General features: G+C 44.3%; 3 protein-coding genes across 3 annotated transcripts; 2 read left to right on the plus strand and 1 right to left on the minus strand.

Annotated features, from left to right (window-relative positions):
• Positions 1 to 6,090: 6,090 nt before the first annotated feature.
• On the plus strand, positions 6,091 to 15,322 carry ZNF613 (zinc finger protein 613; the record flags this gene model as incomplete). Its single annotated transcript, XM_081107373.1, has 4 exons — positions 6,091 to 6,168; positions 7,573 to 7,699; positions 7,968 to 8,060; positions 13,121 to 15,322. The coding sequence occupies 4 exons, from the start codon at positions 6,091 to 6,093 to the stop codon at positions 14,851 to 14,853; spliced, it is 2,031 nt and encodes a 676-aa protein (XP_080963499.1). The 3' UTR covers positions 14,854 to 15,322.
• ZNF432 (zinc finger protein 432) lies at positions 15,182 to 42,178 on the plus strand. The gene is made up of 6 exons (XM_081107581.1): positions 15,182 to 17,504; positions 19,326 to 19,465; positions 27,486 to 27,677; positions 32,797 to 32,923; positions 34,517 to 34,612; positions 38,516 to 42,178. The coding sequence occupies exons 3-6, from the start codon at positions 27,663 to 27,665 to the stop codon at positions 40,231 to 40,233; spliced, it is 1,956 nt and encodes a 651-aa protein (XP_080963707.1). The 5' UTR covers positions 15,182 to 17,504; positions 19,326 to 19,465; positions 27,486 to 27,662; the 3' UTR covers positions 40,234 to 42,178.
• A 27,690-nt stretch (positions 42,179 to 69,868) lies between these two features.
• LOC308530845 (large ribosomal subunit protein uL23-like) lies at positions 69,869 to 70,321 on the minus strand (the record flags this gene model as incomplete). Its single annotated transcript, XM_081107582.1, has 1 exon — positions 69,869 to 70,321. One exon carries the CDS (start codon positions 70,319 to 70,321, stop codon positions 69,869 to 69,871), a length of 453 nt encoding a protein of 150 aa, XP_080963708.1.
• Between the last annotated feature and the right edge of the window lie 1,768 nt (positions 70,322 to 72,089).

Below are 72,089 nucleotides of genomic sequence, written 5' to 3' on the forward strand. Positions count from 1 at the left end.
GCAAAGCTTTGGGCTTCCCGCATTCCCCCCCGCATCATCTTGACCTGAAAGCTTGTAGGAGGTGGACGATTCAAAGCGCGTCTGAAAAAGTCAGGCTGCCACGAAAATGAGGATTTTGCCCTTCCTGCAAATTTGTGCGTCACACACACACACACAGGTAAATATTTCCTTTTAGCATCATTATAGCACAAGTAAAATAGCACGCAGTTCCCCCAATTCAGTTCCCCAATGGTCACCTCTGTTAAAATGTTCATAGATGTTTCTTTTAGTCTTCATTTTTCTTTTCTGTTTTTTAAAATATATTTTTATTGATTTCAGAGAGGAAGGGAGAGGGAGAGAGAGACAGAAACATCAATGAGAGAGAATCAAGCCAGGGCTAGTCTTCATTTTTCTATGCTTGATTCGCACAATTCCAACAAATCTCTGATAATTTGCCTCATCACTTAATTTCATATCTTAAACATTCACATAACAAACATAAAACTTTTTCTTTAAATATATATATTTTTAAAATTTCTGTTAACAGTATAACAAGAGGCAAATCCATGCCATTATGACTGGAATCACTCAATGTGTACATTCATTTAGATGGAGCTTAAATACTTAAATATTCAGTTGTCACTTTTAAGAACAGGTTAGGATTCTGCATTTACTAAGGATGTGGCTCCCTGTCCCTCATCTTCACCTTGACTTTTAAATTTTTTGCCATTGTGAATGGTGGGGTTTTTTTTTACTTTTGACCTTTTTTGTTCTTTTCTTTAAATTTACTGTTACATAGAAGAGCAATTAAATTATTTTGTTTTGTTTCTGCTCACCTCATTGAACCCTTACTATTATGAGCATCCCTGTTCCCCATGATGTTATTATGAAAATGTTCAAATATATAGCAAATTTTAAAGAATTGTACTTTTGAACCGTACTGGTGTGGCTCAGTGGTTGAGCATCGACCTCTGAACCAGGAGGTCACAGTTTGATTCCCTGTCAGGGAATATACCTGGGTTGTGGCTCGAACCCCAATGTGCAGGAGGCAACTGATCAGTGACTCTCTCCTCATTGATGTTTCTACCTCTCTCTCCCTCTGCCTTCCCCTCTGAAATCAATACAATACGTTTTTTAAAAGAATTGTACACTTGAATACCTATATGCTTAGGTTTTATCATGATTCTACTGTGTTTCCTTTACTACATATCTATCCATATATCACAATTCTGCTTGTCATTAACCCATCTTTTTATATTAAAAAAAATGTATTTCAAAGTACATTGCAAACATTTATACATTTCTCCCTAAAGATTCCAGTAAGCATATGATGAGAGTTCTACTCAGAGCTTTTTAAAAATAACAACTTTATTAGTCATATACCACACAACTTACCCATTTAAAGTGTACAATTCAGTGGTTTTTAGTATAGTCATAGTCATATTCAAACCATCAGCACAGTCAATTTCAGAACGTTTCACCACCTCAAAAAGAAACCATGTGCCTTCTAGTTACACTTCTGTCCTTCCATATCCCCCATATGTAAGCAGCCACATTCTTTGTGGTCTCTATAGATTTGCCTGTTTTGGACATTTCATATAAATGCAGTCATATAACGTGGCCTTTTGTGACTGGCTTCTTTCACTCGACATCATGTTTTGGAGGTTTATCTACGTGGTAGCATGGATTCCTTTTTATACCTCAATACTGAGCCATTGTGTGGATATAGCACGTTCTGTTTATCCCTTTATCGGCTGGTGGATATTTGGGTTGTTTCCACATTTGGGCTATTATATATACTATAACATCTGCGTACAAACTTTTGTGTGGGCATGTTTGTTGGTTTGTTTAGTATATTTTTATTGATTTCAGAGATGAAGCAAGAAGGAGAGAGAGATAGGAACATCAATGATGAGAGTGAATCATTGATTGGCTGCCTCCTGCACGCCCCCTTCTGGGGATCCAGCCCACAACCCAGGCATATATGCTCTTGACTGGAATCAAACCCAGGACCATTCAGTCCACAGGCTGACACTCTGTTCACGGAGTCAAATTGGTTAAGGCTGTGTGGGCATGTTTTTACTTCTCTGATATAATCCTGGAGTGAAATTTCTGGATCATATGGTAAATGAATGAATAAATAAGTAGAACAACAAATCGATGTTTCTCTCTCCCTCTCAATCAATTAATAGGCCTAAATAATAGTTTTACATCAGCTTTGCATGTGTTTGCCATTGAAATATTTCCTCCACCTTAAAGACTAAAGATAGATTACTGATGAGTAGAGGAGTAACATATAGATAGATAGATACAGTGGGGCCTTGACTTACGAGTTTAATTCATCTGAGACCGAGTTCGTTAAGGAGCTCGTTAACTCAAATTACTCTATCAACTCAACACAAAAAATCGGCCAAGAGAAGTTAGTCGGGACACTCGTAAGTCAAGGCCCCACTATAATAAAGGAAACAAAGGTATGATAAAACCTATGTGATAGGCATACAGGTATTCAAGTGTAAAATTCTTGAAGCTTTGCTATATATTTGAAATTTTTCGTAATAAAATCATGGGGAGCAGAGTAGCTCATAATTATGAGTTCAGTGAGGTGGCCCAGCCGGCTTGGCTCAGTGGTTGAGCATCAACCTGTGAACCAGGAGGTCATGGTTTGTTTCCTGGTTGGGGCACATGCCCAGGTTGCAGGCTCCAGTGTGGGGCATGCAGGAGGCAGCCAATAGGTGATTCTCATCATTGATGTTTCTCTCTCTCTCTCTCCTCCCTTCCTCTCTGAAATAAAAAAGAAAAGAAAAAAAAAGAAGAATTCAGTGAGGTGAGCACTGAATATGTTTAATCGTTGGATGAACTACCAGACATTTCCAAAGTGCCTGTGCCATTTCACATTCCCACCAGAAGTGCACGAGGGTTCCAGTTCCCCCACATCCTCACCAACACTTGCTATTTTCCTGGTTTTGCTGTAGCCATTCTAGGGGCTGTGAAGTGGTATCTCAATGGTGATTTTGATGTGCAGTTCTCTGAAGATTAATGAAGTCCAACATGTTTTCATGTGCTTATGCTATACATACCTTTGAGGTACATTTCTTTTTACTAAATATAGATTGTTAGCATTTTTAATAACTGCATAGTATTTCATTAGATGGGTGTACTTTAACTCATTCAGTTACTCCTCTACTAATAGGCCTAAATAATAGTTTTACATCAGCTTTGCATGTGTTTGCCATTATTTCCTTTGCAAACATTTCTAGAAGTGGATTTTGGATTCTAGTAATATCTCTATTGAAAGTATTCAATGCACAGTATTAAACTATTTTCACAAAATATTCAGTCATGTAACACTTATAAAAATTTTGTTTGGGAATGTTATCAATTTTTAGATATAAATTTTGTAATCAGTCATCTAAAATTTTTTTTAAAAATTTTAATTGAGAGAGAGGGGAAAAAAACACATCAATTTGTTGTTCCACTTTTTTACTCATTTACTGGTTGCTTCTTATGTGTGTCTAAACAGAAATAGAACCCACAATCTTGGTGTTGGGATGACACTTTAACCAACTGAGCTACCCAGCCAGGGCTAAAACTTATTTTATTTATTTATTAATTAATATATTTTTATTGATTTCAGAGAGGAAGGGAGAGGGAGAGAGATATAGAAATATCCAGGATGAGAGAGAATCATTGATCGCCTGCCTCCTGTACGCCCCACACTGGGGATTGAACCCGCAACCTGGGCATGTCCCCTGACTGGGAATCAAACAGTGACCTCCTGGTTTATAGGTTGAAGCTCAACCACTGAGCCATGCTGATTGGGCTAAAACTTATTTTTGATACATGTTTACTCAAATCTCTGAAACTGACTCTTGATTAATCATGTTAGGGAATGCCTTATCGTTTGCTTCCTCTTCTCTATTATTGATTAGTCTTACTTGGTTCTTCATCCAGTTAGTGGGGTTTCATTTCCAGAATGGTACTAGACAATAGTGGTTATACTGTGCATCCTTGCCTTGCTCTTGGCTTTAGAGTAAGTATGTATATGGTTTCACTGGACATATGTAGGATGTATTGGATTTTTCTCACTTGATGTTTTGACATTGCTGTTGCCGGATGGGTTCTTGGAGCTGCCTGCTCTGCCATTTCCAGTCAAAGGGATTTCCCATCATAAAGTCCTCTCTTTCTCTCTCTTTCTCTACCCCCCACACCCCCCCCACACACACACACACGTTGCTGTTGGTACTTTTTAAAGAGATAAACTGATGCAAATGCAATTTAAGTGATATCCTTTCATCCCTCCCCTTCTTTCCTTTCCAGAGATAACCACGGTCGTTTTTTTAATTTCTTTATTGTTTAAGGTATTACAAATGTGTCCTCATCCCCCATTAACCCCCAGCCTCCCCCCCCCCCCCCACTCATGCTCTCATCCCCCATAACCACAATCTTGAACTTCTTTTTTTTTTTTAATATATTTATTAGTTTCAGAGAGGAAAGGAGAGGAGAGGAGAGAGAGAAAGAAACGTCAACGATGAGAGAGAATCACTCATCGGTTGCCTCCTGCACGCACCCCACTGGAGATCGAGCCGGCAACCCAGGCATGTGCCCCTGGCCGGAATCGAACCTGGGACACTTCAGTCCTCAGGCCGACGCTCCATCCACTGAGCCAAGCCGGCTAGGGCTTGAACTTCTTTTATATAATGCATGTTTTATACTGTTACCAAGTGTGTCTATATCCACAAACAATAGTCTTGCTCTATATGCTTTAATTTTTTCTATCTGTTTTCCTTTGTATCACATAACGATTAGTGAAAATGCTTGGCTTAGTACATTTGTCTTTACACTGAAGTGTGTTTACAATGAGCTGTACAGAGATTTCTGAACCGATACATGAACACATATAATATTAAAGAAATAGGTGTCCGGATCCTCGCCTTTTATACGTCTCTGTCCAAAAATATGTGTGTGAGACGTCCCCTGCCGTGGGGCATCGCATTGTGCTGGTTCTCCTTTGCCCTCTCACCCCGCTTGGACTTCACAGAAGGAAGACATACTGCCCACACCTTCAGAATCCTATGTTTTATTGCTCCAGAGGGTAACAGCCTCCAGAGCTCCAGATAAAGGGGCAGATGGCTTTGAAATCAGCCGAGTGACAGTAGCAGGGACAGCATCTGGACCCAGAGGAAAAGTGCACTCAAAGCGAATTTACTTTTCAGCCCGCAGGTCCCGGCTCGAGGAGCAGGATCTACCAGGTGCCCTGAGAAGGAGGTCTCAGGATCTGGATGTCGTCATTTGTAGGGACACCACTGACCAGAGTCTAAGATTTCTACCCAGAAATTTCGAGCAGCTCAAGAAGAGATCAAAGACACAGCGTTCATCTTCCTGGCCATTTCCCAATAACAGAAGAAAATGATTAAGGACCAGGTGACGTTGGGTTTGTTTTATTCTTTCCTTCATTCTGTGGTTGATTTCTGGAGGACTTGAAAACACGATTGAATTAAAGAACAGTACGATTTGTGCAGAAATAAATTTAGCCTCTAACTTCAACATTAAGGCAAAATAGGATGAGGAATGTATTGTTCCCCGGAGCCTCACTAAATGACTAATGTTGGGATATAGTGTGACTGGAGCCTCATACGGGTTCCATGAGCTGTCACCTTCTGTCTAACATCTCTGACAGCCCTCACGGCCAGAGAGCCATGAGGAAAACAGGCTGTACACTGACAGAGGGGACAGCAGGCCCTTCCTCGGAGGGTGTCACTCTATGTTTCCTGACATTTAGGTTTTAGATCATTTAAAAAAAAAATATATATATATATATATATATATATGCATTTAATTAATTTCAGAGAGGAAGGGAAAGGGAGAGAGAGATAGAAACATCAATGATGAGAGAGCATCATTGATTGGCTGCCTCCTGCACGCCCCACACTGGGGATCGAGTCTGCAACCCGGGCATGTGCCCTTGACTGGAATCAAACCCGGGACCCTTCAGTCCGCAGACCGACGCTCTCTCCACTGATCCAAACCAGCTGGGGCAGGACATTGTTTATGGTTCTTCCTAGAGCTGAGATACTATACAGTGTCCTTCACTTCAGCTTTCCTGTAAATGCAATGCGGGGCTCCTCAGAGATCCCTTTGAGAATAGACCACGAGAGCTCAGCGAGCACAGGTTTTCATGAGACCATAACAGTGAGACCCATCGACTCAGCCACACTGCAGTGGGGATTAATCCAGAAACAACACCTCAGTGGCCTAAGAAAATGGAAGGATTGCATGGCACTCAAAGGTCCTGTGTGACCACGTGGCTGAGCTGGTGTTTGAGTCAGGTTTGGCAGTAGGCAGTGTGGAAAGTACTGTTGTCTGCTAAGGTTGCTGGGGTCCCAGAGGCTTTTCTTTACTACATCCTCCTCTCTAAGATAGAACACTCTTTCCTGTGTTCAAAGCCACTTTCTACTACCTCATCTTTTATTACCTTCCAACCACACATCGTTGTATATGTGGTCCATCATTGGCCGAAACGTTGTTACGTAGCACGTGACTGTATTTGTGTTTCTTGAAGGCTGCTGTTTACTTTCTTAGTCTGCTTAATGACTTGAATAGTCCTGTTCTTTTTTTTTTTTAATATATTTTATTGATTTTTTTACAGAGAGGAGGGGAGAGGGATAGAGTTAGAAACATTGATGAGAGAGAAACATTGATCAGCTGCCTCTTGCACGCCCCCTACTGGGGATGTGCCCGCAACCAAGGTACATGCCCTTGACCGGAATCGAACCTGGGACCCTTGAGTCCGCAGGCCGACGCTCTATCCGCTGAGCCAAACTGGTTAGGGCAATAGTCCTGTTCTTAGATGTTAGACAGATGTTTGGGGAAAATGCTTTATTTCTCCTAATGTATAAAATATATTTAATATGTAGTGTCTTATAATACTGTCTGTATTTTTTTTTCTGGGTGATTCTGATGATGGCTATCAAGATTGACAGTAAATGTAGGAATGGAATATGTGTTAGTTACCTTGATATTAGTAGTATATATTTAGTGTCTGGCAAATATGTGCCTTTAAAATATATATATACATATATATTACATGCAAATGCAAATATTTCTGGTTTGAGAAAGGATTTAATGACTACTTATTACATAAATACTTGATTTGTAGAATGATGGTTGACTGCATGATTACAGAATAGTTTACTAGAGATTGATGTTGAATATGGGTAGATTTTCCTTCTATAACAATGTAGTTTTAAAAAAATCAAAACAGCCCTAGCTGGTTTGGCTCAGTGGATGGAGTGTTGGCCTGAGGACTGAAGGGTCCCGGATTCTATTCTGGTCAAGGGCACATGCCCGGGTTGCAGGCTCAATCCCCAGTGTTGGGGGGTGCAGAAGGCAGCCAATCAATGATTCTCTCTCATCATTGATGGTTCTCTCTCTCCCTTCCTCTCCGAAATCAATAAAAATATATTTTTTTAAAAATCAAAACACTTAATATAGATGTAGCCCATATGGTAAAAATGAGCAGAACAACTTTCTTCACATTCCTTCCCTTTCAATAACAAGAGAAACACTCCTATTAAACAGGACCTGTTATTACAGGAATCACTCACACTGGAGGATGTGGCCGTGGACTTCACCTGGGAGGAGTGGCAGCTCCTGGGCCCCGAGCAGAAGGACCTGTACAGGGATGTGATGTTGGAGACCTACAGCCACCTGGTGTCACTGGGTGAGGACAGCTCCCCTGTGTCACTCAGAGGGTGGCCTTTCATGGCTTCTGAAAGATCTGGGGTGTCTGTGATGCTCTGAAGTAGTGGATGAGTCTCAGTCCCCTCTCTGGTCCCAGGTTAGAGGGTATAATATGCCCTAGTCTAGAGAACAGCCTTTCCTTTGCTGACCTGCAGGCTGCGTAGTTCCTGAGGTATAACGTTCTTCCATGTTAGCACACCAAAGCCCGTGTCAAAGAGCCTGTCTCTTCTATCTCTTCCCATGAACAGGGTATCCAGCCAGCAAGCCAGACACACTGTCCAGATTGGAACGAGGGGAACCATGGACAAGAGAAGGTGGACTCCGCAGTGGGATCTGCTCGGGTGAGTGAGAGAGAGCCAGCAAGGAAGGCGGCCGGAGAAGTCCTGGTCCAGTCGCTCAGAGGTGTCACAGCGTGCGGTGTCTGAGGACACGTACACAGAGCCCCCGCGAACCACCCATAAAGGAGCTCTTTCTGTAGGTGTTTAGAGGAACAGGTCTCTTCTTGGACTTGATCCCTGTTTGTTCCATCGAGGTCTTAATTGTCCCCACTCTCTGTTTCTTCTTGCAATTCTCAGTCTCACCATCTTTCTTCCCCCAGGAACAGTACCTGTTCCTTCTTTTTCTTGCTCGGAAATTCCACCTTCCATTGCCTCTGTTCAAGGAGAGATGTGTGATGTTAGCACTGTCTTCTGACTACAGCACCTTCTCGCCCCGTTGGATAAGGTTGTTTTCCCCCCATCTTTGATTGGGGGTTAGGATTTTATTTATTTATTTACTTACTTTTGTTAATCCTCACCCAAGGATATTTTTCCCATTTACTTTTAGAGAGAGTGAAAGGGAAGAAGGGAGGGAGAGAGAAGCCTTGATGTGAGAGAGACACATCAATTGGTTGCCTACTGCTTGCTCCCTGACCTGGGCCGGGGATGGAATCTGCAACCCCTGATCGGAATTGAATCTGAGACCCTTCAGTGCACAGGCCGACACTCTAACCACTGAGCAGCAACAGCCAAGGCTGGATTCATTTTCTTAAAGCTTTCCTTTTCCTTATGATATTTTGGTGACATTACATCCCAATTAATCATAGCCATGCCAGTCATATAAGATGGACATTTCTCTTTTGTCAATGACCTTCATTATATGGTGTGATCTGCTTATACAGTTTGCTCCCCCCCACCCGCCCCCACTAAACTCAGGGTCAACTATATTTAAAGGAGCCTCCACAATATTTTCCATACATGGGAATCTTTTCTTGGTCCATTGCTTTAAATCCTTTTTGATTGCGCTAAATGTTGTTGGATATCCTGTTACACATTGGCGCTGACAGCCATGAACACCGCCTCCAAGATAATGCTTGGTGATTTTATTCTAAAAGAAGACATAAAATTCATCAAAATAAGTCTATATAAATAAGATGTCTTGAAGTGAAAAGTGCTGAGAAGATCAATCAAACAGCAAAAGAGAATGTGTGAGGGGACTGGGAGCTGCTGTTAGCAGCCAGGAATCTATTAGGTCTTTAGTCATCTAGGACGGGGAATGCCTCTTCGGTAAAATGCCTTTAAGCAACTACATGAGGGATGTGAGCAGGTCCGTTGAGTGAATTGCGTTCCAAAGTAGACAAAATAGTAGGTTCATAGGCCCAGGAAGAATCTCAAGGAAGCCTGTGTGAGTACAGTGGGGTGGGCAAGAGGGACCGTGATGGAGATAACATGGAGATAAGGGCGATGTGGTGGTAGCTAGATTTTGGAGTGAACAGGTCATGTAGGACATTTCAAGGACATTTCAGGAACTTGATTTTTAAAAGTATGAGGTGTCCCGGCTGGCATGGCTCACTGGTTGAGCATCCAACTATGAACCAGGAGGTCACGGTTCGATTCCCTGTCAGGGCACATGCTCGGGTTGCGGGCTCAGTCCCCAGTGTGGGGCATGCAGGAGGCAGCTGATCAATGATTCTCTCTTATCATTGATGTTTCTATCTCTCTCTCCCTCCCCCTTCTTCTCTGAAATTAATAATTTATATATTTAAAATATATATATATGTATGTATATGTATATATAAATAATGAGATGAACAAACATTTGAGAGGTTTCAGTAGAGGAGTGACAGGATGTAATTTATATTTAAAATGATCCTTGTGGCTACTTTGTAGAAAGTAGATGGCAGCAGGCAGAGGTTGAAGTTTGAAATCCAGTTAGGAGCCTATTTGTAATACAAAGCAGAACACGTGTCTTCAGCCTGGGTAGAGAGGGTGAGGGGTGGTCAGCTTCCAAATATCTTCTTTTTAAGAAATATTTTTATTGCCCTAGCTGGTTTGGCTCAGTGGATAGAGTGTCGGCCTGCGGACTGAGGGGTCCCGGGTTCAATTCCGGTCAAGGGCACATGCCCAGGCTCAATCCCCAGTAGGGAGTGTGCAGGAGGCAGCCGATCAATGATTCTCTCTCATCATTGATGTTTCTCTCTCTCTCTCCCTCTCCTTTCCTATCTGAAATCAATAAACATATATTTTTTTAAAAATCAATGATGAGAGAGAATCATTGATTGGCTGCCTCCTGCCGCCTGCACTGAGGATTGAGTTTGCAACCTGGGCATGTGCCCTGACCGAAATAGAACACTGACCTCCAGGTTTAGAGGTTGACGCTCAACCACTGAGCCACACCGGCCGGTCAATGCATGGTTTCTCAATACACGTACCAGGCAGGACCTCTTCTTCTAAGAGTGTTTTTGTTAGCGTTGGGATTACGGCCTGGCTAGTCTATGTATAATGCTGAAAACAGGCCCTCTTGAGCCTAGTTGGTGAACGACAGCTCTAATGTGCCAGAAGAGGTTAAATTGAATGAGAACTAAAGCCATACATTTTAGGAGTAAGATTTTAGTAACAAATACAGTCTGCATGTAATAGGTAGGCGTTCAACTTTTGCAACAATTCAGGGCTGTGTCAAGTCAACATGAACAGTAAAGATGGGATACTTTAGAGATTTAGGGAAGTCGTTTACAGTGACATAGAATGGGGAAATGATCGTGTGATAGACAGGAGGCATGTCTAGGACAGAATGAAGATGAAGGGCAAAGAATGAAGGTATCAAGTTAGAAATGTGCACTGTCAAAAGATTGGCCTGAAACCTGCAACTTGAAGGCCAGTTTTAGAAGGTATTTGTAGGGGAACTGGTGGAGTGTCAACGTGGATAAATGGGGTAATTATTGGTAATGGAACTTTTATTTCCAGGCTAACTGTTGTGGATTTTGTTAGTAATGGGGTAGAATGATGAGGTTTGGAAGTTTGATTTATATTACCCTTAGATACATTCCTAGAAGTGTAAACCCAAACTCTTGATGTTACATTAACTATAAACTTGATCCCATGCCTTCATCTTTCAGTCTACACACTTTCTCAAACATGATCTCATTCAGTCCTCTGTCCTAATATAATATTTACAGCTAATGATTCCCACGTTGCTATCTCTAGTTAAGACCTTTCTCAAGATTTCTGTATCCAGTTGAGTTCTTCGTGTCTGTATCGGATATCTAAAAGCCACCCGAAGGTTGACGTGCTTTGGAAGTACACACTTGAATTCCCCACATTGTGAACTTCAATAATATTTCTTTTCTCATGAAAAGGCACTACCCACCGCCCTGGCCGGTTTGGTTTGGTTGGCTGGAGTGTCGGCCACACACCAAAGGGTGTCAGGTTTGATTCCCGGTCAGAGTGCATGCCTGGGTTGTGGGTTCAATCCCCAGGTGGGGTGTATGGGGGAGGCAGCCAATCAATGTTTCTCTCTCCCCCCTCTCTCTCTAAAATCAATTTTAAAAAATTTTTACTGAAAAGGCACTACCCACCTAGTCAGTTCCCCAAGTCAAATAATTAGGAATATTACCTGATTCCTCATACGTATTAACTGCCCTACATTGAAACTATGAGTGAGCCTTATCTTTTTCCTCTCCAGATTATATCCTGATTCTTCTACTGTGCTTTCCTTTGCTCCCTCAAACCACTTTCCACAGTTTGTACCTGCCTTCTTTTTTTTTTTTTTTTTAATATATTTTATTGATTTTTTTACAGAGAGGAAGGGAGAGCGATAGAGAGTTAGAAACATCGATGAGAGCGAATCATCGTTCAGCTGCCTCCTGCACATCTCCCACTGGGGATGTGCCCGCAGCCCAGGTACATGCCCTTGACCGGAATCGAACCCGGGACCTCTCAGTCCGCAGGCCGACGCTCTATCCGCTGAGCCAAACCGGTTTTCGGCAATACCTGCCTTCTTTATCATTGCTTGCTGGTTCACTTTTCCCTAACCAGAATGTATGCTCAGTGAAAATAAGGACTGTTTCTATATGCTCATAACCAGCACAAGGCTTGGTGTATAGTAATCATTTAATAAGGATTTATGGATGTCTGAATGTGTCCCACATCATTTTAAAACAAATATCTATCTCTGTGCTCAAGTGCTAATAGTAATTTGATTTGATTTTACTATCCCAGCATGCTTTATAAGGTTATTAGAAAGCAAGCAAATTTATATTTACTCATTAAAAATTTTTTTTATTATTTTTATTTCAGAGAGGGAGAAAGAGATAGAAACATAAATGATGAGAGAATCATAGATTGGTTGCCTCATGCACGCTTTCTACTGGGGATCAAACCGGCAATCCAGGCATGTACCCCCTTTTTTTTAAATTATATATATTTTATTGATTTCAGAGAGGAAGGGAAAGGGAGAGAGAGCTAGAAACATCAATGATGAGAGAGAATCATTGATCGGCTGCCTCCTGCACGCCCCCTACTGGGGATCGAGCCCGCAACCCAGGCATGTGCCCTTGACTGGAATCGAACCCGGGACCTTCTTTCCATAGGCCAACACTCTGTTCATTGAGCCAAACCAGCTAGGGCCCCCCCCCCCCCTTTTTTTAATCCTCACCTGAGGATATTTTTCCATTGATTTTTTTTTTTTTTTTTTTTTTTTAGGGAGAGTAGAAGAGAGAGGAAAAGACAGAGAGAAATATCAATGTGAGAAACACATCATTTGGTTGCCTCCTGCATGAGCCTGGACTAGGGCCCAGGCTGGGGAAGAGCCTGCAACCAAGGTACGTGCCCTTGACCGGAATCGAACCCGAGACCCTTTGGTTCGCAGGCCAACTCTCTATCCACTGAGCCAAACTGGCTACGGCTGTATTTACTCATTTGGAATGAATTAACCTTATTTATACAATGACTGTTTTTATCTTTTATTTTCTTTGTTTATATTATTGTATTTTAACCTTGCCTAAGTAATAAACATATTTGCTTGGAGTTTCTTTAAACTGAGATCAGTGTTATCAATAAAGCATCAGTCTTCACAGAGCTGTTAGTGAAATAGTATTATTCCATACCAAGCTCATGGAAAGGTTTATTTTTCTCCTCTTTCCTAGAAACCAAGAAAAATGATGGTCACCTACAGAGATACTTGCAAAATCAAAGATGTCTAAAGAGAACAGAACAGTGCCATGAACATAATGCATTTGGAAACATCATTCATTGGAGTAAAAGTAATTTTCCTTTAAGGCAAAATCATGATACATTTGACTTGCATGGGAAAGCATTGAAATCAAATATAAGTTTGGTTAACCAGAACAGAAGCTGTGAAGTAAAGAACCCAGTTGAGGTTAATGGACATGCGAAATCTTTCCTCAATGCAAAGCATGAGCAACATCATACTGAAATAAAATTTCCTGAATGTGTTAATTCTGTAAACACAAACTCCCAATCCCTTAAGGTGCAAAGGACTCAGAAGATAAATAAACCCCATGTATGTGGTGAATGTGGGAAAGACTTCATCAAGAAGTCTCGCCTCATAGATCACCAGAGAGTTCATACGGGAGAGAAACCTCATGGGTGCAGCGTATGTGGGAAGGCCTTCTCCAGGAAGTCCAGGCTCACTGAACATCAGAAAACTCATATAGGAGAGAGACGGTATGAGTGCACCGAATGTGACAAAGCCTTCCCCAAGAAATCACGGCTACTCGCTCATCAGAAAACACACACAGGAGAGAAACCCTACGTTTGCAATGAATGTGGAAAAGGCTTCATCAAGAAGTCTCGGCTCATTAATCATCAGAGAGTTCACACAGGAGAGAAGCCGCATGGATGCAGTCTGTGTGACAAAGCCTTCTCCAGGAAGTCCAGGCTCATTGAACATCAGAGAACTCACACGGGAGAAAAACCTTACGAATGCACAGAATGTGACAAAACCTTTCGCTGGAAATCACAGCTCAATGCCCATCAGAAAACTCACACAGGAGAGAAATCGTTTATATGCAGTGACTGTGGGAAAGGCTTCATCCAGAAGGGCAATCTCATTGTACATCAGCGAACTCACACGGGAGAGAAACCCTATATATGCAACGAATGTGGCAAAGGCTTCATCCAGAAGGGCAATCTCCTAATACATCAACGGACTCACACTGGAGAGAAGCCCTATGTATGCACTGAGTGTGGAAAAGGTTTCAGCCAGAAAACTTGCCTTATATCACATCAGAGATTTCACACCGGAAAGACTCCCTTTGTGTGTACCGAATGTGGCAAATCTTGTTCACACAAGTCAGGTCTCATTAACCATCGGAGAATTCACACAGGGGAGAAGCCCTATACGTGCAGTGACTGCGGAAAGGCTTTTAGAGATAAGTCGTGCCTCAATAGACATCGAAGAACTCATACAGGGGAGAGACCCTACGGGTGCTCTGACTGTGGGAAAGCCTTTGCCCACCTGTCATGCCTGGTGTACCATAAGGGAATGTTGCACACCAGAGAGAAATGCGTAGGTTCCGTCAAGTTGGAAAACCCTTTTTCAGAGAGTCAGAGCTCAGCTCACTCGAGTGACAGAGTACAGGAGAAAACCTCTGTTGATGCGATGACTGTTCGGATGCCTTCAGTGGCAGGTCAGATTTCATTACACATCAGTGGGTTCCTAGCGGATGGGAACATGGCCACTGTGGGACCGCCAGGTGCCAGGGGTGCAGCCTCCGCAGATAACAGAATTGGCACAGAGAAACGTTATGAACGCAGGGAATGTGGTAGTACCTTCAGTGACCAGTTATGTCATATTGTATGTCACAAAAACCACACGGGAGTAAACTGTGATGCAATCAAGGCGGAAGACTCTTGAATAAAACATTCTAGCTCACTATATGGCTTACAAGGGTCTGCTGAGACAAGTGTGCATACGGACTGGGAGAGCACCATAGACCTTATCCGTGCTGCTTCATGTGTCACATGTGATGAGTGAGCTCCTGGTTGGTAGAAATATAATGGCCTTGGGAAATCCTTTTCCAGAAATAAGACTTCAGTAGGTGGTAGAGGGTTTACACAGGAGAGAAATTGTTGGACCTTTGAAGGCAGTGATTGTGGCAGGGTTGTCTGCCTCACCTACTGGCAGAGGAAACCCAAGAAATAAAACTCTGGGCACAACTAACTGTGGAACATCTTCAGCAAAATATCGGAAAATGCATGAAGCAGATAAGGCCTGTGAAAATGAAGAAGACTTTAGGGACTTGCGTCACATTTCTAACATAATTATACATCAGATAATTGACACAGTGTACATTGTAGGACAATATACCTTGAATCAAACTCCTAGTTGATATGTCTATGAGGACTCCTTAATTTAATGCTGCTTTTTTAAAAAATATATTTTTATTGATTTCAGAGAGGAAGGAAGAAGGAGAGAGAGATAGAAACATCAATGAGAATCATTGTTCAGCTGCCTCCTACACGCCCCATACTGGGGATCCAGCCCACAATCCAGGCATATGCCCTTGGCTGGAATCAAACCTAGGACCCTTCAGTCCACAGGCCGACGCTCTATCCACTGAGCCAAACCGGCTAGGGCTAATGCTTTTTTTAAAATTTATTTTTATTGATTTCAGAGAGGAAGGAAGAGGGAGAGACAGAAATATGAATGATGATAGAGAAGCATTGATTGGCTGCCTCCTGCATGCCTCCTACTGGGGATCAAGCCCACAACCCGGGCATGTGCCCTTCACTGGAATCCAACCCCGGACCCTTCAATCTGCAGAGCGTTGCTCTATCCACTGAGCCAAACCAGCTAGGGCAGGACTTCTTAATTTAAAGGAGGTTGTCTGTTTTGCACCCTCCCCCTGTTGGGGGCATGAATCTAAGCTCTTGCATTTCTTCAGTTCTAAATTTATTCCATTTGTATTTTAGAGGACTGAAATCCTTCAAAAGGAAACAATACATTTATTTCTACAGTATAACAGCATGTTTGGATGTGCTAACTTTATAAACATTACCCGGGAACAGAGCTCAAAACTCATGAATAGCCTGTCAGCCACGCTTTTGCCCAAAAGAGAGTTTCCCATCCTGTGCACGCACCACTCAGAAAAACATTAACAGCCATTCCCTTCATCTGGTACTGTTCTAGGACCTATAGATGATGATGGTGAGGAACTAAACAAAAAGTTATTGCTACCTTTGAGCTAGCAACTTTTTCTTTTTCTCCTTTTTCCCTTTCTCCCTCCCTCTCTGGCTTCCTAGCTCTGGCTGCTAGCAATTTTTTGAAAGATTTCATGCATATAGTTTTACTCTTCAGCAAGTATAATCAGAGGACATATATGCTTACGCTAGTTGAAAAGGATGTACTAGTATAGTAAAAGGAACAAGGTATCCTGATAATTTCTTGTTCAGGATGCATATTATTATTTGGAGGAGGGAGGGATTCATTTCATTTTACACACAAAATAGAGTATGGATACTTTTTTAAAAATGCTCATGTCTTCTACCCAGATGATAAATTCCTTGATATAGTTTATAGATGATTGTGTATTTTCCAGAACATAGCAAGAAAGAAATGAATTATGTGTAGAATTGAAAGATGAATGAATGAGCTATTGGACTAATCAAGATTTTTTTTGTCACTGAAAGAATGGAGCTGCTAGAAAGAAAGTCTAATGATCAGTATTCTTTTTTGTCCCTCTTTTTTATTTTTTTAATAGTTATTTTTTTCACTTTTTAATTCTTTTAAATAAGGATCAGTATTCTAAGAAGCTTAAAAAAAATCCTGAAAAGAGGCTCCTGTCAGAATATAAAAGGGAGCAGATCAGAGAAGGAATAAGATCTGGAGAATAAACCCAATTAATGGAAGAAAATAATTTCACTAAAATGGAGGACAGAAGGTGAAATCCTTTGGATGTCTTAGAGACGCACACTTCCATTTGTCCACAGGTCCCTGATCTTTTAAGAGTTGCTACCATTTCAAAGATCCCGGTTCCTCTGATGTGATGAATTGAAACAAGTTATAGCACTCCTCACTCTCCTGGGAATGGGGTCCTTGTCCCCTCTTCAATACTCAGGATTCTTTCTCTTGATCCAGTAAAGATACCCAGCTTAAAAAAACAGTGAGTCCTGCTTATAAGGGGGAAAAGTAGAAATTTGCCATGAAGTGGCTGTCTCATAATTGAATTCCCAACTCTGGCTCTTCGAGTAATTCATTACAACATGTTCATTTGAGTGTTTGCACTGTGCCAGGCACTGTTGTAGACAGGGGATACCCTGGAGAACAACATATGCAAAGTAATGGCCTCTTAAGAGACTGCATCCAGGTGCTCTTCAGGAAAGAATCAGAAGTGGCTTCTTCAACTCAGACCTCATCCTCTTTACTTCTTGTCCTGCAAGTCTGCACATCCTATCATGGCAGTCAGCGTCTTTCTCACTGAAATTGTCAGTGAGGGTCCCGGAATGGACTTCCCTGAGCCCTGAGGACCAGGTGCGGAACTCACCTTTCAGAGGTTGTCATTGCAGGTAAATAAATGTTCATGGTGTAGACAATTTCAGATTGACCTCTTTAAGAAGAGCATACCAACTTACATCGTCTACTGCTTTACCCCTCATTTTCTTTATTATTTTAAATATATGTATTTTTTAATTTCAGAGAGAAAGGGAGAGTGAAAGAGAGATAGAAACATCAATGAGAGAGAACTGATTGGCTGCCTCTGAGCGCCCCCCACTTGAGATGGAGCCAGCAACCCAGGCATATGCCTTGACTGGAATCAAACCCGGGATCCTTCAGTCCACAGGCTGACATTCTATCCACTGAGTCAAACCAGCCAGGGCTTCTTTTCTTTTCTCTTTTCTTTTCTTTTCTCTTCTTTTCTTTTCTTTTCTTTTCTTTTCTTTTCTATTCTTCTTTTCTATTCTTTCCTTTTCTATTTTCTTTCTTTCCTTTTCTATTCTTTTCTTTCTTTTCTTTTTTCTTTTCAGTATATTGTTATTGATTTCAGAGAGGGAGAGAGAAAAACATCAGTCATGAGAGAGAACCATTGATCGGCTGCCTTCTGCACGCCCCCTACTGGCGATTGAGCCTACAACCGGGCATGTGCCCTTGACCAGAATCAAACCTAGGACCCTTCAGTCCGCAGGCCAATGCTCTATCCACTGAGCAAAACTGGCTAGGGCTCATAAAAATTATAGCTGTTATTAAGTGTGCTGCTTGTCAGACATTAACTGTATATTTAGTTATTTAGTTCTCAAATGCTCTATTTCCATCTTCATGTATTATAGGGAAACATTTGTACAGCGGGTCCTTGAATAATGTTTTGTTCAGGGTCCTTTTGTTATAACGCTGAGATGCCATAGGAACTTAACTCTTGTTTATTTATATGAACCTGTGGCAAATAAAATCGGTTTCAGTAGATATTGTTTGGCTTAAAGTCACAACCTATCGATGACGTTAAGTGAGGACTGTCTACATGTCATCCTCATTCTTTTCTCCTTAGTACCTGTAGCCAGATACTGCATACAGTTGTATGTGGCCAAAACTGAGAGTACCGAGATCAGGGTATAGGGTCTTACTGGGGTCACTCTGCTTTGCAGTGGTTCTCAACCTTCCTAATTCCGCGACCCTTTAATACAGTTCCTCATGTTGTGGTGACCCCCAACCATAAAATTATTGTTGCTACTTCATAACTGTAATTTTGCTACTATTATGAATCATAATGTAAATATCTGATATGCAGGATGTATTTAGGCGACCCCTGTGAAAGGGTCGTTTCACACCCAAAGGGGTCGTGACCCACAGGTTGAGAACCGCTGCTGCCTTTTATGGCTCAGTGATGGAAAACTAGAGTTGGGGGTGTTTATATTAGTAGGCTAAGGCTATCATAACAAAGTACTACAGACTGGGTGACTTAAAAGAAATTTATCCCTCACAGCTCTGAAGGCTGGAAGTTCAAGATCAAAGGTGTCATCAAGGTTGGTTTCTTCTGCGGCCTCTCTCCTTGGCTTGCAGATGGCCATCTTCTTCCTGTGTCTTCACATGATTAATGTATGTCTGTCCTAATGTATGTCTGTGTCCTAATCCCTTATGAGGACACCAGATTGGATCAGATCCCATCCTAACGACCTCATTTTAACTTAGTGGCCTCTTTAAAGGCCCTGTCTCCTAACACAGTCACACTCTAAGGTACTAGAAGTTATGACTTGCACATATGGATTTTGGGGAACACAATTCAGCCCATATTTGTCTGTGGTATTTGTCAATAAATGCCATTCAAGTTTGGAAATTTATATCGGGCTAACCACTGGAGCTCACACGTCATCAGTAAACAGTGCCGTCTTTTCCAGGTTTGACTACAGGGGGATATGGTCAATATCTGGGGACGCCCATGTGTGTCTGTGGTTGAGAGGCTGAAGCTATGGAGGCCCAGGACCCCTGTGCTGCTGGGACAGACCCGATGAACGTTACTTTCCCGTCAGTCTTCCAAGTAAGTCTAAGTTCTTCATACACACACACACACACACACACACACACATATATATATATAAATTTTATTTCAATATATTTATATATCTACATATATTGTACTATATACTAGTATGTATAGTTTTACTTCCTGAATGATGGGGGTGATAGAGCTTCTTTTGTTCTAATAAGGTGACTCCTTGGTAGGGGCTGGTTACAAGAAAGACCAAGCTATCATTAGAAGCTTGGAACTTTTTTTTTAAAATATATTTTTATTGATTTCAGAGAGGAAGGGAGAGGGAGAAAGAGAGAGAAACATCAATGATGAGAGAGAATCACTGATTGGCTGCCTCCTGCACACCCCACACTGGGGACTGAGCCTGAAATCCGGGCATGTGCCCTTGACCGGAATCGAACTGTGACCTGGTTCATAGGTCAACACTCAACCACTGAGCCCCGCCAGGCAGAAGCTTGAAACTTTCAACCTCATCTGCTATACTCCGGGGGAAGAAAAGGGCCTAGAGAATTAGTTCATAATCAGTTATTCATGAACAGACTCTTACTGTATGAACTCTTTTTATCTGCCTTTCAAATGCTTCAAATGTAGCATTTAAATATATGTATATATGTAATCATTTGAATCTTACCAATATATATGAGATACATATAATAATAATCATTGGAATCTTATCTTTAAAATGTATCCATAAATCAAATAGGTAATTTTTTAAAAAGTAAAGGCAACATATATGCATATACTTAATATTTATACATTGTGTATATATTAGCAAACGGACGTTCCCTACTGTATTGCAGGTTCCCTCAGGGTTGATAATATGCGAGGAGGACTCCCAGCAAACTTGCTATCCTCAAGGTTACATTTATCATAGAAAGGAAAGAGATTGAAATCAAAGGATAAAGGTGAAAGCTACACCCCCAATGTGATTTAAGGTGGGGGCTATGGATCACATGGTATCACATGGAAATTGGAGGGGCTGGGGATTAAGGCACAATGGTGTCCTAACAGGATCACATAATTGAGTCCCAGTAAAGACTAGACATCAGTTTCAGGTGGCCTTCCCCGGTTGGCAGAACTCCCCACCTACTGCCACACGCTTGTGCCGACCGAGAGGGGAACAAGGCCCATGACGCCCTTGGGGAGGACAGCTGGACGCTGCCCTTTATGCCTCTTCTCTGGGCTGATGCTAATCTCTAGCTTTGAACTAGTAAAGAACCCCAACTATTTTGGATAATTTCTAGTTCATTGATTATCCCTTTCAATACCTCTAATGTGCTTTTAAAAAAAATATATCTTTTTATTGATTTCAGAAAAGAAGGGAGAGGGGGAGAAGGAGATAGAAACATCGTGATGAGAGAGGATCATTGATCGACTGCCTCCTGCATACTCCCCACTGGGGATTGAGCCCGCAACCTAGGCACGTGCCCTGACTGGGCACCGACTGTGACCTCCCGGTTTATAGGTTGACACTCAACCACTGAGCCACACCAGCCGGGCTAATGTGCCTTTAACATGCATGTGCATGCGCCGGATTGTCTCTTTAGTTCCCTTTTCTTTAGACATATTAAAATATTTTACTCCCTACAACATTTTAAACCCACTTATTAAACATGTCATATTTGAATAATTGTTGTCTATGCCACCATTCTGATCCACCAAGCCTGGGAAGGCCCTTTATTAATTGTAATACTGTGTTTTATTAATCTTTTTATCACCCACATATGTATCCTGTTTGGGCAACTGGTACACGTATACATATATATTTTTCTTGGTTAGCTAGATTTAATGGCTGTGCATTATAGAAATATCTAATTTGTTGAAGACTACATTATAATCGCAGAATATTCTAATAGTACTTTCCTTCTACAATTTTTTTTTTTTTTTTTTTTTTGCTTTTTAAACTGTTTGTACTGATGCAGCCTGTATGGTGAAAATAAGCAGAATGACTTCCTTTACATTCCTTCTGTATGTCAATAAAAGCGAAACACTTCCCATTAAACAGGACTGTGTTAATACGGGAATTGAAGATGTGGCTTTGGACTTCACCTGGGAGGAATGGCAGCTTCTGGACCCAATTAGGACCCGCACAGGGACGTGATGTTGAGAACTACAGCCACCTGGTGTCAGTGGGTGAGGACGGCTCCCCTGTGTCACTCAGAGGGTCCTCGGGCAGTGGCCTTTCCTCCCTGCTGCTTCAGCGTCTCTGTAGTGCTCTCAAGTGATAGACTCTCAGACCCCTCTCGGCTCCAGACAAGAGTATATCATGTTCCCTCTCCTGAGAGAAAAGCCTCCACTTTGCAGATGTGAAACTGTAGAATCCTTCAAATGTAGCATTTTCCCATCTTGACATCCTAGCCCAGTGATGGCGAACCTATGACACGCCTGTCAGAGGTGACACGCGAACTCATTTTTTTGGTTGATTTTTCTTTGTTAAATGGCATTTAAATATATAAAATAAATATCAAAAATATACGTCTTTGTTTTACTATGGTTGCAAATATCAAAAAATTTCTATATGTGACGCGGCACCAGAGTTAAGTTAGGGTTTTCAAAATGCTGACACGCCGAGCTCAAAAGGTTCGCCATCACTGTCCTAGCCCAATGTCATGTGTTGGTCTTCTGTCATTTCCTATGAACAGGGTGTCAAGCCAGCAAACCAAACACATTCTTCAAGCTGGAATGAGGGGAAGAACCCTGACAATAGAAGACAAAACCCACAGTGGAAACTGTCCAGGTGAGAACCAGCAAGACGGGCGGCCAGGGAAGGCATATGCTAGGCAGTCAGAGAAGGTGCCACAATGTGAGAGTGAGGAAAGCTAAACAGCAGCTCCTCATATCCTTCTGGCCGCCGGAGACCTTTCTCTTTGGAGTTTAGAGGGAAATACACCCTTTTCTTCTCCTGAGATCTGATCCCATCTGGTCCCTGTTTATGTACATCTTGGATTTTTATTGTTTGACAAGTATTTTTTTCTGTCAACTCATCTCTTTTGTTCATTGCCACCGTGCCTCTTCCTATTTCTCCCACCTCCGTTGCTATGAAAGTCCACCTTCCAGGCCTCGTTCCAAACAGAGTTCTTTGAGTTGAGCATAATCTTTAACTAGAGCATTTGGGAAATAGTGATTTCCCTTCCTAACATTCAACCCCATGTGGGATGCTATGCCCACACCGTAACCTGATCTCTGTGTTTATATGTTTCTTAGCATCTTGCTATAGACTAAATGTTTGTGTCCCCTGAATATTATATGTTAAAATCCTAACCTCAAGGTGATGGTTTTAGGAGATGGGGCCTTTGAGAAGCGATTAGGTTATGAAGGCTCTCACCAGACACTGAATCTGCTTGTGCCTTGATCTTGGACTTCTCAGCCTCCAGAAATGTGGAAAATAAATTTGTTGTTTTGTGTTATGGCAGCCTGAACGAACTAAGACACTTGTCTTTGCCCCTCTCTGAAATTGTCCAAAGGTTCTGTTTTCCATTTCTTGCTCTTTTCTCATAATTCTTACATCTTTCCTCCATTCTAATAAGTTAAGCTGCTATTCTCTATAAAAACTCCTAAATTCACATCTCCCTTAATGTTTTCTGATTTGCACACTTGTCCCATATATTTTACTGTCTCCACAGACACTCGTGACTGAATTCAGACTTTTTGTTCAAGGAATGAAAATCATCTTCCCTACAAGATGATTTCTTCCACCTTCTTTTTAAGTTTATGATCTTCTAACAATTTAGAAAGATGAATATTTAATAAAGTAGTTTAAGAATGAGCAGTTGTGCCTGGCCGGTGTGGTTCAGTAGTGGAGTGTTGACCTAGGAATCAGGAGGTCGCTGTTCACTTTCTGGTCAGGACACATGCCCGGGTTGCAGGCTCTATCCCCAGAAGGGGGCATGCAGGAGGCAGCTAATCAATAGTTCTCTCTCATCGTTGATGTTTCTATCTCTCTCTTTCGCTCTCCCTTCCTCTCTAAAATCAATAAAAGTATTTTTTTTTTAAAAAAAAGAACAGTTATGAAGTAGGGAGTTAAAGAGATGGTGAGGTTGAAAGATCCAAGAGAGTCTGATTCACCAGAAGTAGAACAAGAATGTCTTTCAAGAAAGATTTAGCTCTGAAACGTAAACATTATCTGCAGTTGTCATTTCATGAAGTAAGATATGAACTGAGGGACAGGTATATGATGATAGTGTTTTCTTCCTATACAGAGTGTGTGTGTTGAGAAACTCAATGTCTGTCTGAATATAAAAGGACTGGGATTCTCAGGATAAGTAAAAGTGTGATTTCCTTGCTTCAAATGGAGGAAAGTATGGGAAATAAAGGAGGTAAAATCCCCTGGGATATATTGTAGAAGAACCTTATTTGTATTTTATTTGTTCACAGGCTTATCATTTTTAAGAGTTGCCATCATTTCAAAGATCCCATCTTCTCTGTGATGTGCTTCATTGGAAATGTGATTTTCCTATCTTTTTTTCATTCCTTCTTACTCTTCTGAGTGGGGCTCTTGTTCTCTTTCCTCTACCCCAGTGGTTCTCAACCTTGGCTGCACATTAGAATCACCTGGGAATCTTTAAAATCCTGATTTCTGGGCCTCATCCTCCGGAAATTCTGTTTCTTTGTTACTAATGTTGTGGTTTCACCCCATAACAAAGAAACAGAATTTCCAGAGGATGAGGCCCAGAAATCAGGATTTTAAAAAGATTCCCAGGTGATTCTAATGTGCAGCCAAGGTTGAGAACCGATGCTCTACCCAGTCATTCCCTTGATCCAATAAAGATGCCCTGCTGAAACACCTTGAGTCCTGTTTAGAGAACAAGAAATAAGAAATTTCAAGAAATAGGAAAATTCAGTCGCTGGCTTGTATTTACATCACAAGCCCAGGATTATTGGGTAAATTCACTCAAATATTTTAATCACCTGAATTTAGCCATCTCAATACTTATTTTATTCTGGGATGCAATCATTAGATAATTGAGGATAGGTGAATTTGACTGATTTGTGTTTTACAAGAATCACCTTGTAAAGGTGACATAGGATAGGCCAAGGGCATAAGCAAGGACAGTTCTAGCATCTCACTTCAGAAACTGAGCCATCATAGTACTATTGATGGAGGACTCAGAAGATGCAACTGACTTCCTGCTTTGACCTGTGGCTCCATTACTTTGTCAGGAATATGTTGCGAATTATAAGGGCCTATGGGGTTGAACATAATGTGAGCAAGTAGATGAACCTGATGTCGGTGCCACAGCCCGCCTTCTCAGGATCTCGGGTGCCTCCTGGTGAGGGAGAGTATTCTAGCTCAGAGCTGCAGCCGCTAGAAATGGGAGCTGAAGCAGGGCTAGAAATGGGTAGCAGGCCTGCAAATGGCTGGCCAAGACCTCTTGCTGATGCGATACAGGTGCATACGACTGTGGGAGGTTCAGTTCTTTGAGGTCGTTTTATTTTTTGCATGTTCCTAGAAGTTCCATTTGCAATATCCAAAAAACAACCACCTGGAAGCAACCTAAAAGTCCCACTGATAAACGATTAAACACAGTTTGGACTCCCCGTACAGTGGAATATTGAGCAACCAGAGGAACAAACTTATGGATACTTCAAAACAATTATGTTGCCCTAACCGGTTGGCTCAGTGGATGGAGCGTCAGCCTATGAACTGAAGGGTCCCGGGTTTGATTCCAGTCAGAGGCCTGTACCTGGGTTGCGGGCACATCCCCAGTAGGGGGCGTGCAGGAGGCAGCTGATCGATGCTTCTCTCTCATCGATGTTTCTAACTCTCCCTCTCCCTTCCTCTCTGTAAAAATTCAATTTAAAAAATTGTGTGAAAGGAGGCAGATAAAAAGCGTTCATACAGTAAGAGTCTGTTCATAAAATACAGACTAATCTGTGGTGACAAGGCAGTTGGGTGCCTGCTTAGGATGCATGGAGCATGTTCTGTGCTCGGGCGGTTAGAATGAGCTGGAAAGAGCCTCCACGTCCTTGCTTTGCTTTCTGCTCACGTTGTGATCGCCGTCCCCCGACCGCCTCACTTTCCACACCCGGTTCCTTCTCCACAGGCACCGCCACCTGCCGGGTGCGCGCCGAGCCCCGAGGCCCTTCGCTCTGTACGGACACCGCACTCCCCCAAGATGGCCGCGCCCGCGGCGCCCCCGCCTCGCGGCGCCAACCCCACGCGGTTTTAGCGCCCCGCCTGCTTTTTCGTCAAACTAGCTTACGTTTTTATGCGGCCTCTAAATCTCTTCGCCATTAGGCTAGCGGCTGAGGTGTCCGAAGTTATTTTCCTTTCCCACCGAGCTGAGGCGTAACGGCCGCTCGGAATGTACGCGGGGCCCTTCTGGTCCTGATGGGCTCCGGCCTTTGAAAAATAAGCTTCGTTCACTGTCCCCTCCAACAAATGAATTCACCCGCACGTCACGGGCCTTCTGTGACCTCAGGCCTCCGAAAACCTCTCCACATTCCTATCAGAGCTGCCGGGCCCGCCGCTGAGCAAAACCCTTCTGTACGTCAGGTGTGCAAAGATGGCGGCCCCCAGGGTGCCGAGGCGACGGCGGCGCGTGTACATTACGTCATAAGGGAACGCCAGGAACCCATATTCCGTTCTCCATAGAAACGCAGCAGAAACCCCTCGCGCCTTCGCCGGACGTTCAGGAGCGGAGGCCAGAAGGGAGCAGTTTAGGGGAGTGAGTGAGGCCTCCAGAGGTCGCTGCGGGCCCCGGAGGGAGCCGATCGGGTCCGCGCGTGGTTGTGTCCGTCGGCTGCTGGGTGTGTGGCAGCCCCTGTGAGTCGGTGAAGGTGGCGCCGCGCGGGGAGCACGGACGGATCTCCTGGGTGTCTGTGAACGGGGTGTCTTTGGGGTCAGTCGTGGGGGTGGAGGTGGGGGGTCGTCGCCGGTGGTCAGATCAACGACCGAGAGGTCGGGGCTCAGGGTCTTCGCGGGCCACTGCCTGCAGGTGACTGACAGCTGGCGGGCTGGAGTTTGTCAGTGACACGGCGTCGCGTCCGGGTCAGGCTCTGTGGTAACTCGGAGGCAGCGATGGGGGAATCGTTAAGGGGGGTCAGTGTGCGCGGGCATCTGGGCTGGTCTGGGTACTGACCCCGTGGCGGGGGTGGGGTGGGGGTAGGAGGGGGAGCTCTGTCTTATGTGCTGAGATGTGTGACGGCCAAAGGCTTGCAGGCTCAGGCTCCTGGCCCAAGTCTCTCCACCACATCACCCCATTTCTTTCAACCCACAGAAACAAAAGTTTTGGGGGGTAGGTGAACCAGTCAGCTTATTTAAAATTAATAAGATTTTCATTTAAGAGTCTGTTTTCATCCTCCTCCTGCAAGTTTACTGTAAATTTGCTTTCAGGTTCTATGTATGAATATACAACGGCTATTTTCTCCGTACTTAACCTTTTTTAACTCTCTTAAAAATTTGTATTTATAGCTTCTATTCCTTCTCTCTCCTTTTTCCCTGTGTTCATTGTTCCTCAATGAAGTGTGTTTATAAACAGGGTATATAAAGACTTTTTTAAAGTTTTTATGATTTTTAAAAATGTATTTTTAGATATGTTTTTATTGATTTCAGAGAGGAAGGGAGAGGGAGAGAGAGATAGAAAGAGCAATGATGAGAGGGAATTACTCATTGGCCGCCTCCTGCACCCCCAACATGGGATCAAGCCCCCAACCCCAGGCAGGTGCTCTGACCAGGAATGGAACCGTGACCTCCCGATTCATAGGTTGACACTCAACCACTGAGCCACGCCGGCCGGGCTATAGTTTAAAGGAAAGATTTACAGTTCCTCACTGTCCCTACGACCTCATTTCTATAATTGTTCTGAAAATTACCTGCCACTGAGGCACAGTGCTGTGCTGTTCTCCTTTGCCATTTTCTCTCTCACATTCAAACTACTTATATCTTCAGGGTCTTATGTTTCATTACCTCAGGTGTGATCTCTAGGGAACTAACTAAAGAGCCAAAATACTGGGGACCATGTGTTACGGTGTGTCTAGCAAGGGGACTGTAACCCTGAACGTAATCTTGCTCTTCCTCCCATAGGTTTTGACAAGAGATAAGAAAAGAATGAAGAAAGAGGAGGTTCCAGGACCTAGATGTTGTCCTTTCTGGGAACACTTTCAACTGGAGAGTGGGATTTTTAACTAGAAATTTAGGACATCCCAAGAGAAGACAAAGACGAGTATACCAGCTGCTGGCCATTTCCCCAAACAGAAGGAAATGGCCCAGGCCCAGGTGACGTTTGTTTTATTCTCTCCTTTGTTCCCTAATGGATTTGTAGTGGCCTGTAAAAATCAGTTCAGTATCCAGAGTGAAATAAACTTTGGATCTAACTCCAACATCAGGGCAAATTAGGATCAAGAATAAAGTATTCATGCCCTAGCCTGTTTGGCTCAGTGCAGAGAGCGTCCACCTGCGGATCAAAGGGTTCCAGGCTTGATTCCGGTTAAGGGCATATACTTTGGTTGTAGGCTCCTCCCCAGGAGGCATCCAATCGATGTGTTTCTCTTACATCTATGTTTCTCTTTCCCTCTCTCCTCCACTCTCTCTAAAAATCAACGAAAAAATATCCTAAGGTGAGGATTAACAAAACAATAAAAAAAGAATATACTATTCATATGATTCTGAGTAAATGACTAATGTTAGCATGTAACATATAATTGAAGGATCCTCTGGGCTACATTAGCTATTAGCTTGTGTCTAATGTCTATGGCAGCCGACACAAGAGAATCATCCTACATTATATGATATGTATCATGTACTGTGAGGAGACAGCAGACGGCTCCTCGGAATGTCAATATTTCTTAGCACTGAGGTCTCAGGGAAAATGTTATACTAGTATTCTTCCTAGAGGTGATGGGTGGACAGTGTTTTGAACTTCTAATAAAGGCAGAGGCAGATTTCACACTGCTGTTTATTCCAGGGTTCCTCACAGACCCATTAGGGAAGAGACCAAGCAAACTCAGTGAACACAGTTTTGTCAGGGACCAAGGAAAGTCAGTCAGAGGACTCAGCCTGTGTCTGGTTTTATCCAGTAATAAAACCTAAATGGCCTAGGAAAATGGGAGGATTGCATGGCTTTCTTTTTTAAAAAAAATTTTTTATTGATTTATTTGAGAGAGAGAGAGAGAGAGAGAGAGAGAGAGAGAGAGAGAAGAGAAACATTAATTTGCTATTCCACTCATTCACACATTCATTGGTTGTGCCTTGACTGGGATTGAACCTGAAACATTAATGTATCGGACAGTGCTCCAACCAACTGAGCTACCAGCCAGGACTGCATGGCTTTCACATGTTCTTCCATCAACAGGTAGCTGAACTGTTAAAGTTCATATTTGGCCTTAGATAGTTGCAAGAAATTTTGTCTGATAAGAGCTTGAGTTATTGGGTTCCAGAGTGTGTGCTTTATAACTTCACGTCATGTTGGAAAATGTATAATCCATCCCCATTTTCAAATCCAATTCTGACCTCTTCTTTCTTTGCTTTACTATAATTATGCAAATTACTCACAGATACCTGTTTTTAAAAATATGATTTTATTGATTTTAGAGAGAGAGAGAGAGAGAGAGAGAGAGAGAAACAGAAACACTGGCTAGGGTTCGCATACATTTTAAAGAAAAAAATATTCAATGATGAGTGCCCGTGGGCAAAAAGTAAATTTCCTCTTTATAGCGCCCTTCCTCATTGTCCCCTCATATTGTTTAACAAATGTTTGCTAGTGTGTTTTGCTGTCACTAAACCTATGTGTGCATCTACATATATGTGCCTATTTACCGATGTATGTGAATTTGTGTACATATCTGAGTACATTAACACATCTATTGTGACATTTATGTATCAATGATACATTTATGTATCAATGGACTCATACTTCAAAGAACATGACCTGCTGGCTTCTGATAGTGTAATTTAAGCATCTAAAGGAATAATGACAGCAATTGATTCGTGGATATTATCTATATATAAAATTCCATTTGTCCACAGTCATACTAAAAATAAATGAATTGCACCATGTGAAGCATTTAGATGCATGCCTGCTACATAGTATGTGATATGTGGGATCATCCACGCCTTAAATCTTTGCCAGTACTTAATAATAGGACATTATAAAATTTCATAATTTTCAGCAATCTGAATGGCCCAATATTCTTTAGCCTTATTTTTCATTTTCCTCAGCACAGGTGAGGTTGAAATCCTTGTGTATTTTGTGGTCAGTTGGATTTTTTTCTCTTGTGAAATGCCTGTCCTTATCATTTTTACATTTTAAAAAAACTATATCTTCTTACTGATTAATAAGTATGATTTATATCCAGTATATGTTGATCATTTTGTTTATTAAAAATATTTTCCTAGCTTGTTAGTTTTCTTTTAGCTTTGTCCATGATATCTGTGTAATGCAGGTGCTTTAAATTTTCCTCTCACAAAACTATTTTTCTTTTCTTTCTTTTTCTTGGTTTTGTTATTCCTCACCTAATGATATTTGTTCCATTGATTTTCAGAGAGTGGAAGGGAAGGAGGGAGGGCGTGAGAGAGAAACATCAATGTGAGAGAGACACATCGATTGGTTACCTCCCACATGCGCCTGACTGGGCTGGGGATGGAACCTGCAACCCAAGCACGTGCCCTTGACAAGAAATCAAACCCTCAACCCTTCAGTGCTCGAGCCAGTGCTCTGACCACTGAACACACCAGCCAGGGCTTGTTATTGATTTTCTGTGATTTTTTTTTTTTTTTGGCTTTGATGTGAACATACTTCATACTCTCCTCTCTCTATTCCTTTCATAGATTACCTTATTTTATGGTTAGCACTTTAAAACAGGAAAAAAGTATTTGAACCTAAGTTTTCATTTTTCCAAATGAATCTGCATCTCACATGAAATAACTCAGAATGTGGTCAGATCAGCGGTGTTAAGAATTTGCAGCCCCTACCAAGTCTGCTCTCTTTTCTATGTAGTAATGTCTGCAATAACATGGAAAAGAGTATCCCATAGTTTTTCCCTCTCTGGCTGCTCAGTTGACAAGCAGGCCTCAATTTATTTTCTGGTGACATTTGAGCTTAGGCTGCAAGACCACAGGATCAGGACATTGAAGATATTCCACACTTCTGGGCTGATTTTTTTTTAAATATATTTTATTGATTTTTTACAGAGAGGAAGGGAGAGGGATAGAGAGTTAGAAACATCGATGAGAGAGAAACATAGAACAGCTGCCTTCTGCACACCCCCAACTGGGGATGTGCCCGCAACCAAGGTACATGCCCTTGACCGGAATCAAACCCAGGAACCTTGAGCTCTATACACTGAGCCAAACCGATTAGGGCTTTCTGGGGTGTTTTTATTCATAGCACTTCTGACACCAAATGTGTGGTCATTTTTCTCACATCTACCCATTCTACAACTCTCGGGACACCAGCTGGGTGTCTGACAATTCAACTCAGTTCTGACACTGACTACCTGGGGGCAGCGTCAGGTCCCACAGGTTAGGTGGTAAGTCCCACAAGACTGACCCCACTTTAGGTGCCAGTCGGAAGTCTCAGGTTGTCACCTCTACTTCTGATGACCAGCTCTAAATCTGGGGTCCCACAACCTCCTTCTCAGGATTGGTAATTTGCTGGAATGACACACAGAACCTGGGAAAGCACTTCACTAGTTTATTATAAGGGCCACAACTCAGGAATAGCCACCTGGGAGAGACGCGAAGGGTAAGGCCTGGGGGAAGGGTGCAGAGGGCCTCTCGGGAGCACCACCCGGCCAGCATCTCAGTGTGTTTACCACCCGGAAGCTCTCCAGACCTGTAGTTTACGCGGTTTTATGATGTAAGCATGGTTGATTAAATCACTGGCCATTAGTGATGGGACTCAACCTCCAGTCCCCCATCCTGAAGCCATCTAGGAACCCCCAGTCACTAGTCATCTCATTAGCATACAGAAGACACTCATCAGAGAGTCCAAGAGTTTTAGAAGCTGTGCTATGCCCTAGCCCAGTGGTCGGCAAACTACGGCTTGTGAACCACATGCGGCTCTTTGGCCCCTTGAGTGTGGCTCTTCCACAAAATACCGACTTTTGCGCATGGGCCATGAAGTTTCAATCGCACTGTACGTGCATGCCCACACGTGGTATTTTGTGGAAGAGCCACACTCAAGGGGCCAAAGAGCCGTATGTGGCTCACGAGCCGCAGTTTGCCGACCACTGCCCTAGCCGGTTTGGTTCTGTGGATAGAGTGTCGGCCTGCAGACTGAAGGGTCCCGGGTTCAATTCCGGTCAAGGGCACATGCCTAGGTTGCAGGCTCGATCCCCAGTAGAGGGCATGCCAATCAATGATTCTCTCATCATTGATGTTTCTATCTCTCCCTCTTCCTTCCTCTCGGAAATCAATATAAAAAAAAAAAAAAGAAAGAAAGAGAAACTGTGCCAGGAACCAGGGACAAAGACCGAATATGTTTCTCACAACATTTTTTTCTGGCTTCTGTTGCCTTTATTTCAGTAAATGTTGTCTTTCTTTTGATAGTAATTTATTTTTTCTTTCTGGTTGTTTTTATAATCTGATTTTTTGAAGCTGGTATGCTGTCGTTTCAGCTGGAAGTGTCTACATGCAGATTTCGTGCCTGGCTTTGCTGGGTTACTGAGTCTGAGTTATAGGAAGTTTAATCAGTTCTGACATTTTCTCATTCTTGAGATCTTCATATCACTTCTCTGTTTCTGTATAATCTCTTCCAAAAACTGCATACAGGCCTATGCTAGACCTTGCTCTATCCGTATTTATTAAACTCTCCTTTATATTTTCCATCTGTTTCTGGGGCTGCTTCATTTTGGGTTATTTTTAAAAATGCATATTCCACTTTACTCATTATCTCCCCAGTGTATCTAATATGTTAACCTTTTGTGAAATAAGAAATATATACATTGAGGGGGGGGGAGGTTGGGGGTTAATGGGGGGGATGAGGACACATTTGTAATACCTTAACTAATAATAAAAAAAAAAGAAATATATACATTGGGCCCTGGCCAGCTAGCTCAGTTGGTTAGAGCATTGTCCCGATATGCCAAGGTTGTGGGTTTGATCCCCTGTAAGGGAACATAAAAGAAGCAACCAATGAATGCATAAATAAGTGAAACAACAAATTGACCTTTCTCCTCCTCCTCCTCCTCCTCCTCCTTCTGCTTCTTCTTTTTCTTCCTCTCTCTCTCTCTCTCTCTCTCTCTCTCTCATCAATTAAAAAAAAATTTTTTAAACCACACTCGCATTATAATTGGTGTCAGAAGTGTAGTTAATATGAACAGGACAACTTCCTTTATATTATTTATGGCCAGTAAAAGAAAAACACTCCCTAGTAAACAGGACCATGTTGTTACAGGAACCGCTGACACTGGAGGATGTGGCCGTGGACTTCACCTGGGAGGAGTGGCAGCTCCTGGGCCCCGAGCAGAAGATCCTGTACAGGGACGTGATGTTGGAGACCTACAGCCACCTCTTGTCAGTGGGTGAGGACAGCTCCCGTGTGTTAGTCAGAGGGCACCCGGTCAGTGGTCTTTCCTTTCCCAGCTGCGTATACTTGGGAGTCACTGCAGTGCTCTGAATGGCAGGTTCTCAGTGCCTCCTCTGGCTCCGGATAAAGACATATAATATAGTATAAGCTCCACCAACACAACTGATACCAACTGTGTGGGGGTTTTCTACACCAGCAGTAAATTCTCCAGGTACCAACTGCGTGTCCTGCAGCTCAGTTCAATTCTGTTTGGACACTAATACCCAGAGGTAGCATCAGACTCCACAGGTTTAAGGGCTAATACCACAGGACCACCCTCACTTCAGATGCCAGTCACAAGTATTATGTATCCAGGGTACATCTTGGCTATAAATCTGTCCAACTTGGCTGTAAATTTGGTGTTCCAGCAACACCCCATGCCGACTCAGGTTTAATAGTTCACTAGAATGGCTCCTAGAACTCAGGAAGGCACTTATTACCATTATCAGTTTATTATAAAGTTAAAAAAAAACACTTTAAACAGCCAAGTGGAAGAGGTATTTAATATATTTATTGATTTTTTTACAGAGAGGAAGGGAGAGGAATAGAGAGTTAGAAACATCGATGAGAGAGAAACATCGATTGAGCTGCCTCCTGCACACTCCCTTACTGGGGATGAGCCCACCACCAAGGTACATGCCCTTGACCGGAATCGAACCTGGGACCCTTCAGTCCGCCGGCCGACACTCTATCCACTGAACCAAACTGGTTTGGAAGAGATATTTAGGGCAAAGTGTGGAGAAAGGGGTGTGGACCTTCCACGCCCTCTCTAGGCACACCACCCTCCCAGAATCTCAAAGTGGTCATCAAGCTGGTAGCTCTCCCATCCAGGTATTTAGGGATTTTTAGGGAAAGTCCATCATGTAAGCATGCTTGCGTAAATTCTTGGCCATTGGTGATTCATTCTATCTCCAATCCTCTCCCTCTCCACAATGAGGAGAAGGGTTGGAGTTGAAGGTTCCAGCCCTCTAGTCATGTCTTTGTCTTCCCGGATCAGTCCCACCCTGAAGCTATCTACGGCCTCCAGCCACCAGTCATCTCCTTAGCACACAGAAGGCACTCATCACTCTGAAGAGCCCAGGGGTGTTAGCAGTTCCAGTGTTAGGGACTGGAACTTACTATCCGAAAAGACGCTCCTATTATGCTGTTCACAGGAGATTACAAGGGCTTTAGGAGCTCTGCCAGAACCTGCACAGAGACCAGACATAAAGCACCATGTCACATGCGCCCTCTCCTGAGAGCAAAGTCTCTGACATGTGCGAACTGTCTTGTCCCTTAAACATAACATTCTCCCAACCCAGGGGTGGGCAAACTTTTTGACTCGAGGGCCACGATGGGTTCTTAAACTGGACTGGAGGGCCGGAACAAAAGCATGGGTGGAGTGTTTGTGTGAACTAATATAAATTCAAAGTAAACATCATTACATAAAAGGGTACGGTCTTTTTTTTTTTTTAGTTTTATTCATTTCAAACGGGCTGGATCCGGCCCTCGGGCCATAGTTTGCCCACGGCTGTCCCAACCCAAGTTTTCTGTCATTTCCTATGAACAGGGTATCAAGTCAGCAAACCAGATGCTCTCTCCAAGTTGGAACTAGGGGAAGAAACGTGGACAATAGACAATGAACTCCACAGACTAGTCTGTCCAGGTGAGTGGGTGTGAACAAACAAGGCAGGTGTGGGGGAGGAGAATCATTTTCCTTTTACCCTTCTAAGTTCTTCTGGAGGAGCTAATAATCTAATTGACATGAAACAGATTAAAAGGGGGAAATAACCAAATTTATTTTGTATGTACATACAGGGGCTCTATAAGAATATGGGGCCCAAGGACAAATCCGGCCGCTGAGTAGGGATAATGAGGAGAGCAGGGTTGTGATGTGGGCTTCAAAGGAGAGGAAGTCAATCTACATGGAGATGTCAAAGCCAATATTTGGTAAATAAATGTTTGCTGGGCATCTTTAACAATGGGACCCAGAGAGGAGTTGGATTAAAGGGCCTCGTCAAAAATAGATCCAGAGACAAATGGTAGGGGAGGTGGGGGCAGGGCGGTTAGAGAGCAACCAACGGACATGCGTATTAGCATAACCAATGGACATAGACACTGGGGCGGTGGGGGCTTGCTGGGGTGAGAATGACTGGGTGGGGGGGTTGTCAATGGGCGGGGGGAGACATATCTAAAACTTTAGACAATTTAAAAAAAAGGGGAGGGGGGCCTTGCTAGGTTCCTCCCTGTCTATCACACCTAGTTCATATTAAACTGTAGTTATCTATGATGGTATCGCCCTTCCTGGAGCAAGCCCTCTATCTAAATTCTTACAGGCAGTGAGGGCCAATGTCAAAGCTTTTTCTTGTGTCTTTCTTTTCTTGAAAATAGCCAGCTTAAAATAAGCAATATTTAGATGGCAAAATCTGCTTCCCCTCATGGGTTACTGCAGAAGTCATATTCTAGTCAGAGAAGTCTGGGCAGGGGGAGGGGTGTTTGAGGATACAGAAACAGTGCTCCCATATCCCTCTCCATAGCAGAACTTTTCTTTAGGTCTTTAAAGGGACATAAACTGCCCTAACTGGTTTGGCTCAGTGGATAGAGCTTCGGCCTGCCGACTGAAGGATCCCAGGTTCGATTCCTTGGTTGCGGGCACATCCCCAGTAGAGGGTGTGCAGGAGGCAGCTGATCGATGTTGTTTCTCTCTCATCAGTGTTTCTAACTCTTTATCCCTCTCCCTTCTCCTCTGTAAAAAAATCAATAAAATATATTTTAATAAATAAAGGGTCATAAACCTTTTTCCCCTCTTTTCTCTGAGAACTGATCCTCGCTTATTTTACCGAACATCTTGATTTTTGTTTGCTAGATTTCTCCTTCCTTGAACTCTATGAACTACCCCTTCTTTGTACCTTGTCACAGTGTCTCTCTCTGTTCCACCTCCCTGGCTATGAAATTCCCACTTCATTTCTCACTGGTTCTTTTGTGTATGTGTGTGTGTGTTTTCTACCTCCATTTTTATATTTCCTGTCTCTTTGCTCAAGTTTTCAGTAAGTCCCTCTACTCTTCCTGTAAGTTTATTGAGCATCCTCATAACCAGTGTTTTGAACTCTGCAGCTGGTAGATTGCCTGTCTCCATTTTGTTCCTTTTTCTAGAAGTTTGTTGTTTTCATTTAGGACCTGTCTCTTGGTCTCCTCATTTTGGCAGCCTCCCTATGTTTGTTTCTGTGTATTCGGTAGAACTGCTGCACTTCCTATCTTGGTAGAGTGGCCTTATGTAGTAGGTGCCCTGTAGGACCCAGTGGTGCAGCCTCCCCAGTCACGTGAGCTGGTCACTTCAAGTTTGTCCCGTAGATGAGCTGTGTGAACTCTCCTGTTGTAGTTGAGCCTTGATTATTGTTGGCACATCAAGGGGAGAGATTTACTCCCAAGCCAATTGCCTACAAGGACTGGCTGCTATCACCATGGAGAACACACATCAGCAGTGCTCAGGTACCCACCAAGTTCACCCTATATACCAGGTATGTCTACATTTTTAATTAGGAAGATGATGCTATGAATTAGTTATGAAGGCATGAAACACATGAGGAAACATGCTAGGCCATGGGGTTGACTATCAAAAGAGTGGCCTCAAGTCAGGCAGATGACAGCCACTGTTAGAAGCTCTCTGCAGGGAAAAGAGTGGAGTGGAAACCTGGATAAATGGAGCATTCATGTTGATGTACACTGTTATTGCTAGGATGGCCCTAGCCGGTTTGGCTCAGTGGATAAAGCGTCAGCCTGCAAACTGAAAGGTCCTAGGTTCGATTCCGGTCAAGGGCACATGCCCGGGTTGTGGGCTCGGTCCCCAGTGGTTGGGGGCTTGCAGGAGACAGCCAGGATGACTGACTGGATTTCATATGAGTTGAAGTAGCATGGTGGAGAGTTGGTTGGTTTTGTATTTTTGTAACTCTACATTGTCTTTCCTTTTATCTGATTTTAGTAGTATAGCAATAATAAGGAACAAGCAGACGTTCTAAGAAATATTGAAGATAAAACTAACACAACCTAGATCTTCAAGGAGGAAGTTAGTCCTTTAGTACAACCTAACTGTTGCCAACGAGACATAAATATAGAATTACTGAAGTAGATGCTGGTGGCAAGTGAGGGAACAAATATATCAGGGACACTAAAATGGGAAAATGTTGGGTATGACTTTTGTACTGAATGCTGAATGTGATTGCAAAAAGGTGACAGTTGCCATATTCCTTGTAGCACTTGAGCTTCTGAAGATGACTGTGAGGTACACTGGCCAGCTGCAAAATTTCCTATCAATCATTGTTATCCTATTTTGTTATCAGTAGAACATATGATAATATGACACAGCTCAGCTAAAAGGCTGGAGTGGTGATTATATGAGTTCCATGCAATGTTTCTTGGTGGTGTTACTTGCTTGGTGGTCTAGAGAAGGGCAAATTTAGGAACAGGATTATGATGTGAGAGTCTGTCTCAATTCACTTTAATCCAAATTCTGAGGACCTTATAGTCTTACTTGCTAGGTAATATGTTTATTCTTTACACCCCCGTATGTATTTTCTCTGACTCCATAGTCAGAATTCAGTGCCTCTAAGGGGACTTTAAAGAATCCCAAAATCCTAAATGTTGAAATGTCTAAAACCTTGGTTTGTACATTTATCATCTTTCATACTACATGTCCTCCCAACATATGAGCCAGTTCTCTCGTCTTGAATATCAGTATATGTTGATTATCTCCACATTTTTTAAAAATATATTTTTATTGATTTCAGAGAGGAAGGGAGAAGGAGAGAGAGGGAGAGAAACATTAATGATGAGAGAGAACCATTGATCGGCTGCCTCCTGCACGTCCCCCACTGGGGATCAAGCCTACAACCCGGGCATGTGCTCTTGACCAGAATTGAACCGAGGACCCTTCAATCCGCAGGCCAGTGTTCTAGCCACTGAACCAAACCAGTTAGGGCAACTTTGCCATTTCTTTATGCAAATATATCCTGATTTCCTCCACTTTCCACCATCTCCATTGCTCCTTTAGTCCATGTTTAATAATCTCCAACTCCTTACTTTTTTTTTCTTTTCAATTTTCCCTAGATTTTAACTAGATTTAAGATAAGTAAAAGTAAGGCCTATTGTATATATATTCCAAACCACCAGCACAATACCTGGTACAGGGAGCCATTCAATAAGTAATTTTGGTCTGAACAAATGCAACCCTCATCATCTGGATTAGTTTTCCACCTCTGGGATCTGGGTCTTTCTAAGTTCTGTGGAAAGGTATTCCTCCAAACCTTGTCCAAAAGCAGCTAAATCTACATTAATTGTCAACTACCTTAGTGGTAACCTTAGTGGTATACCGCTTTTTCCTTTTGGTTTGTTTATATTATGGTGTTTTTACCAATGTGTAAGAAATAAGGAACACTTACACATGGTGTATTTTTTCATAGTGTCACCACAGGGCTGTCACTAAAGTGCCATTAAAAAAAATAATTGATTAATTAATTAAAAGTTTAATTCCAAACAAGATTATAAAAAAAAGATTCATTGTTTTCTTTCCTAGACACTGGAAAAGTTGATAATTATCTCCAGGACCACTGGGAAAATCAAAGAATGTTGGAAGGTATGGAACAAATGCACAAACAAGATACATTTGGAAATATTGTTCCTCAAAGCAAAAGGCATTTTCCTTTCAGGCAAAATCATGGTGTGTTTGACTTCTACATGAAAACTCTGAAATCAAATTTAAGTTTAGTCAAACAGAGTAAAAGCTATGAAACTAAGAACTCTGCTAAGTTGAATGGAGATGGAAAATCATTTCAGCATGGCAAACATGATTTTCATCTTGCAGTTAAATTCCCTGTCAGTGCAAAACCCATTAGCAATAAGTCCCAGGTCATTAAGCATCAGGGAACTCAGGAGGTAGAGAAAGCCCACGTGTGCAGTGAATGTGGAAAAAGCTTTGCTAAGAAGTCTCAGCTCACTGATCACGAGAGAATTCACACAGGAGAGAAACCTTACAGTTGTAGTTTGTGTGCAAAAGTCTTCTCCAGAAAGTCCAGGCTCAATGATCATCAGAAAATTCATGAAAAAGAGACATCCTTTATATGCAGTGACTGTGGCAAAGTCTTCACCATGAAGAGCCGTCTGATTGAACACCAGCGAACTCACACTGGAGAGAAACCCTATGTGTGCAATGAATGTGGAAAAGGCTTCCCAGGAAAGCGTAATCTCATTGTACATCAACAAAATCATACTGGAGAAAAATGCTATGTCTGTGGTGAATGTGGGAAAGGCTTCACTGGGAAAAGCAGGCTCATCATACATCAGCGAACTCATACTGGAGAGAAACCCTACACCTGCAGTGACTGTGGGAAAGCTTTCACCACGAAGCACTATGTCCTCATACACCAACGAAATCATACAGGAGAGAAACCATACGTATGCAATGAGTGTGGGAAAGGATTCACCATGAAGAACCGTCTGATTGAACACCAGCGAACTCACACTGGAGAGAAACCCTATGTGTGCAGTGAATGTGGAAAAGGCTTTACCAGGAAGAGTAACCTCATTGTGCATCAGAGAAATCATACGGTCGAGAAATCCTATGTATGTGACGAATGTGGAAAAGGCTTCACGGTGAAGAGCATGCTTATCATACATCAGCGAACACATACTGGAGAGAAACCCTACACCTGCAGTGAGTGTGGGAAAGGCTTCCCCTTGAAGAGTCGGCTGGTTGTACATCAGCGAACACATACTGGAGAGAAACCATACAGATGCCGTGAATGTGGGAAAGGATTCATCGTGAATAGTGGGCTGATGTTACACCAGCGAACTCATACTGGAGAGAAACCCTATATATGCAATAAATGTGGAAAAGGTTTTGCCTTTAAGAGCAACCTTACAGTACATCAGCGGACTCATACCGGGGAGAAACCCTTTTCGTGCAGTGAATGTGGAAAAGGCTTCACCATGAAACGCTATCTCCTCGTACATCAGCAAATTCATACAGAAGAGAAATCCTATATGTGTGGTGAATGTGGAAAAGGCTTTGCCATGGAAACTGAGCTCATTTTACATCAACAAATCCATACTGGAGAGAAACCTTATGCGTGCAATGCATGCGGGAAAGGCTTTGCTGTGAAAAGTCGTCTAATCGTCCATCAACGAACTCACACCGGAGAAAAACCTTTTGTGTGCAGTGAATGTGGGAAGGGCTTCTCTTCAAAGAGGAATCTCCTTGTACATCATAGAACTCATAATGGGAACAAACCCTAACAATGCAATGAATATGGTCACACCTTCAGGAAAAATAATATGCCTTGTACAATGTCAGAGACTTCACACAAGATAGACTTCTTTTATATGTACTGATCTCATGACCCACCAGGTAAGTGACACAGTAGACAAAGTGTATGTATGCAGTTAGTCTAAGAAAGCCTTCAACATGAATTTAGCACTTCCGGTATATGAAAGAACTTACAAAATAAAAGATTCTATGGATTCAATGATTGGGGTAACCTTTCATTTGTCAAGCCTTATTAATACACAAAATGTGTAGTCAATGTACATAATCCTTTGCAGAGTCTGAATTCATTACTTACAAGTGAACTCGTGCAAGGGACAAAGTCAAACCATGAGAGTTCAGTGCAGTGTGCTCCTAGCATACTTGAATATAGTCAGTGTACTTTAGTAGCCTTTTGCTAGATTTTCACTCATGGGAAATTATGGAATTTGCATAGGAGTGAAATTTAATGAATGCAAAGAATGTGCTAGTGCCTTAGGTGACAAATTACCTTACACTGTATGTCAAAATTAATACATAAGAAAAATGCAAAAGTCTTGAGGAAACATTTCTCACATGAAATAACCTTTCCCACACTCACTGCAGGTAGTGATATGTCGGACAAGTATATGCTAATATAAATCACATGCATAGAAACACTAGGAAAGCCTGCTGTGGGAATAAAGACTATCTCATTAGTGATCACAGTAGATCATCAGTGAGCTCGTACACAGTAGTAACATGATGGTCATGGGAAAGCCTTTGTTTAGAAATAAACCTCAATAAGTTGCCTGATATTCATGCTGGAGAATAATTTTAGATGGCAAAGAATATGGCAGAATTAATCATTTCTCATGAGTTCATACAGCAATAAAACTGCTGGAAACACAATGTAGAGTGACTTCAGCAAAATATCAGAGAATTCATGAAGAAAGGTTGGAAAAATGATACCTACTTGAGTTTTCTAAGCCAAGTCTAAACTTATTATGTAACTGATGTCCATTCTGGGACAGGATACTTTGAACCATATACTCAATGGTTCCATAAATTTAAAGTAGGCAGTTCTCAACACTGATTAAATGTTAATGTTATACACAAGCAGGAGTGCTCTGTGTCCACTTCGTATCATTATATGATTAGCTCTTGCATTTCCTGGGCTCTAAATTCATCTCTTTCAATGTACTGTGTACTTCAGAAGTAAAAGAAATATACTCATAAATATAATTCCACATCATTGGATGTATTTATCCAAGTTTATAAGTTTTGAAAACATCTTAAATATGATCTTTCTGAAATTTGTTTTGGAATGATTTTAGACTCACAGGGAATTACAAATCATACAAAGTTCCTGGGGACCTTTACTCAGCCTCTTCAGTAATAGAACCTGATACATCATCAAAACCAGTAAAATGACATCAAAACCAATAAAATTCTGTTAAGTAGACTATAGACTTTATTTGGATTTCACTAGTTTTGTTATGCTTCCATTTGTGTGAGGTTTTTTGTTTTGTTTTGTTTTGTTTTTTGGTGTTGAGGTCTAAGAAATTGTATCACATGTATAGATATCTGTAAATCCCGCCACAATCAGGATGCAGAATTGTTGTACCAACACAAAGATACATCCACCTGCTACCCCTTTATACACACACTGTCCCCCCAACCCTGACCTATGGCCACCACTGATCAGTACTCCATAGCTCTAATTTTATCATTTCTTAAAATGGAATGTATGTAACCTTTGAGCTGGGCTGTTTTCCCCCCACTCAGTAAATTGCTCTTAAGATCCATCCACTTTGTTGGGTGTATAAACAGTTTTCCTTTTTTGTTACTGAGTAGTATTTTTCAGTATGGGTGTACCATTTGTTAATCTGTTCACTGTTGATGGATGTTTGGGTTGTTTCCAGCATTTCATTGCTATGAATAAAGATGTTATCAACATTTATGTACCCATTTTTGTTTTTCTGGGATAAGCACTGAGGAGTCTTATGCTAAGATAGTGTTTAACTTTATAAGAAATGCCAAACTTTTCCATAGTGGCTGTACTAATTTACTACATCCCCACCAGCAATGTGTGAATGCTTCAGTTGTTCCATGTCCTTCCTACCACTGGCATTGTCATATTTGATTCTTACCATCCCATCAGCTATGTGGTAGTATTTAATTAAATGATGTCCTACATACACTGAGAACCAAATCAGGTAAAGTTATCATTTTGGCTTTCAACCATCAAACATAATTTTAAAAACTCAGAGAGAGAACATGATAACCCTATATAATAAAAGCATAATATGCAAATTGACTGAATGGTGTAACAGCGGGACGACCATCCAGACAATCATCCGGGACCATGCTATGACACCCACTGACGCCAGGCCAGCCAAGGCGGGTGCGATGTGATTGGTCAGGGCCTGGCCATCGCCCCAAAGAGGGAGGCCCAAGCCGAGGGAAGCTGGTGCCAGCAGCCGGGGGAAAGAAGGCCTACTCTTGCGCAAATTTCATGCATTGGGCCTCTAGTATATATATATCTTTTAATCCTCACCTAAGGATATTTCCTCCATTGATTTTTAGGGAGAGTGGAAGAGAGAGGGAAAGACAGAAACATCAATGTTAGAGAAATGCATCGATTGGTTGGCTCTTGCATGAGCCCTGACTAAGCCCAGGTCTGGGGAGGAGCTGCAACCAAGGTATAGGCCCTTGACCAGAATCGAACCCAGGTTTGCAGGCTGACACTCTATCCATTGAGCCAAATCTGCTAGGGCTCTGTGTGTGTGTGTATCCTATCTAATAAAAGACAAAAAGGGTAATTAACCATACCTTCACTACGCTTCCCATTGGCTAATCAGGGCGATATGCAAATTAACCTCCAACAAAGATGGCAGCTGGCAGCCACGCAGCTGAAGTGAGCAGGAGGCTTGCTTGCTCCAGTGATGGAGGAAGCCAAGGTTTCCCACCTGCCGTGGCCTGGCTCTGAGCTCCGAAAGCAACGAAGTTTCAATTATAGAAGCTAAACAAACCCCAGATACCTGCTTTCAGCAGGCCGTGGCCTCAGAGCTGGAGCCGGCTCTCAGCTTCAGTGACAGCAACAAAGTTTCAATTATAGAATAAATCCCAGAATAAAAAAAGAAAAGAAAAAAAAGGAGAGGCTGGGAGCTTCAGTCACCAGCCAGCCTGAAAATGGCCCTCAGCCCCTCACCCAGACTGGCCAGGCACCCCAGTGGGGACCCCCACCCTGAAGGGGGTGTGGCCAGCTTGAAAACAGCCATCAGCCCCTCACCCAGGCTGGCCAGGCACCCAAGCGGGACCCCCACCCTGATCCAAGACACCTTTCAGGGCAAACCAGCCGGCCCCCACCCGTGCACCAGGCCTCTATCCTATATAGTAAAAGGGTAATATGCCTCCCAGCACCGGGATCAGCGGAGCAGTGAGGCCTCCTGGCACCGGGATCAGCGGAGCTGCAAGGCCTCCTAGCACCAGGATCAGTGGAGCAGGGAGGCCTCCTAGCACCAGGATCAGCGGAGCAACGAGGCCTCACTGCCCCTGTGTCAAGCGGAGCCACGAGGCCTCCCAGCACCAGGATCAGCGGAGCAGCGAGGCCTCCTAGCACTGGAATCAGCGGAGCCAGGAGGCCTCCTGGTCCATGGAGCAGCGTGACAGGGAGCAGCGCCCAAGCCCCCTGATTGCCCTGCGGCTCTGTATGTGACGGGGCGGGGCCACAACCTCCCTATCTGCCCTGCTCTGTTCCTGACAGGAAGGTGCCCCAACCCCCTGATCGGCTCTTCTCTGTGTGTGACAGGGTGCGGTGCCCCAACCCCCCCATGGGCCCTGCTCTGTGTGTGATGGGGGAGTGCTCCAACCCCCTGATTGGCCCTGCTCTGTGGGTGATGGGGCGGCGCCCAAACCTCCCCATCGACCCTGCCTTGAGTGTGACGGGGCCGCACCCCAACCCCTCAATCGGCCCTACCCTGAGCATGACTGAGGGTGGCATCGTAACCTCCTGATCGGCCCTGCTCTGTGCGTGACAGGGAGGAGCTCCCCAACCTCCTGATCAGTCCTGCTCTGTGTGTGACAGGGTACAGAGCCCCAACCCCCCTGATGGGCCCTCCTCTGTGCGTGACAGGGGGCAGTGCCCCAACCCCCTGATTGGCCGGCTCTGTATGTGACGGGTGGCACCACAACCCCCTGGTCCGCCCTGCTCTGTGTGTGACGGGGTGGTGCCCCAACCTCCCTATCGACCCTGCCTTGAGTGTGAGAAGGGGCGGCGCCCCAACCCCCAATTGGCCCTACCCTGAGCGTGACTGAGGGTGGCATCGCAACCTCCTGATCTGCCCTGCTCTGTGCATGACAGGGGTTGGCGCCCCAACTCCCCAATCGGCCCTGCTCTGAGCCCGACTAGGAGCTGCGGGGCAGGCACCTAGGGATTGGGCCTGTCCTCTGCCACCCAGGAGTGGGCCTAAGCCAGCAGGTTGTTATCTCCCGAGGGGGTCCCAGACTGTGAGAGGGCACAAGTTGTGTTGAGGGACACCCCCCCGCCCCCGCCAGTGCACAAATTTTTGTGCACCGGGCCTCTAGTAAAGATATATTTACAATGGAGAATCACAAAAATTGGGATGTGAAAACTCATATTTTCTACCCATGTGTACAAAAATCCTAAACTAATCCAAAATAAATGTTTTATTTAACCAATCACAATTTTCAAAAAGACAAGCATTTATGACTTGTCATAACAGGGTCATAGTATATATACATGAGAGGCCTGGTGTATGAAATTCATGCACTGGGGTCAGGGGGTCCCTCAGCCAGGCCTATGCCCGCTCACAGTCCGGGACTGCTTGGGGGATGTCTGCCTGCCAGCTTAGGCCCGCTCCCTGCAGGGATTGGGCCTAAGCCGGCAGTCGGACATCCCTCTTGCAGTCCAGGACCCCTTACTCCTTACTGCTTGCCTGCTCACTGCTCCTTACAGCTCAGCTTGCTGCTCCTTAGCGCTACCGTGGAGGCAGGAGAGGCTCCCACCACCACCACTGTGCTTGCCAGCCATGAGCATGGCTTCTGGCTGAGCAATGCTCCCCCTGTGAGAGCACACTGACCACCAGTGGGCAGCTCCTGCATTTAGCATCTGCCCCCTTGTGGTCAGTGTGCATCATAGCAACCAGTCATTCTGGTTGTTCCACCTTAACGGTCGCTTCAGCTTTTATTATATAGACTAGAGGCCTGGTGCACAAAAATTTGTGCACTCGGGGGGAAGGGGGGGGTCCCTCAGCCTGGCCTGTGCCCTCTCGCAGTCTGGGACCCCTCGGGAGATAATGCCCTGCTGGCTTAGGCCTGCTCCCGGGTGGCAGAGGGCAGGCCCAATCCCTAGGTGCAGCCCCTGGTCAGGCTCAGAGCAGGGCCGATTGGGAGGTTGTGATGCCACCCTCAGTCACACCCAGGGTAGGGCTGATTGGGGGGGTTGGGGCACCGCCCCCTGTCACACTCAAGGCAGGGTCGATGGGGAGGTTGTGGTGCCACCCCCTGTCACGCACAGAGCAGGGCCCATCAGGGGGGTTGGGGCTCCTTACCCTGTCACGCACAGAGCGTCAATCAGGGGGTTGGGGCGCTGCCTCCTGTCACGCACAGAGCAGGGCCCATCAGGGGGTTGGGGAGCTCCCCCCTGTCACTCACAGAGTAGGGCTGATAGGGGAGTTGGGGCACCGCCCCCTGTCACACACAGAGCAGGGCGGGTCAGGGGGTTGGGGCGCCACCCTCTATCACCCACAGAGCAGGGCCGATCAGGGGGTTGGGGCGCCACCACTGTCACACTCAGGGCAAGGCCGATGGGGAGGTTATGGCTCTACCCATCACACACAGAACAGGGCCCGTGGGGCGGGGGGGGGGGGGGTTGGGGCGCCGCCCTCTATCACCCACAGAGCAGGGCTGATCAGGGGGTTGGGGCGCCGCCACTCTCACTCAGGGCAGGGCTGATGGGGAGGTTATGGCTCTACCCTGTCACACACAGAGCAGGGCCAATCAGGGGGTTGGGGCGCTGCACCCTGTCACACACAGAGCCACAGGGCGATCAGGGGGTTGGGGAGCTCCCCCATATCAGGCACAGAGCAGGGCTGATCAGGAGGTTGGGGCGCCTTCCCGTCATGAACAGAGCAGGGCGGATAGGGAGGTTGTGGCCCTGCCCCCTGTCACACACAGAGCAGCAGGGCAATCTGGGGGTTTGGGCGCTGCCCCGTCACGCTGATCCCGGTGCCAGGAGGCCTCTCGGCTCTGCTGATCCCGGTGCTGGGAGGCCTCGCGGCTCCACTGATCCCAGTGCTGGGAGGCATATTACCCTTTTACTATATAGGATAGAGGCCTGGTGGATGGGTGGGGCTGGCTGGTTTGCCCTGAAGGGTGTCCTGGATCAAGGTGGGGGTCCCCACTGGGGTGCCTGGCCAGCCTGGGTGAGGGGATGATGGTTGTTTGCAGCTGGTCACACACCCTTCAGGGTGGGGGTCCCCACTGCGGTGCCTGGCCAGCCTGGGTGAGGGGCTGAGGGCTGAAGCTCCCAACTGCTCCTTTTTTTCTTTTCCTTCTTTATTCTGGGCCAGCTTTAGCTCTGGCTCCAGCTCTGAGGCCTCTGCTGCTGAAAGCAGGTATCTGGTTTGTTTGGGTTCTATAATCGAAACAATGTATAACTCCAGCTCTGAGATCCCCACTCGCTGAAAGCAGGTTTCTGAGGTTTTGTTTAGCTTCTATATTTGTTACAATGTTTCAAACTGCAGGCTCAGAGGCCGGCAAGGCAGGCAAGGCAGGCGGGGAACGTTGGTTTCCTTCGTCACTGAAGCAAGCAAGCCTCATGTTAGTTTCAAGCTGCCTGGCTGCCGGCCGCCATCTTGGCTGGCAGTTAATATGCATATCGCCCTGATTAGCCAATGGGAAGGGTAGCGTTCATATGCTGATTACCATGTTTCTCTTTTATTAGATATGATACAGTCTACAGATCTGTTTTTTGTCCTCTGAATAATATCTTTTTTTTATACTGACAACTGTATATTGGTGGTGGTGTTTTTTTCTTTTTTTTTTGGTTAATCCTCACACAATATTTTTCCATTGGCTTTTATAGACAGGAAGGGAGGGAGAGAGAGAATACATGATGTGATAGAGACACTGATTGGTTGCCTCTCCCTGGTGCCCACAAGCCTGCAACCAACCAGAATTGAACCCAGGACCTTTCAGTCCATGGACCAACGCTCTATCCAATGAGCCAAACTGTTTAGGGCTGTAGTATATTGGTGTTTTTTTTTTTTTAGTATATTGTTTTTAATTGCTATTCACAGTTATGCTAACTGGATATTTCATAATTTACCAAGATACTCAAATTATCATTATATTTTTAAGTTTTTCCATTTTTAAATTACAAAAGCAGCTGTGATTAATAGAAAATACCTTTTTTTAACCAAATAACCTGCTGTAATTAGAATCGTTGGGTGAAAGAAAATGAAAAATTTTATTTATTTTATTTTATTTTTTTTATTTTATTTTTTTTTTTGGTATAGCAAAGGTGGAGATTTATTGAAGAACAAGTACAGACTCCCACATGGGGAGGGGGATAGGGTCCCCAGAAAATGAAAAATTTTAAATGGATCCAGGTTGCCTTCTGTAAAGGATCTACTCAAAGACTCAAATTCAGCGGTTCTCAACCTGTGGGTCGAGACCCCTTTGGGGGTCGAATGACCCTTTCACAGGGGTTGCCTAAGACCATCGGAAAACACATCTATAATTACATATTGTTTTTGTGATGAATCGCTATGCTTTCATTATGTTCAATTTGTATCAGTGGAATTGGGGGTCACTACAACATGAGGAACTGTATTAAAGGGTTGCGGCATTAGGAAGGTTGAGAGCCACTGCTCTAATTATAGACCCATCACTCCCTGCGTAAAAATAACGTTTTAAAATGTGCCCTTTTTTAGTTGGAAACTGTGCAAAGTATGATAATTGTGTCATCTCATAATTTCATATTCCCAAATGCCCCACCATCATCATTTATTTTTGTCACTTCATCCCTTTCTGCACTAGAGGAAGCTGTGTCCCCTCCCACGAGGGTATCATCACTCTGATGGACTTCCTTCTAAACTACAAATGCCTTATCCACTCCACACACAACCGCCCTGTCGGCAGACCTAAGCCTTTCAATGACCGCTCCTGCCCTGGCCGGTTTGGCTCAATGGGTAGAGCGTCCGCCTGCGGACAGAAGGGACCTGGGTTCGAGTTCGACAAGGACACAAGCCCGGGTTTTATGCTTGATCCCCAGTAGGGGGCGTGCAGGAGGCAGCCGATCAATGATTCTCTCTTATCATTGATGTTTCCATCTCTCTCTGCCTCTCTGAAATCAATAAAAAAATATTTTTTAAAAATAAAAATAGCCGAAACCGGCTTGGCTCAGTGGATAGAGCGCCGGCTTGTGGACTGAAGGGTCCCGGGTTCGATTCCGGTCAAGGGCATGTACCTGGGTTGCGGGCACATCCCCAGTGGGAGATGTGCAGGAGGCAGCTGATCGATGTTCCTCTCTCATCGATGTTTCTAACTCTATCTCTCTCACTTCCTCTCTGTAAAAAATCAATAAAATATATTTTAAAAAATTAATTAAAAAAAATAAATAAATGACCGCTCCTTTGTCAGCTCTGTGCCCACTACCTCTCCGGCGATAACTCGGCTTCTACAAGCATCCGAGAGCCTCCGACACCTCAGCCAACTCTACCGTACGGACACCTGCCTTCGTCCAAGATGGCCGCGCCCATGGCGCCCAGCGTCCAGTCTCAGCTACTCGGTGCGCAGAGGGCGCCGCCATCTTTCCTTGTTCCCCAGCGGGCAGAGCGCGCTTCGTGGGCCTCGGATAGGCACCGCCTTTAAACCCTTACAGACAACACGGCAATGCGGACCGTCCGTCCAGCGAGGGGGTCACAGCATCGTGGTGGCCAGGAATGATCGCCGTTTCTTCCCACAGCCGTCACGGCCGCTCCGGTCACAAACGCCGGGGTGGGCGTGGCCACGTACGTCACAGAGCGGGGCCCACCGTTGGAACTAGGAAGTCTGCCGTCGCCGGGCGGTCCTCGCGGAACTCCCTGGTGCCAGGCAGCCGATGAGCGTCCTTAGGAACCGCGAATGGGAAGCGGCCTCGGACGCGGGCTCAGCCTTCCGTTCCTGCCCGCGGTGTCCGGAGCGGCGCGGGATCCGGTGAGTCGGGCTCTGGGCTCGGATTCTCGGCTGGCGGAGCTCCGTGACACGCGAGCGTGTGGACCGTTGTGGTTGGGGATCTTTTCGGATTCCGTCACTAAGGGGTCTGGCCGTTGGTGACGGGGCCGCGGGCGGGCAGGGACTAAGGGTGCGAAGAAGTCACCCCCCCCCGGAACCCGACTCTCTCTGGGTGTGAGGTCCACGGTGGTCGCTCCGCTTGTGGGTGAGAGTGGGGGCGGAAAGTCTGTCAGCGGACGCCGTGCTCAGTGGCAGAGAAGCCCGGGTTTGGGGGTGCCCCTTTTGGTTTCTGGGGCATGTTTGTGGTTTAATATAGGACTCGTCGTAGAGACGCCTGGTGGGGTCGTCACTGTTGAGAGGTCGGGAGCCCCCAGAATCGTTATGTTCAGGCTCAAACTTGGATTCCCGGAAACAGACCGGAAGGATGCCCGCCCCCAGTTAACCCAAAGCAATGTCACTCCTTCCAGTGCTGGTCCGTCCTAAAAACCTGTGTCCTGTCCCACTGATGCCTGAGGGGCGAGTTCCTAGTCCGGACTGGAGCCAAAAAGGGTTCAAGAGGGAACCTTGGAGTGAAGTGGAGGAGCAGGGGTTTTTGTTTTTTTTGTTTTTTTTGTGGTTGTTGTTTTTTAATTTTGTAACTTAATTTTTTAAAAATATATTTATTGATTTCAGAGAGGAAGGGAGAAGGAGAGAGAGATCCATGATGAGAGAGAATCATTGATTGGCTGCCTCCTGCACACCCCCTACTGGGGAACAAGCCCGCAACCCAGGTACGTGCCCTTGGCCCGAATCAAACCTGGGACCCTTCAGTCCGCAGGCTGACGCTCTATCCACTGAGCCAAACCGGTTTCAGCAGTATGGACATTTTAATGGTGTTAGTTTTTCCTATCCATGAACATGGGTATGTTTCCACTTGTTTGTGAAAGGCGCGCCAGGAGGAGGCTGGCCGCTGGGCTCTGAAATCCCTCCGCGCCCGCCGTAGGGCCTGGCCTCCCCAGAGCAGGTCCGGGTCCGGACTGGCTGCGTGGTGGCCGGCGGCGGGCCGAGGGGTGGGGGCCGGCGGCGACGGACCACGGGGGAGGTCATGGGAGCGGAGGGCCTCACCGCTTGGCTCTTTCCTCCCTCCCCCCCGTGGTCGGCTCCCCGCTTGCCCGCGCTGGGGCTGAGGGTCCATGCGGCCCTCGGGGCCGGTCAGGGGGACCGGGGCCTGCGTAGGCCGGCCACCGGGCCCCATGGGGGGGGGGGGGGGCGTTGGCTTCCCGGCCCACGGCGGGAGCCCGGCACGGGCTGCCACCCGCCCGCTGCCCCCCCGGACCGGGCCCGGTGCAGCGGCGGCAGCGGAGTGGGGCGCGTGCCCTAGCTCGGGGAGGCCGCCATGCAGCAGTGCACCGGCCCCATGGCCGGGCCTGCTCCGGGCGGATGCCGCTCCTCCGGGGCTGGGCCGCTCCACCGGCCGCACCCCGTTTGCTGGGCCTGTGCCTCCCAGACGCGCTGGAGTCCCGGTCTGCCCGCGGGCCAGCTGCAGGTGCTGTGCGGGAGGGCCATCCTGACTTGTGGCGAGTTCCGGCGGCAGCAGCAGGAGCCGGACAAGGACTGCGCCCTCCATCTTGCCTTGGGTCCTCCATCTTGGGACAGAGCCACCTGCGCCCTCCATCTTGCCTTGGGTCCTCCATTTTGGGAAGGTGCCATGTGCTTCTTCCCAGACGCCGCTGCTAGCCACACCCAGGATTTCTCTGGATTGACCAATAATAATCAAGGGAAGTGCAGGCCATCACTATGACTGACTCGCGCCTGGCCAATCGGCGGGACCCACAGTCCCCTCTCCTGCCCTCACTCCACCCCCCTTTAAAACCCCCTGTCCCATCAGGCCTCTCTCTCGGCCGCTGGAGCTTACGGTTGCATCGGTGAGTGTGGCAAGGGAGCCAAACCTAGGTTTGAAAATAAATGACTCTTTGCTTTTGCATCGGACTGACTGGCTCCCGGGAGGTCTTGGGAACTTTGAAATCTGGGCACAACATTTGTATCTTCCTCGGTTTCTTTCTTCAGTATCCTACCATTTTCCAGGTAGAGGTCATTTCCCTCCTTGGTTAAATTTATTCCGACGTACCTTATTTTCACTTGTTGCAGTAGTATGTGGAATTCTTTTCCTAATTTTTCTGATAGTTCATTCCTAGCCTATAAAAATGCCACTGATCTCTTGAGTATTAATTTTGCATCCTACTACCTTACTGAATTCATTTATCAGTTTTAGTCATTTTTTTGGTGGAGTATACAGGGTTTTCTACATAGAGTATCATGTCACGTGTGAATAATGCCCGTTTTACTTCCTCCTTTCCAATTTGGATGCCTTTTATTTCTTCTTTTTTTAAAATATATATTTTATTGATTTTTTACAGAGAGGAGGGGAGAGGGATAGAGACTTAGAAACATCGATGAGAGAGAAACATCCATCAGCTGCCTGGGGATGTGCCTGCAACCAAGGTACATGCCCTTGACCAGAATCGAACCCGGGACCCTTCAGTCTGTAGGCCAACGCTCTATCCACTGAGCCAAACCGGTTAGGGCTTATTTCTTCTTCTTGTCTGATTGCTGTGGCTAGGACTTCCAGCACTATATTGAATAAGAGTGGTGAAAGTGGACATCCCTGTCTTCTTCCTGATCTTAAGGGAAACACTTTTAGTTTTTGCCCATTGAGTATGATGTTGGCTATGGGTTTGTCATATATGGACTTTATTATGTTGAGTTTTGATCCCTTTATTCCCACTTTGCTGAGAGTTTTTATCATAAATGGATGCTGGATTTTATAAAATGCTTTTTCTACATCTATTGATATGATCATGTGATTTTTTCCCTTCATTATGGTTATGTAATGTATCACTTTTATTGATTTGCTAATATTGTACCAGCATTGCATTCCTAGAATAAATCCCATTTGATCATGGTGTATGATCTCTTTAATATATTGCTAGATCCAGTTTGCTAATCTTTTGTTGATGTTTTAGCATCTTTGTTCACAAGGGATATTGGCCTATAATTTTCTTACTGTGTATTGTGTTTTTCTGTTTTTTTTATTAGGATAATGCTGGCCTAATAAAATGAGCTTGGAAGTGTTCTCTCCTCATGAATTTTTTTAATAGTTTGAGAAGGATAGGTGTTATTCTTCTTTAAATATTTGGTTAAATTCACCTGTGAAACCATCTGGTCCAGGACTTTGATTTCTGGGAGGTTTTTGTTGTTGTTGTTGTTTTAATTTTATTTTCTTGTTTAAAGTATTACAAATAGTAGTACATATGTCCCCTTTTTCCCCCCATTGACCTTCCCCCGGCCTCCCCAACCCCCCAGCACATGCCCTTACACCACCCCCCCACTGTCTTGTGTACATTGGTTATATGCATGCATATAAGTTCTTTGATTGATCTCTTACCCCCTCCCCCCAACATTCCCCAGGCTTCCACTGTAATTTGACAGTCTGTTCGATGCTTCTTTGCCTCTGTATGTATCATTTTGTTCATTAGGTTATAATGTTCTTTATTGTCCATAAATGAGTGCGATCATGTGGTATTTTTCTTTTACTGCCTGGCTTATTTCACTTAGCATAATGCTCTCCAGTTCCATCCATGCTGCTGCAAATGGTAAGAATTCCTTCTTTTTTATAGCAGCGTAGTATTCCATCGTGTAGATGTACCATAGTTTTCTAATCCACTCATTTGCTGATGGGCACTTAGGCTGTTTCCAAATCTTAGCTATTGTAAATTGTGCTGCTGTGAACATAGGGGTGCATATATCCTTTCTGATTGGTGTTTCTGTTTTCTTGGGATATATTCCTAGAAGTGGTATTACTGCGTCAAATGGGAGTTCCATTTTTAAATTTTTGAGGAAACGCCATACTGCTTTCCACAGTGGCTGCACCAGTCTGCATTCCCACCAGCAGTGGGAGGTATTTTTTAATTACTGCTTTGATTTCATTAGTTGTAATTGGTCTATTCAGATTTTCTGATTCTTCCTGATTCAGTTTTGGAAGATTGTATATTTCTAGGAATTTATCCAATTCACCCAGTTGTCCAGTTTGGTGCAATATAGTTGTTCATAATATTTTCTTAGAATCCTGTGTATCTCTGTGATGTCAGTTGTTACTTTTCTTTCATTTCTGATTTTATTTATTTGAATCTCTCTCTTTGTTTCGTGATGAATCTGGCTACAGGTTCACCAATCTTGTTTATGTTTTCAAGGAACCAGCTCTGCTTTTTTTTTATTGCTTGATAGCTAATTTCCTTTGATTGCTGAGTAATATTTGATTGTCTGAAGATGCTATAACCATCTATAATCAGATTTCTGAGTAGACATAAATTTTCATATCATTTTGGTAAATACCAAGGAATGTGCTTTTTGGATCTTATAAGAGTATGTTTAGTTTTGAAAGAAACTGCCAGACTAACAAATGTCTAACTATGGACATTGTCCTAGAGGGTGAAAGCCTCTGGGACACCAGAATATTGGGGTCCTGCCCTAACCGGTTTGGCTCAGTGGATACAGCTTCGGCCTACGAACTGAAGGGTCCTAGGTTCGATTCCGGTCAAGGACATGTACCTTGGTTGCAAGCATGTCCCCAGAAGGGGGTGTGCACGAGGCAGCTGATCAATGTTTCTCTCTCATCGATGTTTCTAACTCTCTATCCCTCTCCCTTCCTCTCTGTAAAAAAAATCAAATAAAAAATATATATATTTTTAAAAAGAATATTGGGGTCCTTTCTTTAAGCAAAGTATATGGTAACAGTGACAACATCTGGGCCCAGAAGGAATGTCCGTCCACTCAAAGTCAATTTGCTCCTCAGCCCACAGGTCCTGGCTCCCCAATAGTAAGAAGCGTCAAGTAAAGGAATGAAGGAAGGAAAAGAAGGCTCTTAGACTTGGGTACCATCGTTTCTGGGGACAACTTTAACTGCATACCTAGATGTCTACCTCTAAGAACTTCACGGCAGATGCAGAGGACACAACATACATAGAATCCATGTAACTCAGTATTTCCTGAGCACAGAAGAAAATGATGGGAGCCCAGGTAATTGTTTCTTTCTTTTACCTTTCCTTTGTTTTCTTACAGGTGTGTGGTGGCATTAAAATAAATAAATAAATAAATAGCCCTAACTGGTTTGGCTCAGTGGGTAGAGCGTCAGCCTGCAGACTGAAAGGTCCCAGGTTCGATTCCAGTAAAGGGCATGTACCTTGGTTGTGGGCACATCCTCAGTAGGAGGTGTGCAGAAGGCAGCTCGATGTTTCTCTCTATCCCTCTCCCTTCCTCTCTGTAAAAAATCAATAAAATATATTTTTTTAAAAATCAACTAAATAGCCCTAACCGGTTTGGCTCAGTGGATAGAGCATCGGCCTGCGGATTGAAGGGTCCCGGGTTCGATTCCGGTCAAGTACCTTGGTTGCGGGCACATCCCCAGTAGGGGGTGTGCAGGAGGCAGCTGATCAATGTTTCTCATCGATGTTTCTAACTCTCTATCCCTCTCCCTTCCTTGCTGTAAAAAATCAATTTTATATATATATATATTTTTTTTTTTTTCTTTTAATAAAATATATTTTAAAAAATCATCTAAATAAAGGATAAATTGGGATAATTGGGTTCTGGATAAATTAACTTAGACTCTAAATTTGAAATTAGGACAAAGTGAGATCAGGAAAATTTTGTTTGTTGGGGTCATACTAAATGACTAGTATTGGAATATAATGTGTGATGTGGTGGCTTCCATGGGTCACATCAGCTGTCACTTTGCCTCCACTATCTCTGAGTTCTGTGAGCTGTGCTAACAAATGATTGAACCCAAGCAGAAGGTTACGGGAACCTCAGATTTGTAGTCAATCGGACAGTGGGTTTCCTGGAGACCCACTACTTAAGATTGGTGTCTGAAGTGTGGGCAATCGTGCGGAAATGAACCCTTAACCTGTGACATCTGCACTAACTCCCGGCAGTTAGTGCCAGAATTTCTTGGTGTGGAAAACCCACACATCTGGCCCCAGAAGTGTTCTGTGTTAGCGTGTAAAGGAAAACAGAAGTAAGTTTTTCCCAGACGGGGACCTAACCAAGTACAGTGGGGCCTTGACTTATGAGTTTAATTCGTTTTAGACACAATTTACTAGCCAGCCCATGCTCAAGGGAAGGGTACTGCACAGGGGTGTGAGTATCTAGAAAAGGTCATAAGGAATCTGCCTGACATTTGTCTCTGATTCCTGGGAAGTTGCTCTAAATCCTTTAAATTACCTGTGTGATATGAGCTGTTCATTCTGGGCCTCTGGGACCACACTTTATCGTTTGTGTTAATGCGGTGACTCAAGACAGAGGTTGTTTCAGTGCCAGAAACCAACCAGGTGATTAGAGGGTAGTAGCTTTGAGCCATTTGACATCAGTGTGACTTCTGGGAAGGGGAAGGACCTGGAGACTGAGTCCAGCCACGAGGTCAGTAACTCAGTAAATTGTGCATTTATCACGAAGCCTCAATAACAGCTCTGGATGCCGAAGTGTAGGCGAGCCTCCTGATTGGCAATACTCCTGAGCACTGTCACATGGTGGCTGGGAGGAGCCAATGCTCCATGAAAGAGTCACGTGTTCAATACCAAATGGCCTTCGTGTCTGGCCTTTTGGATACACAAGTCAGAACTTTGAAGATAATACCCCATTCTTTCTGATTTCTATTGTTTCTATTTTACGTAAACTGTCTTTTGTCTCTCAGTACTTTTTAAGAGTTTTTCTTTGCCTTTTTTTGTAGTATAGTTTCAGTCTTATGTGTCTAGGTATAGACATTTTGTTCGGAATTTGTTAGGATATCTGAATCTGAGGTTAGCAGTGTTTAACCAGTACTGAAAATTTTCAGCTTTTAGATGTTTGAATACTGCTTCTACATTACTCTTCTCTTTTAGAAACTATAAGTAGGCATACATTACATTTGTTGATGCTATACTCTTTTTTTAAATTGGTTTCAGAGAGAGGAAGGGAGAGGGGGAGATTGATAGAAACAACAATGATGAGAGAGGATCATTGACCGGCTGCCTCCTGCACACCGCCTACTGGGGATCCAGCCTGCATCCCAGGCATGTGCCCTGACTGGGAATTGAACCGTGACCTCCTAGTTCATTGGTCGACACTCACCCATCAGCTAGGCTATGTTCATATTTAATAACCTCTTCCTTATGTTTTTATTCTCTTCTCCCTCTGCTGCATTTTCTGTTATTTCTTCAGTTATATATTCTGAGTCACTACAGTGTACTGAATATACTATTCATCTGTCCATTAGTGTATATATATATATATATGTGTGTGTGTATGTTTTTTTATTATAATTTTTTCCCCCTAAAATCATCCTAATCAACTTTAATGGTCTATTTGGCTTTAGACATACCATGTATAATTTCTATTTTTTATTTATTTTTTAAAAATATATTTTTATTTTTTTCAGAGAGGAAGGGAGAAAGAGAGAGAGATAGAAACATCAATGATGAGAGAGAATCATTGATTGGCTGCCTTCTGCATGCCCCCCACTGGGGATTGAGCCTGCAACCCAGGCATGTGCCCTTGACCAGAATCGAACCTGGGACCCTTCAGTCCGCAGGCCGATGCTCTATCCACTGAGACAAACGGGCTAGGGCTCTGTTATTTTTTAATACTTATTAAAAACACTTGTCTTGCCCTGACTGGTTTGGCTCAGTGGATAGAGCATTGGCCTGCGGACTCAGGGGTCCCGGGTTCGATTCCGGTCAAGGGCATGTGCCTCGATTGCAGGCACATCCCTAGTGGGGGATGTGCAGGAGGCAGCTGATCCATGTTTCTCTCTCATCGATGTTTCTAACTCTATCCCTCTCCCTTCCTCTCTGTAAAAAAATTGGTAAAATATATATATAAAAACAGTTGTCTTGTAAATTCTGGATGTGGAGTTTTATTGTAATGTAGGAATACTTTCTTCCTCCCAATGTTATTTGTACATTCAAACAGCTTTTAGATGTTTGAATACTGCTTCTACATTACTCTTCTCTTTTAGAAACTATAAGTAGGCATCCGTTACCTTTGTTGATGCTATACTCTTTTGGAAATACGTGCTAAACTACATATATAGAGAGAAAGATAGGGTTTTGTTTTTGCTAAAATATATTTGAGAAAAGTATATAGCTGTAGGCTACGTGGTAGAAACTAGAACATCTGTCCTCATGCATTTTCCATGTTAGTAAAGGGAGTGGATACCACAGTAAACAGGACCGTGTTATTACAGGAGTTGCTGACACTGGAGGATGTGGCTGTGGAGTTCAGTTGGGAGGAGTGGCAGCTGCTGGACCCTGCTCAGAAAGAACTGTATTGGGACGTGATGTTGGAGACCTATAACAATCTGGTTTCACTGGGTAAGTACAGCCCCCTGTGTCACCTAGAGGTGCCCTGTCACTGGCCTTTACTCTAGCTCAGCGGTTCTCAACCTGTGGGTCGCGACCCCTTTGGGGGTCGAACGACCCTTTCACAGGGACTGCCTAAGACCATCGGAAAACACATATATAATTACATATTGTTTTTGTGATGAATCACTATGCTTTCATTATGTTCAATTTGTCACAATGAAAATACATCCTGCGCATCAGATATTTACATGACGATTCATAACAGTAGCAAAATTACAGTGATGAAGTAGCAACGAAAATAATTTTATGGTTGGGGGTCACCACCACATGAGGAACTGTATTAAAGGGTCGCAGCATTAGGAAGGTTGAGAACCACTGCTCTAGTACTTGATGAAAGCTTTGTAGTCACTGTGGTCCTCTGAGGAGTCAGCAGATTTCCAGTCTCCCCTCTGGCCCCAAACAAAAGGGTATAATCTCCTCTATCCTGAAAGAGAACTTTTACTTTGCATATGAGAAATTGTAATATTTCCCATCTTCACATACTGTGCCGTATCCAAGTCACTGTATCTATGTCTTGTGTCATTTCTCTTGATCAGGGTATCACATTGCCAAACCAGATGCTCTGTCCAAGTTGGAACATGGAAAAGAACCACGAAGAGAGGATGAAATCTATACTGGAAGCTGTCCAGGTGAGTGAGTGAGAACCAGCTAGGGAGTGGCCCTGGAAGTCATATGCTAGTCCAACGGTTCTCAACCTGTGGGTCGCGAACAATGAAAATACATCCTGCATATCAGCTATTTACATTACGGTTCATAACAGTAGCAAAATTACAGTTATGAAGTAGCAACGAAATTAATTTTATGGTTGGGGGTCACCACAACATGAGGAACTGTATTAAAGGATCACAGCATTAGGAAGGTTGAGAACCACTGTAGGAGAAGGGCTTGCCCAGCCAGCATGGCTCAGTGGTTGAGTGTCGACCTATGAACAGGGAGGTCACGGTTCGATTCCCGGTCAGGGCATATGCCCAGGTTGCGGGCTTGATCCTCAGTGTGGGGCGTGTAGGAGGCAGCCAATCAATGATCCTCTCTCATCATTGATGTTTCTATCTCTCTCCCTCTCCCTTCCTCTCTGAAATAAATAAAAATATTTTTTTTTTTAAAGAGAAAAAAAAAAGAAGGGCTCACAGCTCTGAGGGTGTCTGAGGATAGCTAAACAGCTCCTCCACATAGGGATCTCCTGAGATAAGAACTCTTTCTCTTTGTGGTTGTTTTGCTTTAAACATACTCCTTTTTTCTTCTTGGATCTGATACTTCTTCACCTTAACATCTTCATGGGACAGGATGGCCAACAATGAAGAGCCAGTCCCCACCACATCATCTTTTAAGCACTTTTATTCTTTTGTTTGTTTGTTTTTGTTAATGCTCACCCAAGGATATTTTTTCCATGATGTATAGAGAGTGGAGGAAGGGAAGGAGAGAGAGAGATAGAGAGAGAGAGAGAGAGAGAGAGAGAGAGAGAAAGAGAGGGAGAGAGAGAGAGAAAGAGAGGGAGAGAGAGAGACATCGATGTGAGACAGACACATAGATTGGTTGCCTCCCACATGCACCTCTACTGGGGCTGGGGATTGAACCTGCAACCCAGGTACCAGCCCTTGACTGGGAATCAAACCTGCAACCCTTCAGTGCACAGGCTGATGCTCTAACCACTGAGAAGCACTGGCCAGGGCTAAGCACTTTTATTCTAAGAAATTTGTTATTCTCTCTCTACTAGGAATCAGGAAAGTTGACAGTTGTCTGCAAGAGCACTCTCACAACCAAATAGTTCTGAAGAGCATCCAACAATGCCATGAAAGGAAGGCACTTAGAAATACTTTTCATCTGAGCAGAACCAATATAGCCATAATACGTAATCATATGTTGGAATTATGTAGGAACGCTTTGAAATCAAGTTTAATTAACCAGAAGCAAAGATGTGAAGTAAAGAACCCCGTTGAGTTTAATGGAGATGAGAAATCCTTTCTACATGATAATCATGAACAGTTGTACACTGGAACGGAAATCCCTAAAAGTGAAAAACACATCAGCACTGAATTACAAGTCTCTAAGCATCAGAAGACTCATAAAATAGAGAACTCCCAAGCATGCATCCAAAGTGAGAAAGCCTGCATCAGGACATCTCAGCTCATTAACCATGGGGGCATTGATACAGGGGAGAAAAGCCATGGGTGTGATTCATGGAAATCCTCCAGAAATGTCATTCTCACTCAACATCAGAAAACTCAAACACGAGACAAATTCTCTATAACCAACGAATACAGGAAGGGCTCTCCTGTGAACACGGGTCTCACCAGACACCAGCAAACCCATTCAGGAGAGAAATCCTACATATGCAGTGACTGTGGGAAAGGGTTCACCGTGAAGCGCTACCTGACGGCACATCAGCGAACACACAGTGGAGAGAAGCCTTATGTTTGCAACGAATGTGGGAAAGGCTTCACTGTGAAGAGCAATCTAATTGTGCATCAGCGAACTCACACAGGGGAGAAACCTTATGTATGCAGTGAATGTGGGAAAGGCTTCACCATGCAGCACTATCTTGTTGTACATCAGCGCACACACACTGGAGAGAAACCCTATGTATGTGATGAATGTGGAAGAGACTTCACCGTGAAGAGTAATCTCGTTGTCCATCAAAGATCTCATACAGGGGAAAAATCTTACATATGCAGTGAGTGTGGAAAAGCCTTCACCGTGAAGCGCAAGCTCACTCTACACCAGCGAACTCATACAGGAGAGAAACTGTACATATGTGAGGAGTGTGGGAAAGGCTTCACCACTAAGTGCACCCTCATTATACATCAGCGAACTCACACAGGAGAAAAACCCTATGAATGCAATGAGTGTGGGAAGGCCTTCAGCCAGAAGATCAGCCTCAGACAACATGAGCGATGCCATACGGGAAAGACACCCTTTGTGTGTAGTGAGTGTGGAAAACAATATTCTCACAAATATGGTCTCATTACCCATCAGAGAAGTCACACAGGGGAGAAACCGTACGAGTGCAAGGCATGTGGGAAAGCCTTCGCCACAAAGTCAGTCCTCAATGTCCACCAAAGAACTCACACAGGAGAGAGACCCTATGAGTGCAGCATTTGTGAGAAAGCCTTCTCCCAATTGTCACACCTTGTTAAACATCAGAAAACGCACACCCGAGAAATGGGTAGATTCACTCAAGCTGAAAATTCTTTTAATGGAGAGTCACGGTCATTACCTGTGAGTGAAGTCATGCGGAACAACACACCTATTAATGCAATTTCTGTGGAATGCCTTCTGGGACAACCAGGACCTCATTAAACATCAGTGTTTCTAGCAGATGCGAATGCAAACATGGTAATGCCTGTTGTCAAACGTGTGCCCTGAGGAGATTAAGGAATTTCCCCGGGAGATTAACTTGGTGAGGACAGTGACTGTGGTAGTGCCTTGAGTGATCCTTACCTCACATTTTCTGTCAGTGAAAACATGTTGGAAAAACTCTGATACGTCCAATGTGAAGATGCCTTTCCAGCTTCATTATATGCCTCAACAAAACTTTCTGGCTTCAATATATGTATGAAAAGTGCATATTGAGACAAATACTGTGTACACAGAGATGAGGAAAACTTTCAGTGGGAAGATAGACTTTATTATCAGGGATTGTCATAGATCACCGGTGTGTTCATTGTTCGTAGAAGTATGAAAAACAGACAAACGATAAAAAACAAAGAAATGTAACCACGGGAAAGCCGCTACCCAGAAAGAAGACCTCAGCGAGAGTCACAGTTCACACTGGACACAAACTTTAAGAGAACTGCATTATATTTGACAATTTCACTGGTGCATTCTAACCCATTGTTTGAAAATCATATAGAAGTTAAGGCTTTATGAACATGCTAAATTTAGAGCACTTTTAGTCAAATATCAGAGAACTTACAAAGGAAAGAAGTTCTATGAAAAGGGATAATGTTTGAGTGGGTTTTTGTTTTTGTTTTTTAAAGACCAAACTGTTGCTACACCACTGGTCGTGGTGGTGGTGTTTATTTTGAATCTGTACCAATGGTCCTCAAACTTCAGCATGCTCCGTTTCTTTTAAATATATTTTTCATTGATTTCAGAGAGGAAGGGACAGGGGGAGAGAGAGAGAAACATCAATGATGAGAGAGAATCATTGATCAGCTGCCTCCTGCACGCCCCCTACCTGGAATCGAGATGGCACAACAATGGGAATCGAACCATGACCTGGTTCATAGTTCAATACTCAACCACTGAGCAACATCAGCTGGGCTGAGCGTTCTGTTATAAGTCTAACTTTATTTCATTTTACATTAGATAATTCACCTGATAAAAACTAGTGTGCTTTCCTCACTCCTGATTTATTTTTACTGTTAAATGCAACAAAGGAGTGTTCTATGACCTCATATGATTAGCTCTCACCTTTCTTTGGGTTGAAATTTAATTGTAAATTTACCATACAGAAATAGTTTAAAAGAAAACATTTTAAATTTATAAATATAACATATTTATACTTACCCAGTCAAGTTTATAAGTATGGCCAAATATTTTATAAAACCACCTTCAAAGTTATTTTTATAAAATGTTTAATATGATATTATTTTAACTTACAAGAAATTGCAAAACAGTCTATAGACTTTCCTAGTATTCTTTACCCAGCTACTCCCAGTAAAAATATCTGATAAAACCATTTTTTATTGAATCCAGAAAAATGACATTGGTAGTATACTGTTAATGAAACTCTTAACCTTATTTGGATTCTATTAGACTTTACATGTATTTTTTTTAAGTTTGTAATTCTAAGCTTTATTACCTTAAATAGAGCCACATAACCAAAACCATGATGGAAAATTGCTTAATCCACAGACTCCCCCGTGCTAATGTTTTTTAGGCTCATATCCTCTATCTAAACCTACCTCTGGCAAACACTTGACCTGTTTTCCATCAGTTTAATTTTGGCATTTCATGAATGTTATAGGAATCATTTTTATAGTTGGATTTTATATGTTTTATATAAATCAATTGTATTTATTTACACAAATTTATGATGTTTTACTAATGGGGACCATGTAAGCATTTCGTGTTTTTGTCACTTGGCAAATTGCTCTTAATTGAGTTGAGAATGGTGTTCTTTTTATTAGTGAGTACATACATACACTGGATATACCAGTTTGTTTAGCCATTCAAACTCGTGAAAGATTTGTATTGTTTTCCTGGTTTCAGCTGTTATAAATCATAATGATGCTATGAAGTCTGCGTACAGTGTTTTGTGTGAATGTAAACGTCTATTCCTCTGCAATACATATACAGGTAATGATTATTGGGACATTTGTTAAGTTATATTTAGCTTTATAAGAAATTACCAAACTCTTCCAGAATGGCTGTACTATTTTACATTCTTCCCAGCAATGTGTGAAGTCTGAGTTGCTCAACATCCTCTCCAGCACTTGGTATGTTCAGTGTCTTCTACTTTGGCCATTCTACTAGCCACATATGTGAGATTTTAAAAAATATATATATTTTATTGATTTTTTACAGAGAGGAAGGGAGAGGGATAGAGAGTTAGAAACATCGATCAGCTGCCTCCCACACACCTCCCACTGGGGGTGTGCCTGCAACCAAGGTACATGCCCTTGACCGGAATTGAACCTGGGACCCCCAGTCCGCAGGCCGGCACTCTATCCACTGAGCCAAACCAGTTAGGGCCACATATGTGAGATTTAATTGCTCTTCATCCTTCCCAGCACTTGGTGTTGTTGTGACATTTTACATTAACCATTCCAATAGGCATGTAGTAGTATTTGATCTTGAGCTTAACTGTATTTTCCTAATGGCTAATGATGATCAACATTATATTATTATTATTTTTGTTGTTATTTTTGGAGTTATTTTTAAGTGGAAGTTTGTATCTTTTGACCATCCCTACCCCTCTGGCAACCAGCAATCTTTTCTCTGTATCAGTGAGTTTGTTTTGTTTTAGATTCTACATATAAGTGAGATCATACAGTATTTGTCTTTTTTTAAAAAATATATATTTTATTGATTTTTTACAGAGAAGAAGGGAGAGGGATAGAAACATCGATGAGAGAGAAAAATCAATCAGCTGCCTCCTGCATACCCCCCACTGGGATGTGCCTGCAACCAAGGTACATGCCCTTGACTGGAATCGAACCTGGGACCCTTGAGTCCTCATGCCAACGCTCTAGCCACTGAGCCAAACCAGTCAGGGCAGTATTTGTCTTTCTCTGACTTATCTCACTTAGCATAATATACTCAAGGTCCAAGCATGAGTTGCAAATGTCAGGATATCCTGCTTTCTCATGGCTGAATAATATCCCATTATGTATACATAGGTATATAATCCTATATAATAAAAGTGTAATATGTAAATCGACTGAACGGCCCAACAGCAGGACGACCCTCCAGACGACCATCTGGAACCACACTATGATACCCACTGACTGGTGCCAGGCCAGCCAAGGTGGGTGTGATGCAATTGGTTGGGGGCCTGGTTGTCACCCCATGATTGCCCCACAGAGGGAGGCCCAGGCCACCAGCTGACAGGGTGATCAACCGGGGGGGGGGGGTGCTCCACAGTTGCCCCAAAGAGGGAGGTCCAGGCCACTGACCAGCAGGTTGCAGCAGGTGGGCAGTGCTGGGTCCTGGGTCCCGGGTGCTGGCAGCCATGGGAAGGAAGGCCTACTGTTGCACAAATTTCATACATTGGACCTCTAGCGTACATATAACATATATACATAACACACCTTTGCCCGTTAGTCCATTGATGAACACTTAGGTTGTTTCCTTTTCTTGTCTATTGTAAATAGTTCTGTAATGAACACGGTTATGCAGATATCTTTTTGAGATATTTTGTTTTCTTTAGATAAATACCATAAGTGGAATTGCTGGGCTGTATGGTAGATCTCTTTTTTAATTTTTAAGGAATCTGTACTGTTTCCCAGAGTTGCTGCATAAATTTTACAATCTCATTTTTTTGTTTCCACTGGTGGCCTGGTGCACGACATTCGTGCATGGGAGGGGGGGGTGTCCCTCAGCCCAGCCTGCACCCTCTCCAATCTGGGACCCCTTGGGGGATGTCTGGCTGCCGGTTTAGGCCCAATCCCACGGCCTAAACTGCTTCCCTGCCAGCCTGATCGTCCCCAACTGCCCTCCCCTATCTGTGGAAAACCCAGAAATGCAGTTGTCGTTTTGTCTGCAAATATGCCTGAGACCTTTGGCGGGTAATGAGGAAAGGGGCAGAGTTCCGTAAATTTAGTGCAGTTGTTGGTGGGTCCTGGTGATTTGTGGAGTCAGGTCAGTGTCTGGGTCTCTGGGTGCACAGTGGGGGGAGAGGGCCTGTCCAAGTCCACCTTGGGTGATGTGAGTGGCATTGCAGGGGAGCCCTAAGGTGTCCACAGTAGGGTGTATTGTGAGATTAGGGTGCCTGTGGCCTCCGTCAGGACCTGGTCTTGTGGTTAAAAACCTTCAGATATAAATGTCTTCTTAGTCCCGAGGGCACATTTTGCCATTTTTTTGCTGCTAACTCTCTGTGGGGCTGCGCAATTTCAAACTGCAGAGTGGTGTTAGTCGGTGAATGCTTTATGTGGCTCGGGTTTGTTTGGGGGTTAAATGATGGATGAACTTTTTGTGGGTCAATGTACTGGGGTACTGGGAGGAAGCATCTGGGGTTCCATGCACATATGGGCTGATCCTTTGGAGCCCCTGGTACCTGGGCCTTCCTGTGTGTGATGCCATTGTAATTAGTTATTAATAACTAGGGGCCCAGTGCACGGATTCATGCAGCTTGAATGGAACTGTGGGCTTCAAGGCTGAGGCTGCAGTGGGCACAGGGGCGGGTCTCAGGGGTGGGTCTCGGGCCATTCTCCATGCCCCCTGCCCCTCCTGCCGTGGCAATCCCCTGTCTGAAGGCAATCCCGCTCTCGCCACTGCTCCCACATGCTGACCCGCTGACGGCGGCACAGCAGTGATTGGGGCCAGTGCCAACAACAGGTGCGAGAGGTGGCTGCTGCCCCTATCGATTGCCCCTCAGGAGCAGGGGGAGGTGGAGAAGCCTGCACCAATCACTGCACTCACCAGCAGTCAGCCTGGATTCTAGCTGAGCAGCCCACCCCCTGTGGGAGCGCACGGACCACCAGAGGGCAGCTCCTGCATTGAGCATCTGCCTCCTGGTGGACAGTGCATGTCATAGCCACTGGTCGTTCAGTAGATTTGCATATTAGCCTTTTATTATATAGGATACCTGACTAGTATTCCTCAAAATGATTGAGGACATCAGTGAGTAAAAGATTGAGAAATGGTCACAGAATAGAGATAATTAAGGAAACATGGTGTTTCAATGCAATATTGTGTTTTCAGTTGAATCCTGGGTCAGAAAAAGGATGGTAGTGGAAAAACTTGTGAAATACGAGTAGTATCTGTAATTTGGTTGTGTTTTATACCAATGTTAATTTCTCAATTTGACAAAGGTACCATGGTTATCCAAAATGTTTACATGAGGGGAAGTCAAATGAAGTGATCTCTTTGTAGTAGTAATTTGTGATTTTTGTGTAAATATAAATTTTCCCAAAATAAAGTTATTAAAGTTTAATTCATGTTTATTATATTACAGTAAAACTGGGGAAAACAGATAGGATATACTTTTACTGTAATACTTTTACTGTAATGTATCATACATACATACGGATGTATGATGTGGAAATTTTTTTCTCCCGATCTCTGGCTCCATTCTTCACTTTCTTAAACGTTGTGCTTAGAAATACAAACGTTTTACATTTTAATCTAGTTTTACTTTTATTTCCTGGCTCATGTCTTACTGTCTTCTCTCAGAATTCTTTTGCTAACGCGGGTTCAGGAAGACTGCCTCCCGTCTGCTTTTCTAAGTTTCATAGTTTCAGCTGTTCCGCTGGATCTATGATCTATTCTGGGTTCATTTTAGTTCACGGTTGGAGTTAGGGTCTCACAATTTTCTTTTTCTGGAAATAGATACACAATTATCCCAGCACCTTTTGTTAAAAAGAAACAACAGACATTATTTCTGGATTCTCAGACCTGGTTGTGCCTTTCCCATGGGCTCCAGACCTTTGCTGGCCTCACTGTTGGAGGCCTGTCTCTGAGGCCCCCCCAATCCCAGTGACAACTTCAGCTGCTCCCAGCAGCTTTTGCCCTGGGCGGTGACGGCCTGCCTCACTCTGTGCCAGTTTCTCGAAATCTTTTTCTGTTCTTAAAAACCACATCCTGCAAGAAAATTTCCCCCAGAAGCTTCCTGTTGGTGTCTATTTACTAGACGTATGACCTTTTTCCCTTTGCAGAATTTTATTCTCTGCTGCTATAGCAACACCTGAGCTCAAGAAACTTGTTTTTTGTTTGTTTGTTTTTTAATGTTGTAGGGGGTGGCCGGGGAGAGGTCAATGGGGGACTCATGGAATACTTTAAACAATAAAAGAATTTAAATTAAAAAAAAATGTACAAATTGTAAAATAAAAGCTGCATTCATGCCCTGACTGGTGTGGCTCCACCGGTTGGAGCACCATCCAGTGCGCAGGGCAGGTCATGGGTTCGATTCCCGGTGAGCGCACCTGAGCAGGTGGGTTTCAGGTTTGACCCCCTGTGCAGAGGTACAGGGTCCGTGCAATCTCTCTCTCTCATCGGTGTTTCTCTCCCCTCCCTTCCCCTCCCCTGCTCTCCCCGCTTCTCTCCCTCTCTCCCCCTCCCTCCTTCCCTCTCTGGGGAAAAATAAAAAATAAAAAATAAAGCCGCTGTCCTAAGCCTCCTTTGCCCAGACCGCCCAATGCAATTTAACTCGCTTCTTTCTTGCCTCCCCAAGGTTGAGTCTATGAAAAAACTCACTTTCCACAACAGTCGAACTGCCAGGAAACGAGATTAAATTTGTGAGCTTCTCACCTGCCCGCCATCCTGGCTCCTGGTTCCGTGGTCCCGGCTTTGCCTTCTGTACGGCAGTCAGGCCTCCCAACATGGCGGCCCCCATGCGGCGGCGGCGCGGCCACAGGGCGCCGCCATATTTCCGGGAGGGGAACGCGGAAGTGGCTCGCGGTTCTGTCAAGGCCTCAGGTCCCCGCCCGCCGCCGCCGGATGACGCAATATCTGAGCGCCGCTTGCAGCAGCCGAATCCGTTCGCGGAAGTGTAACGCCTGGGCCCTCCGGCTGGTTTGCAGAAAGCAGGTCAGTGAGCTCCTGTCCTTTCAAGTTTATAGAAAATGTTTTTCCTCCTGTGAGGTTCGCCAGAGGGTGGGAGGGGTGCAGCGGGACCCGCGGGATTCCCGGCGGCGGTCGGGTCGCTTTGCGGGGGGGGCGGGGGGCACCACGGTGTTTGGGAGGAAGCAGGTGTGACGCTCCCGCCTGCGGTTGGGGTCCCTTTGGGGTCCCCCGGCGGTTCGGGGTCGGGAGAGATGGACGGCCGTGTCCCGCCCGCCGTGGCCTTTGCGGGTCCCTCTGTGAGGGACGCGGCTGGCGTTTGGCTGATCGCGGCGTCAGGTTCCGGTTCGGGGTTCCCGGCGGGGCTCCGTGAGGTGGGGGCCGCCGTGTGGGGGCGTCGGGTCCGGGTTTGGGGTTACTGGAGGGCGGGGGGGGCGTGTCTTTCCGGAGCGTCGCGGGAGGCGGAGCTGTGGTCGCCCAGGACCCCGGCTGGTGGGGGTGGAGGTTCCTCCGGGCTGGAGGCTGAGGCCGTTTCCTGCTGCTGATGAACATGTGTTGTTCGCAGCCGCCTGATTGCCTCTAGCTGCCTCTGCCTTGGCCCCGCCACCGTGGCTTTGTCCGGAAGATACCCGGTCTATTTAGCATATTACCCTTTAATTAGTATAGATTTTGTCATTCATTCATTCATTCATTTTGAGAGAGAGAGACATTGCTTTGAGAGAGACCCACTGATGGCTTCCCTCCTGTACGCCCACGATCGAACCCGAAACAGGGCATGTGTCCTCACTCCGAATCGAAACTGCCACCTTCCGGGTGCTCTGGACAGCCGGCCAACGCTGAGGCATCAGGCCTGGGCGAGGGCGGAGCCGGTGATCGGGGGAGACTGGGGCCCCCTATGAAGGATGCCGCTGTGAGCATTCTTTTTTTAAAAAAAATATATTTTATTGGCTTTTTACAGAGAGGAAGGGGAGGGATAGAGAGTTAGAAACATCGATGTGAGAGAAACATCATCGATCAGCTGCCTCCTGCACACTCCCACTGGGGATGTGCCTGCAACCAAGGTACATGCCCTTGACGGGAATCGAACATGGGACCCTTGAGTCCGCAGGCGGACGCTCTATCCACTGAGCCAAACCGGTTAGGGCAGAAGCCCTGTTTCTTAGCTCCTTATCCAGGGGTTGGCTGACAGCAGCGGAGAGACGAACCCAGCCTCACTCATAACTTAGTATGAAAGCCGTATTGACATGCATGTTCATATGTGCTGCTCACAGATGTAAGAAACAGCACTCCAGCACCCCGTGGTGTTCTGTGAGCCCCCCCAATTATATTACATCCTCTCACCCCAGGTAATTACTATTGCTCTCCACACCGAGCACTTTAAGGCCTTTATAGTTTTGTCATGTTATTAATCACCCCCGATCCTTATAGTTTATTAAGTTTACCTATTTTTAACTGTATCAGTCATCTTATATTATGCATTTTTTTAATATATTTTATTGATTTTTTACAGAGAGGAAGGGAGAGAGAGAGTTAGAAACATCAATGAGAGAGAAACATCAATCAGCTGCCTCCTGCACATCTCCTACTGGGGATGTGCCCGCAACCCAGGTACATGCTGTTGACCGGAATCGAACCTGGGACCTTTCAGTCTGCAGGCCAACGCTCTATCCACTGAGCCAAACCGGTTTTGGCATATTATGCATTTTTTAATGTCAGGGTTCTTTTGCTCAGTACATAGGTGTATACTTTTCTTTTTTTTTTTACAGTGTGAAATTTTTATATTTAGAATTAGGCAGCTGGACCCAGTTTAGATGATTCCGATTTTGTTGGCACCATAGTCAGGAGCCAGTCGAACACATGCCTTCTCGCCATCAGGCCTGATCAGGGTCTTGACCTTGGCCACATCAATGTCATAGAGCTTCTTCACAGCCTGTTTGATCTGGTGCTTGTTGGCCTGGACATCCACAATGAACACTAGTGTATTATTGTCTTCTATCTTCTTCATGGCTGACTTAGTAGTCAGGGGGGATTTGATGATGGCGTAGTGGGTAAGCTTGTTTCTTCTGGGCACGCTCTTCTGAGGATATTTGGGCTGCCTCCGGAGCCTTAGTGTCTTTGGCCATCGGAAGGTGGGTGATGTGCGGATCTTCTTTTTTGTGTGGCTGTGGACGCCTTTGAACACTGCTTTCTTTGCCTTCAAAGCCTTTGCTTTGGCTTTGGCTTTGGGAGGGGCAGGGACTTCCTTCTTAGCTTTTGGCATCTTCCTAAAAAGCAGGTGTATGCAGTAACCAGTTTGGCTCAGTGGATAGACGTCGGCCTGCCGACTGAAAGGTCCCAGGTTCGATTCCGGCTAAGGGCATGTACCTTGGTTGCCGGAACATCCCCAGTAGGGGGTGTGCAGGAGGCAGCTGATTGATGTTTCTCTCTCATTGATGTTTCTAACTCTCTATCCCTCTCCCTCCTCTCTGTAAAAAAAATCAATAAAATATATATTTTTTTTAAAAAGCAGGTGTATACTTTTTTGCTCTGTAATGAGGGTCAGGTAACCCTATTCTATAATGTTTACACAGTAATTATTTTAGAAGTTGCAAGCCACAGAATGTCTCTCACATATGCTTCACAAAAAAAAGTGTTTTGTTTTACCATTTAAAAAATATTTTTTATTGATTTCACAAAGGAAGGGAGCAGGAGAGAGAGCGATTGAAATATCAATTGCTGGAAGCTGGTCCATCCTTGCTGCTTGACACAGTCGCTGCAGGGAAGAATCATCTGCACAGCATATGTTTCAAGGGACCTGGCGTATATGGCATACTGTTCTTAATATGTTTGCTCCCCTACTTAGCGCTATGTGTTTTAACCAAGGTCACCTCTCCAAGAAAGGTTGTTTCCCCAGGTGGGAATTTTTTCCCTGGAGTTAGGGATTAACAGGACTAAGGAAGGGAATAAATCCGTAAAACCCCTTAACTAAGTGCTAGGCTGGTAATTAATCACTTTAACTACGAACAATCACGCTTAAGCTACATAATCTTTACTTAGGATAATCTCCTTCAGTTACTTCCTTGTAGCTTAATAGAACAATAGAGTAACCTTGGAATGGAGATAAGAAATGCCCTAACCTTTGAAATAGAATGGATAGGATTAAAATCAACTTGTATAAATACAGATGTAACAGGAGAATAAAGACCAAACCTGGCTAAGCTGCTGATCAACTGAACGCTGTCTCCGTGTCCTTCCTTCTTTGCCGACTCATCCACACCTTTGGGAACCCCTGGACCTGCTGGGGCAGGACCCCAACATCTGGCATCCGAACAGGATTCCCCTAGGTAATCACTCCGGATTGATAGGACTCCATCGTAGGGTGCTGCAGACCCCCCTATAGAGGATAAGTAGGGTAAGAGGGTAGATAGTACAGAACCTAGATTGAGAAGATGGGCCATACTGAGTCGAAAGAAAGAAGACTCTGTATTGATCTTTTAAAACATATGTTTGCTACCAGAGGAGTTAAGGTTACTCCCAGTCAGACAGAACGTTTTATACAAGAAGTCTGTTCATGGTTTCCTGAGGAAGGAACTGTTTAGAAACGTGGACTGAAGTAGGAGAGCAATTAAAGACTTATTACAGATTCCATAGATCTGAGAAGGTCCCTTTTTTACCTCTGGAATTTAATTCGTGACACTTTGGCACCAGAGGCAGAAACGGTTGAACTTTCTCAAACTTTAAATAGTCCCTCGGCTCCACCTAGAGAGGACACATCATTATTTGCCGGGAGCTGGTCCATGCTTGCTGTTTCAAGGGACCTGACATATATGGCATACTGTTCTTAATATGTTTGCTCACCTTCTAGGCACTATGTGTTTTAACCAAGGTCTCTGAGAAAGGTTGTTTCCCCAGGTAGGGATTTTCCCCTGAAGTTAGGGAGGGAATAAAACCTCTTAACTAAGTGCCAGGTGGGTAATTAATCACTTTAACTACGAACAATCATGCTTAAGCTACATAATCTTTACTCCCTGGAGTGGAGATAAGAAACG

This window comes from Myotis nattereri, assembly GCF_964212035.1.
Source record: "Myotis nattereri genome assembly, chromosome: 15".
Lineage (NCBI taxonomy): Eukaryota > Metazoa > Chordata > Mammalia > Chiroptera > Vespertilionidae > Myotis > Myotis nattereri.

Bases quoted from the DNA above. Each gene is read 5' to 3' on its own strand.
- ZNF432 (XM_081107581.1), top strand. The intron at 32,924-34,516 runs GTGAGGACAGCT...TCCTATGAACAG, and splicing joins CAGCCACCTCTTGTCAGTGG to GGTATCAAGTCAGCAAACCA. The intron at 34,613-38,515 runs GTGAGTGGGTGT...TTTCTTTCCTAG, and splicing joins CCACAGACTAGTCTGTCCAG to ACACTGGAAAAGTTGATAAT.